This window comes from Haliotis cracherodii, unplaced genomic scaffold (genome assembly GCF_022045235.1).
Source record: "Haliotis cracherodii isolate W230 unplaced genomic scaffold, xgHalCrac1.p SCAF_9, whole genome shotgun sequence".
Classification (NCBI taxonomy): domain Eukaryota; kingdom Metazoa; phylum Mollusca; class Gastropoda; order Lepetellida; family Haliotidae; genus Haliotis; species Haliotis cracherodii.
In genome coordinates, this window is record NW_027266343.1 from 17,043,314 (window position 1) to 17,115,402 (window position 72,089).

At 40.0% G+C, this 72,089-nt stretch overlaps 2 protein-coding genes and 2 long non-coding RNA genes across 5 annotated transcripts; 2 read left to right on the forward strand and 2 right to left on the reverse strand.

Annotated features, from left to right (window-relative positions):
- Positions 1–3,849: 3,849 nt before the first annotated feature.
- LOC139451769 (antileukoproteinase-like) lies at positions 3,850–12,052 on the forward strand. Its single transcript, XM_071233079.1, has 7 exons — positions 3,850–3,910; positions 4,310–4,333; positions 4,516–4,617; positions 5,378–5,458; positions 6,117–6,218; positions 10,854–10,934; positions 11,805–12,052. The coding sequence occupies exons 1-7, from the start codon at positions 3,850–3,852 to the stop codon at positions 11,945–11,947; spliced, it is 594 nt and encodes a 197-aa protein (XP_071089180.1). The 3' UTR covers positions 11,948–12,052.
- Positions 12,053–19,966: 7,914 nt separating this feature from the next.
- Positions 19,967–37,401, reverse strand: LOC139452640 (NFX1-type zinc finger-containing protein 1-like). The gene is made up of 4 exons (XM_071234178.1): positions 37,369–37,401; positions 24,270–30,470; positions 24,035–24,109; positions 19,967–23,715 (listed from the first exon to the last, which is right to left on the reverse strand). The coding sequence occupies exons 2-4, from the start codon at positions 30,436–30,438 to the stop codon at positions 23,690–23,692; spliced, it is 6,270 nt and encodes a 2,089-aa protein (XP_071090279.1). The 5' UTR covers positions 30,439–30,470; positions 37,369–37,401; the 3' UTR covers positions 19,967–23,689.
- A 5,102-nt stretch (positions 37,402–42,503) lies between these two features.
- LOC139453174 (uncharacterized) lies at positions 42,504–45,057 on the reverse strand. 2 transcript variants are annotated; one of them, XR_011652404.1, is made up of 3 exons: positions 45,015–45,057; positions 43,796–43,867; positions 42,504–43,040 (listed from the first exon to the last, which is right to left on the reverse strand). It is a non-coding gene; the product is annotated as an uncharacterized lncRNA (long non-coding RNA). The 2 variants fall into 2 exon arrangements; XR_011652403.1 differs by having other exon boundaries at positions 43,789–43,867.
- A 995-nt stretch (positions 45,058–46,052) lies between these two features.
- Positions 46,053–55,020, forward strand: LOC139453191 (uncharacterized). Its single transcript, XR_011652405.1, has 3 exons — positions 46,053–46,140; positions 46,395–46,476; positions 54,552–55,020. It is a non-coding gene; the product is annotated as an uncharacterized lncRNA (long non-coding RNA).
- The last annotated feature ends 17,069 nt before the right edge of the window (positions 55,021–72,089 follow it).

Here is a 72,089-nt window from a genome sequence, read left to right on the forward strand (position 1 = left end):
CCGTCAACACACATCGTTCTGCTAATAAGTAAGGAGAACTTACAACAACGACCAAATGAAATCACGACTAACAGTGAGTGAGTGAGCATTGTTTTACGCCGCCTTCAGTACTATTCCACTATTCACACATTGTACCCATGTAGGAAATCGAACCCAGGTCTTCGGCTTAAAGAGCGAGCGCCTTATCCACGAGGCTACCCCTGCCGCCCCAAGACTAACATGATATATAGGCGTGGTCTATTCCTAACAGTTTTTTCATTATTTTAGACCTCTGGAAAACGTAAGAATTTGTCCATCTGTGTAAATTACAATATAACGATATTGTTACAAATTTACTGTTCGATTCATGTGTCCATCCTTTGCTAGTGTGTTGAATATCGAATATATACATGACCATTACTGTCGGGGCGGTAGGGTAGCCTAGTGGTTAAAGCGTTCGCTCGTCACGACGAAGACCCGGGTTCGATTCCCGACATGGGTACAATGTGTGAAGCCCATTTCTTGTGTCCCCCGCCGTGATATTGCTGGAATATTGCTAAAAGCGGCGTAAAATCAAACTCACTCACTCACTCACCATTACTGCCAAAATTTATAAAGAACGATTTGGTCACGGTGCATAACTTTTAAAATGTTTACAAAATAGTCTGTTCTTGTAGGTTGATATGTAAAGTCGTTTCAGATCGAAGTCAGCATAATGAAAACGAAATAACGTAAAACACTTGTTTTTAATATATGCGTGTTGAAATACCAGTACACATGCACTTTACCTTTATCTGTACAGTGTAACCCCGTTAATTCGTACTGGCACGCTCGCTACCGTTCTTGGTGAATTCGTCCAGATTAAAGGATTTCCGGATAAAGGAATTTTTTTTATAGATATGTGTACGGTCCTGACAGTAAGTAGAGTATTCGGATTAAATTAGTATTCTGTGACACATAATGTAACAGAAAACATGAATAATAGTTAACATAACGGTACATTTCGAGGTTACTGTTTCTTTCAACGGTGTGTAATCTTCAGAAATAACACCGACACACGCCTTAATATCTTCCGACGGTTGTTCTGAATTTCTACATCTGCAAGGAGTGACGTAAAGTCGTTTTCTTTAGGGCATCCCATCTATAAGTAAATGTGGAAGAAGGACATATATTTTGTACATAAACATTGAAAAGTGACCATTCATAAATTAATTATAATGCCCTTTTGTTTCGAGTTTGTCCCGTTTTGTGTATTAAATCTATGATCCTAGGAGCGCAAAATTGTCAGTTTTTTTAGTCAAGAAAACTACACATATATTATAATTGTTATTATTTTTGTTCTTATTATTAAAATTCAATCATAACATACCTATACATTTTGTTCCTTTCCCTAAGAAACTGTAATATTTTGAGTCACCTCTCCCTGATTCCCATCCCTTATAATAAATGACAGATTCTATAAATAAAATATGACCATACCTGGTACGTCTGCAATTGGTTATATTGTCCAGAATGTTTGGGACACTACGTTATCTTCGACCCGTGAAGATCCGGGGTAGAACAAGTCTTCAGCAACCCATGCTTGTCGTAAGAGGCGACTATGCTTGTCGTAAGAAGCGACTAACGGGATGATCGGGTGGTCAAGCTCTCTAACTTGGTAGATGCATGTCGTTGTAACCCAAATCGATGCTTATGATGTCAATCCCTGGATTGTCTGGTCCAGACTCGATTGTTCACAGACCGCTGTCGTATAGCTGGAATATTGCAGAGTGCGGTGTTAAACAAACAAACAAACAATTAACTACATCAACTTCAACGTTGGTTTGCTGCACTGTGTTAAAGCAGATATAATAGCGTAAGATAGATTTTACGAACGCTTCCAGCGTTGATGGGTTGCCTAGTTTGTTTTATTCAGCAATATTCATCTGTATGACTGTGGCTTGTACATAATGGATTCTGGACCAGACAAACCAGTGGTTGGCTACCCTACCGCCCCTAACACAAAAACTAGAAATACAACACCTCTTTGACATAATTAAAATTCTTCAACCCCTTGGCCCTAATTAAACGATTATCATCCCCGTCCAATTCACTACCCAACACCCCGCCTCAAATCAGTTTATTGTCCCGAAGCATACCTACAGACGAAGAAAATCGCTATGTGTACGTTCCCTTCTTTCATTACTTTAGATAGACCATATACGTAGCCCTACCATTTGTTTGCTTGTTTGTTGTTTGACGCCGTTACTCAGCAATATTCAAGCTATATGACGGCGGTCAGTGAATAATTGAGTCTGCACCAGACAATCCTGTGATTGACATAAGATAATCATTTCACGCAATTCACGCAGTCAGTCAGTCTGCAAGTCACCGAGCCTGAGCGCCCGCTCCATTCAGTCGCCAGTCGCCTACCAAGCATAATATTCTTACCCGGATTCCCCAATGGGTTGTTATGTCATGACATTAAAAATATGTATTAGTCATGACATTAAAAATATGTATTAGTCATGACAATAAACATATGTATTAGTCATGTCATTAAATATATGTAATAGTCATGAATTAAAAATATGTATTAGTCATGACATTAAACATATGTATTAGTCATGACATTAAAAATATGTATTAGTCATGACAATAAACATATGTATGAGTCATGCCATTAAATATATGTAATAGTCATGACATAAAAATGTGTATTAGTCATGACATTAAACATATGTATTAGTCATGACATTAAAAATATGTATTAGTCATATGAAAATAAACATAAAAAAGTCTAATAAGACAGTTATAAGACCATACATGCAATAATAGAATTGTTATAACGTTAGATCCAACTATGACGTCAGATCCAACTATAACACCACAGGGCTTAACCATCATGTATAAACAACAGACGATGCCTGGACATATTTTATTTCTTCAATTCTTTGTGGCCATAAACAATTACTTGTTTCATTTCTGTGAGAACCTTAAAGTGTATTCTGTTCATTCGTGAGTTCACAACACATATCTGTGGCCGCACCTCGTGTCTGATAAGGCTAGCTCGACACAAGTAACTAGTTCTCAGCCACTACCATGAAGTCGGTCGTGTTTTGGGGGCTTTTCGTCGTGGCTGTTTCAGGTATTTATTTCAAGGTGGTTACAAGTCGTGACAACATCACTCGGTTACTGCATGGAACGCTTATATGCTAAAATGACTTTATTCAGTTACTGCTAGGGACCCTTATATGATGACCTTACTCACTGATAGGAACCCTTATATGGTGACGTTACTCACTGCTAGGAACCCTTACACGATGACAAAATGACCTTACTCACTACTAGGAACCCTTACACGATGACAAAATGACCTTACTCACTGCTAATAACCCTTATATGATGGACCTTACTCGCTACTAGAAAGCCTTACACGATGACAGAATGACGCTATTCACTGCTAGGAACGCTTACATGATGACACAATGACGCTACTCACTGCTAGGAACACTTACATGATGACAAAATGACGCTACTCACTTCTAGGAACACAAGGACAAAATGACCTTTCTTTTGGGAACGCTTATATGATGACAAAATAACCTTACTCATTGCTGGGAACGCTTACATGAACACAAAATAGAATTACTCAGTAACCACACTTCTTTTAATCCGGACGTTTTAAATGAAACGCTACCGTCCCGATTAGTGGAGTTTCAATGTAAGTTATTCAACGGTTAAGAGGGATATGTCATCCTATATAGAGATATCACCAGTAGTCAGTTTAACGTGTTGTGGAGTAAAACAACGATCATGAGTTGGCTGGTGAACAAGATGTCCATACATTTTTCATCACCCAATTTATGTTGAGGCGTATTCTTAGTCTCTATGTGGGGATTTCGGAGCCCCCAGTTTCTCAAACTTCTCTTGACAGCCTCCGGGATTCCGGGTAAGAATAGGTCCTCAGCAACATATGCTTGTCCTAAAAGGTGGCCAAATGGATTGGGTGGTCAGGCTCGGTGACAGCGTGTCCTGTCATCGTAGCCCGAAGGCGTGTTTTGTTACTTACAGTATCGTTCACTGGATTGTCTGGTCCAGACTCGATTATTTACAGGCCACCGTCATATAGCTTGAATATTATATTACCGAGTTCGTGCTTAAACAACAAACAAAAACACGTAAGAGCTTACTGCAATGATGATCGGATGATCAGGCATTTTGACTTTGTTGATTATGTGCCATATTGCTCCGATGACGTTGAACGTTGCTCATACTTTCAGTCATTGGTTTGTCTGATCCAAATTCGATTGTGTACATACCTTATTAAATTATTTGTATTTCATTTCAGCCCCACCCGCTCTGGATAGTCTAAGTAAGTATCTTTTATTACTTTTATTCTGACTGCAGTTCTACAATTCTAATCTTATTTTGTTAAATCAAAAACTTTAAACTGCAAATTTTGGATCAGGTTTCAATTTTGTATATACTGTCAGATTGGCTTCATAATTTACTGTAATATTGCTTTGGTAATAATAAAGACCGTTTGTTGTATAGGAACAAGGGAATCGTCCAGTTGTCCACCATCTTCTGGATTGGCAGGTGCTTGTGTCTTCATCCAAGGCATCAACTGCATTTCAGACAGCGAATGTTCTGGTGGTTGGTATTGAGCTTCTCTACCCTAGTCACATACAGCATCACAGTTCGCTGTCCCTCAGGCGTGACAAAACCTATGATCGTGGGTTCGAATCCTGATTCGCTCTGATTATGTTTCTTGTTTGTCAGCACCATACCAGTAACAGTAGGTATCACTTAAGTTAAACACTAAGATGCATCTCTTTCACATTCAGCTGACACACTTTGATTTAATTGAAATACTGTAAAACCCAACTCACCCTCTATCATACTTTTATAACGAAACTAACGTATATTTTATTACCAATGTCATAATTTTAACGTCAACAAAACAAAATATTATATCATATATATGTTCTAATCAAACTATCAGCTTTACGAGGAAACTAAAGATATTTTTATTTAATGATCGCAAGTGTTTCATTGTTCATCATTATCAATGATCACTAGTGGTCATATATATTTCATTAATAATGATTATTTCATTGGTCGTTAATGTGTCAGTATGTTGCTTAACGAAATAAAATCTTTTACGTTTTTCATATTTTTTATGGCGGTAGCCTAGTGGTTAAATCATTCGCCCGGGTTCTATTCCCCACATTGGTAATGTGTTAAGCCCATTTCTGGTGTCCTCCGCCGTGATATTGCTGGAATATTGCTAAAAGCGGCGTAAATCCATACTCACTCACTCATATTCTTTTAATGAAATATCACTTATAAATTCAAGGTATAATTAAGCAGCCTTGAAGCACATCACCCTTGTAACTTCTATCTTTCTATACAGGTAAAGTATGCTGCAGCGAGGGGTGTGGCAGTGTCTGCAAGGTCCCCATCCCCAATGCTAAACGAGAGATAATTCAACCAGGTAACAGAGTGTCATGGCTTTCAATTCAAAACTCACAGATTATTCAAATTTTATAACAATTTAGCATTCAGTGAGCCAGTAATTCTTAACATACATAGCCTGATCAAGCTCTTAAACAGCTCAACGGATGTTCAGAGAAGGTTCAATTTCTTCAATGTTGATATTCTTGATGCTGGGCGTTGGGGTAGCTTTGTGGTTAAAGTGTTTGCTCTTAAAACCGAAGGCCAAAGTTCGATAACCATCATGAGTGCAATGTGAAGTCCTGTCGGGATACTACTGCAATGTAACTCACTAACTCACTCACTCACTCACTCACTCACTCAATCAATCACTCAATCACCCACTCACCCACTCACTCACTCACTCACTCACTCACTCACTCACTCACCTTGTTTTACCAGATCTTGTGATAACATAATCTTGTTAATATTTGTTTTCTCATTCTACGCCATACGCACACTCCACCTTTTAGCCAGAGTAATTACGTTTTATTATATAACTAAATGATTTGGTGACATGTTTCCAACAAAAACAAAATTTATTTGAGTATTAGTTGGCGTCCAAACAGATTTTTTTCCCGAATGAATTATTTGCATTCAACAAACAGTTTTTGTTATAAGATCAGCTCACCATGCATGGTTCCGCCTTTCTCCTCCAGCGAAGCGTGTATCCGGCTCCTGTCCCACCTCGTCTGGTATGGTTGGTATTTGTTTGTTTGTTCCCGGCGTCAACTGTATTGAAGACAGCGAGTGTGCTAACGGTATGTTAATCTGGAACGGTTGTCGTCATTTGTGCCATGCAGTTTGTACATACATGTAGATTATTATTTACTGGAGAGAACGGGTGATCATGTCGTCTGCTGCTCACATCAGACGATTATGATATTGCCTTGTCGGAACAGATATACAGGCAACAGATATAACACAGACATTGATACAGAGAATGATACATACATTGATAATGACACAGAGACATATACAGACATAGAAACAGTCATTGGTACAGAGAAAGGCACTGACATTGATAATGACACATAGACATATACAGACATAGAAACAGTCATTGATACAGAGAAAGGTACTGACATTGATAATGACACAGAGACATATACAGACATAGAAACAGTCATTGATTCAGAAAAAGGCACTTACATTGATAATGACACAGAGACATATACATAGATTGTCACAGACATTGATTCAGAGAAAGGCACTGACATTGATAGGGGCGGTCGGGTAGCCTAGTGGTTAAAGCGTTGGCTCGTCACGCCGAAGACCCGGGTTCGATTCTCGACATGGGTACAATGTGTGAAGCCCATTTCTGGTGTCCCCGCCGTGATATTGCTGGAATATTGCTAAAAGCGGCGTAAAGCCATACTCACTCACTCACTCACTGACATTGATAATGACACAGAGACATATACAGACATAGAAACAGTCATTGATTCAGAAAAAGGCACTTACATTGATAATGACACAGAGACATATACATAGATTGTCACAGACATTGATTCAGAGAAAGGCACTGACATTGATAATGACACATAGACATATACAGACATTGAAAAAGTCATTGATACAGAGAAAGACACATAGACATATACATAGATTGTCACAGACATTGATTCAGGGAAAGGCACTGACATTGATAATGACACATAGACATATACAGACATAGAAACAGTTTTGTGATACAGAGAAAGGCACTGACATTGATAATGACACAGAGACATATACAGACATAGAAACAGTTTTGTGATACAGAGAAAGGCACTGACATTGATAATGACACAGAGACATATACAGACATAGAAACAGTTTTGTGATACAGAGAAAGGCACTGACATTGATAATGACACATAGACATATACAGACATAGAAACAGTTTTGTGATACAGAGAAAGGCACTGACATTGATAATGACACATAGACATATACAGACATAGAAACAGTTTTGTGATACAGAGAAAGGCACTGACATTGATAATGACACAGAGACATATACAGACATAGAAACAGTTTTGTGATACAGAGAAAGGCACTGACATTGATAATGACACAGAGACATATACAGACATAGAAACAGTTTTGTGATACAGAGAAAGGCACTGACATTGATAATGACACATAGACATATACAGACATAGAAACAGTTTTGTGATACAGAGAAAGGCACTGACATTGATAATGACACACAATAACAGACCTTGATACAGAGCAAGGCACATACAAGGATAATGACACGAGACATACAGACATAAGCCCCATTCACATGGACACTTTTACTTACGTGAGTATATATACTTACATAAGTAAATTTACTTATGGTGGCATGTGAACGCATTTGCTTACGTGAGTAAATATACTCCAGGAGTAGAGAGGTATGAGTAAAAGTATATTTGCTACACCTGATGAGGTCTAGTAAAAGTATATTTTCTCATAAGTATATATGCTCCTGGAGTATTTCTGGTCATGTGAACACAATCTCTATTTGCTTTCATCAGCATATTAATTCCAAGATACTGATAATCAGGAAAAAAATACGGCTGTAGTTCCATGCAAAGAACATAACATGTTCATAAAATGTTTCGCGTGTCATGCGAAAGTTATCGATCCACAGTTTATCATCAAATGATCGTTTGACGACATTGTTCCACCAGTGTTGAGAACGTTCTCTCTTCCACAGTTCTCTTTCCTGGCATAATCCTAAGACTAATCCCATACTAAGCAAGTATGGAAAGTCTCTCTTTCGCCTCTGGTTGACTATCGTCGACAGCGACATGGCCTCAAATGATAAAAGTCCACAATTTATTTATGAAATGATGTTTACTTCTGCCTTGCATAAACTTCATGTGAACGCAATGTAAATATACTTTTGCTTACATGAGTAAATATACTCCATGAGTAAATTTGCTTACATGAGTAAATTTTGTCCACGTGAATGGGGCTATAGACACAGATAAAGACACCCATACTGATAATGACACATGGACACAAATACATACACATAGATAAAGACTGATCATACACTGATAATGACACATGGACACATACAGACATGGACACAGATAAAGACACATATACTGATGATAGCACATAGACACATACAGACATAGACACAGATAAAGACATACTATGATAATGGCACGTGGACACATACAGACATAGACACAGATAAAGACATACTATGATAATGACACATGGACACATACGGACATAGACACAGATAAAGACATACTCTGATAATGTCACATGGACACATACGGACATAGACACATATAACACACATACACTGATAATGACACATGGACACATACAGACATAGACACATATAACACACATACTCTGATAATGACACATGGACACATACAGACATAGACACATATAACACACATACTCTGATAATGATACGTGGACACAAACGTACATAGACACAGGTAAAGACATACTATGATAATGACACATGGACACATATAGACATAGACACATATAACACACATACTCTGATAATGACACATGGACACATACGGACATAGACACATATAACACACATACACTGATAATGACACATGGACACATACAGACATAGAGACATATAACACACAAACACTGATAATGGCACACGGACACATACATATACTCACACGCAAAAGAAACGCAAGTCGAGTATGCAGTATACATGTTATTTATTTTCAACAGTAAAGACAAGAAATACTAATAGGGCAAGATTGACAGTTTAATGGATTAAAAGGCAGATGACATAATGGGTTTTTTTAAATGTTAGGGGCTTACTCAGTTTCGGGTCAATACCCAGAATGTCAGTCAATACCTCGTGTGACCACCATTAGCATTGATCACTGCCACACATCTCCTGTACATTGAGTGGATCAGACGATTTGTGAAGGCCCTAGGGATCCTCCTGCACACATCCATTGCAGCTGTGCGTAGTTCATCGGCAGTTGTAGGGACTGGGCGCACATTGTGCAGACGCCTTTGAACCTCATCCCACAAGTGTTCTATGGGGTTCAGATCAGGGCTGAGGGCTGGCCACGGCAGAACACGGATGTTGTGTTGTTGCAGAAAGGCCATGGTAGCTCTGGCAACATGGGGACGAGAGTTGTCCTGCTGGAAAATGTGTTTTTGATGTTGTGCAAAAAATGGAATAACTTGGGGTCTGATCACTTGGTCGATATACCGCTGAGCAGTGACGCCGTGTCCCCGACCTTGACCAACATTCAGAAAGCACATTGGTCCAAGTCTCGCCTTAAGTCCAATCCCTGCCCATATCATAGGTCCACCCCATGAATCCCTTTCCACAACGTTTCTGTCAGCGAAACGATCACCTCGACGCCGCCAAATTCTGACTCTTCCGTCTGCATGGGAGACACAAAAGCGACTTTCATCAGAGAAGATGACACGCCTCCACTCACGAGGACGCCAATTTCGATGACCCTGTGCCCACTGAAGTCGTGCTTGTCGATGCCGTGGTTGGAGAACAGGACGACGTGCTGGTCGGTGACATCTGAGGTTGTTGGAACGGAGACGTCGGATCACAGTGTCCCGGCTAATGTGTCGATTATGTGTTTCTATGGTCTGTCGAGCACTTTCACTTGCAGTTAGGAACGGATGTCGCTGGTGTTGACGGGTAATCTGCCGATCTTGTCGAGGTGTGGTGACCCTAAGACGACCGCTCCGAGGAAGGTCATCTGTGGTCTGTGTAGCATTGTATCGATGCAGGAGACGGTAAATTGTGGTTATGTTAACGTTGAAATGACGGGCAACATCTTGGACAGACTCTCCAGCTTCCAAACGCGTCCGATAGCCTGGTTTCTCTGAATTTGATTTAGGCGTGGCATTGTTGACCAAGGAGTGGTAGGTCCAAGAATCGGCCACAGTTTTATACCCACTACAGTTCGTGACAGTTCGTGCATTTTCGATTTCGCGAGAAAAGGGTGCATGATACCCACATATTCATTCAAATGGTGCGTTTTGGCGATTCGTTTTTTATGTTGCGTTTTTACTCGGGGCTTCCAAAATGCAACCATTCATTACATGCTAAAATTCGTATCAATTTATGGTTCCGTGATTGTTACCTATTTGCTTAAAACCACTTGCGTTTCTTTTGCGTGTGAGTATACATAGACTCAGATAAAGACACATACACTGATATTGGCACGAAAAAATACAGACACTGGCACAGTCACGGAAGCTCGTGCACAGATGGCACATTCACACACAGCCTGTTTTGGGGACCAAATGCATATACTTGACATGTATCATTTTACAAAGAGTAGTAATTGTTATATCTGCCTTCTGAATAAAGCAATATTGCTAGTCGGTAAATGTATTTCCCATTGCTGTGGTTCATTACAATGCTGGTATTCCTCTATGTTTAGGCAAGCTGTGCTGCAGTGAAGGCTGCGGAAAGGTGTGCAAAGAGCCAGTGGCTCACGCCAAAAGGGAGGTAACCCGCGCAGGTAGGAAGTCACATCATTATTTTTGTTTTAAATATTGCAAAGGAAAAAGACCTGTACCAGATTTCAAGTGTTGCCTAGCGCGGTGTCCCTCAAAGAAGTTACTCATGAAATTAAAAAATTAAAAAATTAAATATCCTTGAAAACCCGTAGAAAATTTCTCTTCCCATGTGAATGACCGTTTTGAAAGAACAAGATCGGGTCAGTTGGTTGTCATGGGTATCTTATAAATTCATGCAAGTCATGGTTTTCTGCTTTGAAATTGTATGATGTATATCAATCTATCAGTTAGTAAAGCCTAACCACCGACCTTCCGCTCTCCGGGAAGACGCAATGTCCACGAGACCACAGACGTGGTCTGTTATGAACAAGAAACATTTAACATGTTCAGATGGTTTAACAGTTTCCTCTTGGTTGGGTTGGCCAGCCCAGCAGTTCGTTGTTCGCTCGTCACACCAACAGCCACGTTCAATTCCATCACGGTTTTCTGTTCTCTGCCCGCTCCGTGGTCTAGTGGTAGAGCGTCCGCCCAGAGAGCGCAAGGTCCGGGGTTCGATCCTCGGCCGCGTCATACCAAACGACGTTAAAAGATGGTACTTGTTGTTACCCTGGCGTTCGGCATTAAGGGGCTAAAACAAGGACTGGTCGCCTCGGAGTCAGTATACTGTATCTGAGTGGGGTATTCATGTTAAACTGTGGCATTGTATCTCAGTGAGCTGGAACTATATATCGGCATCAGTCTGGACTAGTACAAGCAGCCACATAAAACACACACGTACATGCACGTCGCTATATAAGTGCAATAATCTTGGACGCGACGTTAAACCCCATTTCACCTCACCTCACTTCTTTGTTCTCTTGTTTCTTCTGCAGGGTCGTGTCCGAAGGTAGACCAGAACATGTTCGGGTTCTGCGTGTTCCGTCCTGGCATCAACTGTCTGAGTGATGACGAGTGTACAACTAACAAGAGGTGTTGTCAAGAAGGTTGTGGAAGAATCTGCAAGACTGCGGTTTAGATCCACAAATTAGCTAAAAATCATCAGGCATTTATAGAAGCTCACCTTGTTACTTATATTTTTGGCCACATTGATGTAGTTACAGTAAATGATTTATCCATGCTAGTTAAAGACGTCCGTATTATTTTGAGTGTTTCTGATCTCCTTCAAATCCTAAAGTGCTGACCGTTCAACGAAAATAAGTTCATTTTTCCGCCCATTGTATTGAACCGCTTGTGGGGTTATTTTTCACAATCTTCAATCGAGCGGCTTACTGGTAATTGACTTCGACTCTGGGATATTCTACTCCTTAGCATTGAAATGAACAAAACTGAGTAGAGATCAGTTATTATATATTTACCGTTGAGGCCAATCAGCGAAAGAATTTAGATGAACGGCTGAGTGCTGTGTATGGGGTGTTTCCCCCATCATATGCCACAATAAAAACGCTGCTTGGAGGACATTCGGTATAGAAGAGAGAGTTTGGAATATGATTTTCTCTGGTCGATCCATAACCAGCACCACGAAAGAAAACCTGGGACTGAACAATAGGTGCATTGCACTCCATGAGTTAGAGGATACTGTACAGGGTTCTCGCATGGGTCAATAGAAACAATCCTTCGACAACATCTTCAGATGTCAATGGTTTGTGCCCGATGGGGTCCTAGAATGTTATCGAATGAAATGATGGCTACGTGGGCCACCACCTCCAATGCCCTGTTCACCGGATATAATCGCGACCCGGAACATTTACATTTTAGGCTAGTCACAGGTGATGAGACCTGGATTTATCACTATGACAGCGAGAGCAAATGAATCCTTTTTGTAGAAACACTTCGGGTCTCCCTTAACCAAGACGTTTAAAGCAACCAGACCCACTAAGGAAGTTTTGGCCACAATCGTTTGGACAGCACAGGCATAATACACATTTATTATTTCCCACGGGGAAGAACCGTGAATGGTATTATGCCAAATCATTGAAAAGTTTGCCCAAGTCTATCATTGAGAAGCGTTGCGGCAAACTTCGCCCTGGAGTTCACCTCCATCATGACAATTCCCACCAGTCTTGATACAATGGCCACTGTACGGGAATGTGGAGACGAGCTTCTACCCATCGACCGTATTCACCAATTTTGGCACCAAGTGACTACCATCTGTTCTCAAACCTGAAAAGAAACCTGGAGAAAAACACAAAATAATATGTAGGGCCTATTTAGCTTTTGAGATTGGGGTTTTTCATGTTTAGAGTGAATGATTTTTGTTTCACGACGTTTTGAACAGTATTTCATTTATATCACTGTTTGTTAGCTTAATGTCTGAGAAATGTCTGGAGTAATTTAACGTCGCACTCAGCAAAATATATGGTTGCAGCTTGTAAAACAATCGAGTCTGGGCCAGACAAAACAGTGACTGATATCATGAGCAACGTCCCGAGCTTTTACGTTGACCCGCAATCAACCAAGTCACCAAGCCTGACCACCTCATCCACTGAGTCGGCCAGCAAAGGTGCCCGAGGGTCTATTCTAACTTGGAATCCCCACGGGGCCTGACAAGAAAGGTGTTGCCGTACTGGTCTATGACATCAGTTTGTGGATAAGGAGATACGTATGTGTTTGACTTTTGTCTGAATGGGTTTGATCATTTGGTTTGAATGGCAGTTTGACGCTGGTTGGGATAAGTAATGTATGTTAGGCACATGGCGTGGGTCTATTTAGCGGTGATGTAAAGCCTCTACATTTTTCACTATTTCTTATGTTCGCGAACACCTGGTGTCATCACTGATATTCAGGGGTCTATTCATATTATCTTTACAGCCATGTAACCCTTTACGCCAAATGGAATTTGTTTCGGTGGATAATCTAGACTGGCTATTCTCTTGCATTCTCAATTATTACTTGAAATAGTTCAATAATTGACATTATTAAGATCAAAATCGTGCAACAAAATCTCAACGTACATTGCCTGTCAAGCAAATCGACAATTAGAATCACAATTTCCTGGGAGACAAAGCCTGAGAAACCTACGTCGTATGATAAGTACGTGGTATCCTAGGAAACCATCTTCCATATCTGGAAATGTTGACCATATGTCAACGGACAGGTGGCTCGCAGGAACACCAACAGAGGAAGGGTCTGACCTTGAATTCTCGAGAGATATGAATTCGCTTGCCTACCACTTAACCCAAACTTGTCCCATATTTGGTGTTAACTTCATGTAGCTTTAAAAAGGTGCAGTAAGGTAGTAGTAAGGTGAAATGGGGTTTAACGTCGCGTCCAAGATTATTGCACTTATATAGCGGCGTGCATGTACGTGTGTGTTTGTGTGGCTGCTTGTACTAGTCTGGACTGATGCCGATTTATAGTGCTAGCTCACTGAGATACCATGCCGCAGTTTAACATGAATACCCCACTCAGACACAGTATACTGACTCCGAGCCGAATAGTCCTTGTTTTAGCCCCTTAATGCCGAGCTCCAGACAGGGTAACAACAAGAACCATCTTTTAACGTCTTTTGGTATGACGCGGTCGGGGATCGAACCCCGCACCTTCCGCTCTCCGGGCGGACGCTGTACCACTAGACCACGGAGGCGGTCGCAGTAAGGTAGTAGTAAGGTGCTGTCGTCCTTTCTGTCCCCGAGTCCAAGGTGAAAGGCTACAGCATCTTTCCTGACGATTGCTGCTGGTCACAAAAGTGCTTCATCTTTGATAAATATATTTTTTGAATGCGGCGACACTGCAGTACGGTTATGTGTGTGGTTTGGATGTGTGGACATGTCTCTCAGACAGACCCCGAAACAAACATTTCCGAATCTCCAGAGCATGACTACAATGCTTGGGCAAACAAGGCAATTTGACAAAATGAATTTAAAATACTGGTAGTTTTATTTGAAACACTAAATTTTACACTTGGTTTTATGGTTATGTGTACGGTACAGAAGATTTAAAATATCCGCTTCCTTACTCCTTTATATGTTCCCCCTCCTCTCTCTCTCTCTCTCTCTCCCCCCCCCCCCCACCACTCCCCCCACCCCCTTTCTGTACTTCTAACTCTCGTGTTCTCTTTCTTTATCCTTTTCTTTTACTCACTCTTTCTTTCCACCACCCCAGCATATGTTGGCCAACGTGTAGAGTTGCGTCCCCTGGTGCACGCACCCCCTGCTAATGTCTCTTTCCCTGTCAAATATTAAGTTAGATAGAAACTAGTACAGCGACTATCTATGAATGACTCGTCATCTCGATGACACATATAATGTGGTGTACATGCACACACACACACACACACACACACACACACACACACACACACACACACACCCCTTAAGGGACCCACCCAAGGCATTATCTCTCACCCGATTGCAGATGTGTGGTAATGATAAAAATGTCAGATCTAAACATAGAAACGTAACAAGGGCAAAATGCTTGTGTGTAATGTGCGCAATCTATATGACAAACAACTAACTGGTAAGCCTTTGCATCTCTTACATGGTAAAAGACACAGTAAATAAGACATTTTTTGTGTAATTAACATGTGTATCGCATAGATGGGACATTCATCATGTTTCATTTACAGTCAAACACCGTTTTGTCGAAGATGAAGGGACCAATGTAAATACTTCAAGTTATGCGAAGTTCGACACAACCGAAAATTAAACTTGGCATTTACCGATTAATACGTTAATAACACAATATATGCGACAAAACAACGAGAAAATGAAATAAATGTCCAACATTACTAAATTTATTGGTCATTATTAGCAATAATGACACACACGTTAATTGAGCAATTAACATACAAACTATGTATACATTTACGTATAGTTAAAACTATAAAAGATATGTACATACAGTGAACAAAACAGCTCACCTATTCCACGTCCGCAGCTCATAGAACATTTAACATGACATTAACCGAAATTACGTCGGAGTCACTCGTGATGAGTAAGGTCAGAATAGGTCTTCAGCAACCCATGCTTGCCGTTAAAGGTGACTATGCTTGTCGTAACAGGCGACTAACAGGATCGGGTGATCAGACTCGCTGACTTGGTTGATGCATGTCATCGATCCCAATTGTGTGGATCGACGCTCATGATGTCAATCACTAGATTGTCTGGTCCAGACTAGATTATTAAGACCACCGTCATATAGCTGTAATATTGCTGAGTTCGGCGTTAAACAACAAACAAACATCTGAGTAAACTCCAGTTATCAGAGATTAATAATAATGAGTAAAGGCGAAATGTGCAAGGACCAATATTTTACCTCCAGACAACTGTAAGTTCGACACATCCAAGTCTTTAAAAATCTATAGACAAAGCATCTGCAGTGCGGTTTTTGTGTTGTATTAATGTATTACTTGCAAGACTTTAAAAAATCGAAACATAATTTTAAAAGCATAATGTTTTTGACGTTTGAAATTTGAAATTATAATTTCAAACATATTCCAGAGGTTGGGGACTATTTCACCAAAAAATATAATGTTTTCGTTCAAGATGGGATATGCATAAAAATATGCAATACACGTCATGGTCAGATTTATTTTCGCTTTCAGTAAATGATTTACAGTAAACTACGTTTATAACGAACACGTTTATAACGAACTGACGGATATAACTAACTGTTCTTTTGGTCCCGTCCATTTGCTGTATATATGTTGTAAATATGCTTATAACGAACTACGGCTATAACGAACTAAATTTAGTGGTCCCTCTGAGTTCGTTATAACCGTAGTTTACTGTATGTTGAATTGCACGAATATGAAATGAATATGAATGCCCATTTAGAACTACCGAAAGGTTAAAATTAATTCAGCGAAATGCCGATGCACTCAACATTTTTAACTATAAAAGAGCATTTATTATTCATATTGTTCAATATAAGTTAGTTACCTATTGGTAACATGTATAATCTCATGCAAATGTTTTTATTCTTAAGAATTGATTCTAAATTCCATGTGTCACAAAAGATGTTTTGTACGGTTATAAACATCGATAATATTACCATGCCATACGACAAAAAATACTTTTCAGTTCATAGAATTATATTCTCGTTCGCGATCATTTTACGTGGAGTTGCTCCCCTTTGACCAGTCAAATTTATATTGAAAGCAAACTCGAGCGATAAATAACGTACCTGCTAAAATCCAGCAAGCGAGACTGCATAGATCGATATGTCAGCTAGTAAGAGTTTTAAACAGTTGTTTATTCATATATGTCACATATACAGGATGGACAATCAACACGACAATCCGGCGTGCATTTTCTAAAAGTTATTTGCCTGAGATGAAAACAGCCTATTCGATTTAACTCTGACAGACCGACCCATTCGAAACCCACTCTAAACCCATGATACCCGTGAAGATTCGTGGTAGAATAGGTCTTCAGCAACCCATGCTTGACGTAAAAGGCATCTATGCTTGTCGTAAGAGGCGACTAACGGGATCGGGTGGTCAGGCTCGCTGACTTGGTTGATGCATATCATCGATCCCAATTGCGTGGATCGATGCTCATGATGTCAATCACTGGATTATCTAGTCCAGACTCGATGTTTTTGTTTACATAAAATGGGGTTTTACGTCTCCTTCAAGACCATTGCGCTTCTTTAGAGTTGTGCATATACGTGTGTGTGTGTGGCTGCTTTTACTAGTCCGGGTGCCGATTCTATAGTGCTATCCAACTGACATACCGTGCAGCAGAATGAATACACAACCCTGACACAGTAGTGAGTGAGTGAGTATGGTTTTACGCCTTTTTTAGCAATATTCCAGCAATATCATGGCGGGGGGCACCAGAAATGGGCTTCACGCATTGTACCCATGTCGGAAATCGAACCCGGGCCTTCGGCGTGACGAGCGAACGCTTTAACCACTAGGCTACCCGACCGCCCCTCAGATACCATAGAAAGTTCTTGTATTAGCCGCTTAATGCCAACCATCAGCCAGGGTAACAACAAGTACCATATTTTAATGTATTTTGGTATGACGGGCTGTGGATCGAACCCAGACCTTCCGCTCCCTGGGCAGACGCCTCATCAGTTAGATCGCGGAGGCGGGCAGGGGTAATTTGACATATATGTGAAATGGATATTGTATAAGGTTAATAATCCAGTTCTTTAAAGAAAATATCTGAAATATTGTAGTGCATACCACGTTACCTTTGACGTTTGTATATACATGTAGGTGAGATGAGGTGAAATGGGCTTTAACGTCGTGTTCATTGCACTTGCGTGCGTGCGTGCGTGCGTGCGTGCGTGCGTGCGTGCGTGCGTGCGTGCATTTACTAGTACGCCTTTATGCCGATTTTATAGCCCAATCCCATGCTGCAGGGTAACAAGAAGTAATTTGGTTAACGTATTTTGGTATGACGCGGTCAAAACATCGAATACCAAACCTTCCGCTCACCGATCTCAACGACCTCATGCGATCTCTGTATATAGAGTGCAACGTACAATAATCCACTTTTCCTTGAACAAGTAGCAGAACAATTCCCTTCTTACACTGCTGCGATCATTGGTTCGTGTGAGTAGGTGCTACCGAAATAGTCTACACCTTGCGACGCTTCGGGCTGTCTGTCCACATTAAACTTACACACCACTATACAAATGTAACAACGTTCAAACTGACTCACTCTTTCATGGTTTGATATCAATGTTGGTTGGTTGGTTGGTTGGTTGTTTAACGCCGCACTCAGCAATATTCAAGTTATATGCCGGCGGTCTGTATATAATCGAGACTGGACCAGACAATCCAGTGATTGATACCATGAGCATCGATCCACGCAATTGGGATCGATGGCATGCATCAAACAAGTCAGCGAGCCTGACCACCCGATCCCGTTAGCCGCCTTTTACGACAAGCATAGTCACCTTTTACGGCAAGCATAGTCACCTTTTACGACAAGCATAGTCACCTTTTAAGGCAAGCATGGGTTGCGTAGGACCTATTCTACCCCGGAATCTTCACGGGTCTTGATATCAATGTGTGTACACGTATATGCACACAGTCTTGCCGGACACCTTCACAGAACACTTACTTAACCAGAGATTACACAACCAACGACGACTTCCAAATGTTTAATTACGCTGGATACATGTAGTACCGTATTCGACGTAATAAGCGCCCCGCTCTAATAAGCGCCCGCGGCGATATTTGCTAATTATTTTGGGTAGTGAACAGTCTCAGTTAGCACCCCTTCCGATTGATCAATGTAAGACTTATTTATTCGTGTATAATACGCATTCGTGTGTTATATGCATCCTTAATTATGGGCAATTAAATCCTGGAAAAATATATCTGTTGTATATAAACATTTCTGGCTGTCAGCATAAACCACGATATTTACGATCTTTTTTCACCAAAATACTATTTTGATAAGAGCCCCCTATTTTTAATTTTGAGAGCGCCCTGGGCGTTTATTACGTCGAATACGGTATTTGAACTAAAACATCACATAATGTATTGAGGACTGAAACTAACAATAGATTCATGGACATCTGGATTCATCTGGATAACATTTGCAGCTCTGTGCAGTACCCCTGTGAGTGTGAGTGAGTTAAGATTTAACGTCACATCGGCAGTATTTCAGCCATATCGTGACGACAGTACCCCTGTGGAGGCACCGGGTTGCTTGTCTTGTCTTAATGGGCAGGGTGGTCAGGCTCGGTGACGTGGTTAATTGTGTGTCATCGTACCCCAACGATGTGGACCGTTGTTCATAACATCTTATGCATTCTACCATGGCTTGCCAGTAGATAGCATCACCAGTGAGTCAAGAGTTTTACGTTAGACCGGCATTATGAAAGCTATATTTGTTTTTAAAATAAAGACAGCAAAACAATGAGCAAAATATCAGACATTAAAAATAACATTTATAAACGTCATCAACTATTCATTTCACATATATGTACATTCTATCATGGGGATCATGATGACTTTAGTGAGTGAGTGAGTACGGTTTTACGCCGTTTTTAGCAATATTCCAGCAATATCACGGCGGGGGACACCAGAAATGGGCTTCACACATTGTACCCACGTCGGAAATCGGCGTGACGAGCGAACGCTTTAACCACTAGGCTACCCGACCGCCACCATGATGACTTTAAGTAAATCTGCTACGTTCATAATGTCCCAGCAGGATTTAAGTCATCACCCTGCCACTACTAGTTGTATGCAAAAGCGACAAAACCCTTTCCACTCTCACAAGACATGCTAATACAGCCCACTGTACTCTAAATACAAAAGACCACCACCTAGATAACAGTGACAAAACGCTTTGCATAGTCATAAGAAACATCTGCCCAAAACAGAATCGATGGTAGGATTCCAACTATCACATGAGCATGTGTTTACGAATCATTATCAAATAGTGATGTTCGCGAAACGATGAGCTTATCCTGCCCAAATGGTGTCACCCATCACAAACACATGCAAAGGCAAGTTAATTGGTCACCTGAAAAAACACGGGAATTTATGGTACAAGCGAAAATAGGGAATTGCATCGGACATCATGTTCAGATATGTAATGAATTAAAAAAACTTAAAATTGAAAGTGTTGCCGTGTACATTGTTAACATTTGGAATTTACAATGCTAATCTTGTCAGAAGCGTATTATCCTGCAACTGATCAAACGCTTAATCAAAAAAAAAGCTCTGCATGTACAACAATCATCACGTCAAAACTGAAATATACAGTATTTGCATACAAAAAAAGTTATAAAAAAACTACTTAATTTACGACACACATTTTTACAAAAAAAGGATAATTCTATTCAACTTCTGTCACTAATACATACTTGTGTATTTTATCCCTATTCCGGCTGCAATTGGATTATGCTACACCTGCATATAAAACAATTTATCATCTAAAAGATACTTAGATACTTTAATTATCACATCACACATCTCACGAGAATTGGATCATACAACACCTGCACAAAGCACGCTTTATCATCGCAAACATACTTTAAGTGTCTACAACACTAATCGTACGAGGATTGGATTTCAACACCTGCATATAACACACTATATGATAAAACAAAACAAAATTCTTCAGGGATACAACACTAACATTGTTGGAAATGGATTATTCAATACACGCATATTGAACACTATATTGTCAAAAATATACTTTACATATCAAGATCAATTATATTTGGATTATGCAACACCTGTATATAACACACTATTTGAAAAACAACGCACCATCTTTATCAATTTACAACACTTATTTCTTGGAACAGGATTATACAATAACTGCATACAACACAATTTATCGCAAGGCACAGACTTTATGTATTTGAAAAATAAAACACATCATCTTTAAGTATATACAACACTAGTTTTGCTGGAACAGGATTATACAATAACTGCATACAGCACAATTTATCTCAAGGCACAGACTTTATGTATTTACATCACTAATCTTACTAGAACTGGATTATAGAACACCTGCATATAACACACTATTTGAAAAACAACACATCATCTTTATCTATATACAACACTAGATTTGCTGGAACAGGATTATACAATAACTGCATACAGCACAATTTATCGCAAGGAACAGACTGTATGTATTACATCACTAATCTTACTAGAACTGGATAATACGACACCTGCATATAACACACTATTTGAAAAACAACACATCATCTTTATCTATATACAACACTAGTTTTGTTGGAACAGGATTATACAATAACTGCATACAACACAATTTATCACAAGGCACAGACTTTATGTATTTACATCACTAATCTTACTAGAATGTGGATTATACAACACCTGCATATAACACACTATTTGAAAAATAACAACTTTTTCATGTATACAGCACTATCCTTGCAAGATTAGTAAATGCCTGCATACAACACAATTTATCACAAGGCACAGACTTTATGTAGTTACATCACTAATCTTACTAGGTTGGTTGGTGATTTCAAGTTCACGAGCGAAAGACATTCTGTACTAGGTTAAGGGGGCACGGGTGGCCCAGTCGTCTAAGGTGCCGCGATTCGCTGTGCAGAGTTGCGTCCCTTGGGCACGCCAGAAACCTATGATTGTGGGTTCGAATCACGGTTCGCCCCAATTATGTTTCTAGGTTTGTCAGCACCATACCCGTGCTCGTGGGTTTCACCGAAGTGGTAAACGTCTCAGACCTGCATCGCTTCGGGCTTTCCTCCCACCTTAAGCTGGCACGCCGTGATATAACTGGAATACTGTTAAAAGCGGCGTTAAACCCAACTCACTCACTCACTCTCTGTACTAGGTTAGTCATAGGAGATTGGAATGAAAGTAAGGTGGCGAACGGGTGAAGGGTGTCTTTCATAATAGACGGAATAATGGACACTTATTATACTTGATATTCATTATTCCCTGTATATATAATGTGTCTGTTCATAATCAATCAAGTTTTCATATATCACACAAACATCAATTCATCACATATACAAACAATTGTCAAAAAGGAAGGTAATTAAGTGAGAAAGTGACCAAACATATTTTTTTCTGTCAAATAGTTAACAAAACCCATTGCATCATGATTTCTTTGCAGTGGAATAATATACAGACACGGATTCCGTATTTTCTTTCATGTTTGTCAAAAGTCAAGTAAAAGATAACGATAATATTTGGCTTCGTTTGCTTTGTTAACCGGCTTTCTATAAGACTAAATACCCATCTATACATGTCCAGTCAACGGTCAAACAATTCGATTAACTCATTTCAGTATTGTTGCAGTAATATGAACACCATGTCGCAAAGGGACACATTAAAGTCATTTCAGTACAACAATCTATTTTCAAGTATAGAATTGGACACAAATAAGTATTAGAATTAATATTTACTTACTAACGCGTCAAAAGGGCCGACACGATAAACGTGACGGGAGAGATTTCGGAAGCTGTTAATGAACCAGTGGCGGTTACATGTTTTAGTCATCATTGATCAACTGGCCGATCATAGAAAGGTGATTAAAGATGTGTCAAATAGACACTAAGGTAAATTCGTAGATTACTGTAGACTGTCACCCAAGACACTGATCCAGGGGCATTTCCTTCATACTTACGGCTAACTACGCTAGACATTAATGTTTCTTATTGAAATGATGTAAGTATATTGTATAAAGTAGAACTTGAACAAATTCTAAGGAAACATGTGTGTTTTACAAACGATCGTCATTGCAGTCTCAAACTGTAAACATCACTCTACATCACCGTGAATACGAAATCAGATGTATTAATCGCAACAAACGTACACATTATATCTAGTATATACATGTTTATCAAGGTAACGTGCACGACTTTCCTGTTTACAAGCGAGGTATGTGATCGAGTGTCTCGTGACACTCAGGTCCAATTTCCCACGTAGGTACAAGAAAAACCTTCCTGGAGTCCCGGTATTGCTAGAGCATTCCGAAAACTCACATTTAACACAATCAGTAAAAAAAAGTATTAATGCATTTCAGGTTTACATTAAAAGTAGCATGTAGCTCTTTAACTGAACTAATGTTATATAAGGTTCCTATGTTTGTATTGATATGCAACATAACTCAAGCTGACAGGTGAGAATGTCATATTCTGTAAAATGCATCTGTCACTTTTAACCTTTAATCTTTGAATAATTGAATAATCATGAACTGCTGTTGTTGCTGATTGATATATGACCACGACAAGTCCGCATCCCCAAATACCTCTTGAGACTACAGGAAACTCCACGTGCATCGCCAATTCAGGTTTTGGCCTTGTCATTGGTCCCCATGACGTATTCACCTTATGTTTGTGCAGCCTTGGGTTCTTCTGCAATGATGAAAAGGTTCATTCACATATAAAACTATGTTGCCAAACCAATTCCCCGAACAACTGGTCAGCTTAAACACTTGAAGTTGTTGATTAAGTTGTTGTCAGATCAGTGCTGCTGTTACTCCAAGCTCAGTGACCCCAGTGATTTACAGAACATAGATGTTTACAGCTTTAATGAAATATATGGGATAGTACTGTGATCCCAACCAGCGCATTACATCAACTGAGACACACAGATGTGCATAACAATTGTGCTGTCTTTGAGCATTGGGTCAGGCATACATCCTCATATTAAAGAACAAAATATTGAAGTTACCTTTCATACATTCGGGACACTTTACTTCATCCAGGTTAGGTTTCTCGTATGTGCTGCCCTCAAAAAATATGTGACCTGTTTAAGAAGATATATTTGTGTCACTGTTGCCAAAGCAATATATGCACAAGAAAACTATTTTGTAATCACTGGTATCAGTATACAAATCATCAGGTCATTATTACTTGATGTAGTTGTGAACAACCGAGTGAAGAAGACCACATATTGTACGACTTACGATTTCTGCATTTGAACCAGCATCCAAACACGAGGGGCTTGGGAAGAGCAATATTTTGGACGTGTAACCTTAGTGGTTGGTCATCAGATTCAGGTACACACAATGTTTCTAAAAGATCTTCTATCCCAGATGATACACGTGGAATCAGTGGTCCTGTTTGCTGCAAGAGTCTTATGCCACTCTCTAAAGTCACGCGCTGGGCACCAGTTAGTTGAGAATCAGCTGCAGCCCCTGTATCAGTGGCAGGAACATCGAAGTTCTCTTCCTTGCTTTTGATGGTGTTATCATCATCCAGAACTTTCAGAAGGGTCAAGAGTAACGTCTGACGTTTCAATTCCTTTTTTGCATCAGATGTCTCTTGTTCACTAAAGTAGTCCCTCTCTTCAGAAATCCATTTCCGTAAGTATTTTATGTCTTCTGAACATTGATTGACCACATGTATATTTGAAGAAGATTCATCCCATTGTTCTATGCTTTCCTCAATATTCCATACATCATCTAACAGTGGCAATCTGATTTGTGCAGAGATCCAGCTGTAGGATTCGGGTCTCCTGAATCTAGATCTTTTTCTTTCAAAAACAGATGGGAAACCTGTGTGACGTGATCCTGTTTTGGGCACAGCTTCAATAGCTTGGCGAAAGATCTGTTCTTGCTTTTGTTGAGCATTGGATAGTTCAACAATATCAGCCTGTATGCATTTCAGAATTTTACCATACCTAGGGTTGTTCCTTATAGGAGTTGAACAGAAAGGACAACTTCTATAACCGATTTCAGTTACGCCATATTTGTTGAAAAAAGGTTGCATCCACTCATCCAGAAAGGTCACATCCAACATGTGGCTACAGTCAGAAAGTTGTACATATCTTGACTTATGACTGAAAGGTCTAAGTATGAATGTAATGTCGCCCTGGTTACATATTTTGCACTTGCTTGGGCACTTCTCGCCACATAATCCAGGACACAGATGCCTGCATTCTAGTCGTCTTTTACAAGGTCTGGAGCAACGTCGGCTATTATCACTACACCGTTTGTCACATCGAAAATGTGGACAAAGCCAAGTACATTGCTTGTTACATTCAATACATTTTTCTCCACATTTGTTTCTACATTGAACGTGATCACAAAGTGTTGGACACCTGTGACTACAAGGTTGCGTGTATGTCCCTTTAATGTCGCTCATGTGTCCGCAAACAAGCATACATTTGTGTTCCTCTTTGCACTGGCGATGTAAACGACCTCCCCAACATTCAATGCATGACCCACCACAGGGATGGCCACATTTGAGGATCGTATTACACTTAACTTTGCACTGGATATTGGGGACATTTTTATCTTCACATAGAATCGACTTTTGGTGGCCACATTTCAAAAGTTTGAGGATGTATGTTTTACATCTACATCTTTGGCCACACAGATTCTCACACATATGCCCACACTGTAAGATATTCTCACAAGTTGTCATGCACTGTGCGTACCTAGGATCGTCAGAGCACTTAATAAAGTTTTCATGTCCACACCTGGGAAGTATTTTAGGAACCTCAACTGAACATTTTCCACAAAGTTCATGACATTTCTTATTGCATGGATGTCCCTCTGGACATACTTTTTCACAGTCGTGCTCACATTTGACAAATCTGGGATCAAGATGACACTCACTATCTTGCACATGACCACACTTTGGCAAAGTTTTAGATACTGTAACCCTGCATGGTCCACACCTTTCAAAGCATTTCTTTTGGCAGTGATGACCACTCTCACAAGTTCTTTCACATTGTGTTTGACAGTTTTCGTCTTCAGGGGGTACATAACAGTATCCTCCTTGAGTATGTCCACACCTGGGAAGTATTTTAGGAACCTCAACTGAACATTTTCCACAAAGTTCATGACATTTCTTATTGCATGGATGTCCCTCTGGACATACCTTTTCACAGTCGTGCTCACATTTGACAAATCTGGGATCAAGATGACACTCACTATCTTGCACATGACCACACTTTGGCAAAACCTTTGGAACAACAACAATACATTTCCCACACTCCTCAAAACATGGCTTTGGACAATTATGCCCAACTGTACATGTCTTAAGACAAGCTTTCTGGCAATGATATTTACTATGCTCTCTGTCTAATGGATGACATGAGTATCGGCAAACATGTCCACAGTTAAGTCGGTAGTCACACTTTTTCATGCAGCCTCCATCAGGAGCAGCATTGAAGTCCTCTGGTTTAGTTGCAACAATTCCATCATTGTTTGAATGGTTTTGACAATACAGAGGTAACCCTGGTCCAAGTTCACCCATTTGATGCACATCAGAGATAATTCGTCTCCAGAGGTCACTCTTTTTGGACAGCAAATCAAAATTGCCTATGACATACATTCCCATCTTTGCTCGCGACAAAGCCACACAAACTCGGTTCTCGATCCTCAGAAATCCAACTTTTTCTTCAACATTGCTCCTTACTAGGGACAGGAGGATGATGTCATTCTCTTCACCTTGATAATTGTCCACAGGCGTGACAGTAACATCACAAAACTCTGGGTTTGGCAGTTCTTTTCTTATGCGAGCAACTTGACCCAAATAAGCACTTAGAATTGTTATCTGTGACTTCTGATAGCCTTGCAGAAGAAGATACTTGCAAAGTCTAACTATATAGTTCCCCTCAAAGCCATTGAAATGACTCATTGAATCTTCTTTTTCACCCTCATGTTCAGAGTGATTGATGAAAAACAAGTTTTTGGCAATACCTTTCATGTTTTCATACTTAGATACTTTAGGATGGTCATCAAGACGAAGGTAAATGTGCCTCATCAGTCTCGAAATACAGGGCCTCATTCGATGCTGAAGTGTCAAACAGTTGAACTTGAGTCCATTTTTAACCATTCGCTCAAATAATGAAAGGTCAAGGTTGAATCTTTTGGCCAAAGTATACACATTCGGATTGGGACGGAGCTGCTGGTGATCCCCAATGAGAATAAGATGTTCACATCCAGGATGTATTGATGTAACTGAATGACTTTCTAGAACTTCTGCCGCCTCTTCAATGATAATAATACGTGGTTTAACCAACTTTAACAGTTCATAATTCTTTGCCGCCCCTGTTGTAGTCATTCCAATTACCTTTGCCTTTTTCAAAATATTCTCATCAATCTTTCTTTTGACATTTTCATACTCTGTCACTGTTTCTTTGAACTTGCAAATCTTGTCTTTCAGCTCATCCAATCTCTTTCTTTCAAGAAAATCTTGCAATAATTGTACCCAGTACCAATAGAGACGCCATCGGTCAGTCCTTTGCAGGTTCCAGATATGTGTGACCTTTTGTACTTCCTTGGCTGTCATACATCTTCTAAGACGTAATAATCCCTGCATATTTTTAAGAATGACTTCCTTTTGTTTTTTTGAAAGTTTCTTCAAATCTTCTATATTTTCTTTGTCTGCACCATTGTCACTCTCTGAATTAGATTCAGCATTGGCTTTGCTGACATCTGTCATTATTAGAGCAAACATTTGGTTTTTAGTTTCAAGTAAATGGTAGTTCTGGGTATAGTATTCTTGTGCAGATTGAACCACTGTGTCTTTCATCCGTAACCGTTTGTTGCGCTTTGTAAGCATACCAAACCCCAACCAATTAAGTATAGCAGAATTGCAATGTCTTGCATCAAACTGTTTTGTGAGATGATAAAAATGTTCTTTTATGAAGGGCCTCAAAACATCTTCATGAATGACCCCCTCTCTTAAAACATTTATTTGCCATCCACATCTCCGAATGTCGCTCTTACACTTTTGCAGTTGAATTGTTATGTCAGACAAATGTCTGTTGCATCTCAAGTCAAATCTTCTATTCCTGATGTTAAATTTGTCTATTTTGTCATTTTTGCTCTGGCCTCCAATACGGACAATGCTATTGCAGTCATCAGGTTTGATAAATCTGGATATTCCCTCCATGAACTGATCCAAGGCATGATTGGTGTAACACACTAGGAGCATTGGACTGGTTGTGTCAGGTTCAGACACATCTTTGTCATCTGTGTCTGTGTGCCACAAGTGTAAGTTTGATAGCAAAGTTTCCACAAGTTTCAGACCTACATATGTTTTTCCAGTCCCGGGAGGACCTTGGATAATGGAAAATTCTTCTGTAAGGGCAGCTTTAAATGCTTTGTATTGTGAATCATTTAGTCCCAGGTCTTCTGCAATTGGCCATGTATCATGGTTTGTACCTGTCCCATTCTCCTCTGAAACAACTTCAGCTTTTCCATTTTTGTCAGAGTTCACGTCTGACTTCAGTGTAGCTTTAGTTTTTCTAGTTGATGTTTGCAAATCTAATTTTGCATGTCGTTGGACAACCATAGAAAAGTCTATTGGCACACTGCAATATTTCATATAGAGAGGTGGCCTTGTACATGGTTCACATTCAAGAATGTATTTCGTGAATGGCATGTCATCAGTGACACATTTGAGAGCCTCTAAAACAGGCCTGTATGCTTCAAAGTAAGCAGGTGTTTCTATCATTACATATGGTCCTCCTTTGAATAGGCTACAAGATGCACTGTAATCTATCTCAAAATACACAGTGACATTGCCTTGTTGAAGTTCATTTTCATTTCTTTGTTTCACTGTTGCATTGTAAAATGTCAGGAAGTTGTCTGAAGATAGACATACAAGTGCATCATTTGTTAGACGTTTAGTATTTTCCCACTTAATTCCCTTCAGTTCTTCAGTCTTAAAGGAAAGTTTGTGAAGTATTTTCTCATTTAATGACCACACCACATCTTGAATGATAACGTCTTTATAAACATTAATGCTTTTTCTAATGTTTGGATCTTTTTGGGAATCCCAATATTCTTGTATTCCTTCTCTAAGTGGCTGAATAAAATCCTCTCTCAAGAGCCTGAATTGGGTGTCCAAATATTCATCAATATCACCGTATGTTCCACTCCTCTTATTTCTTCTGAGGAATGGTATATGTCTCATGTTAAGATCTTCCCTTTTTGGATATATAGACAAAGTCCGGAAATCATCAGGTGGTTTGATTTTCTTTCGCTGTTTTTGAGCTCTTTCTTTTTCTTTGTTTAGCCTGCTCAGTGTTTGTTCCTTTATGCATGAAAATGCTTTCATTTCTTGCAAAAGGTCTTCATTCCCACTTTTGGTTTCTAGCTTCATTGTTAGAACAATGTTCTTTAAACGTGTGTCAAGACCCAGTATAAGCATGACACTACTTGGAAAATGACTACTGATATGTTGTAAAACAATGTATAAATCTTTTAATAAATTTGTCTTCTCCTCCATAGTACATTCTATGTCGGACATTTCAGTCAGCATCTCTGGCACAATCTTTTTCAAAAAGTTTGATTCCTTCAAAGCAGCCAGCATCTTTGAGACATTTTCAGCAGATGTACGACTCTTGCACCCTTTAGCTAGAATAGAAGTCATCAATAAGGTGTTGTCTAATGTCCAGTTCTCTGTATCTAAGGCTGTCTGAAACCAGCTTCCGGCATCTGTAGTGCACCTCGCAATATTGTCTGAGGACTGACACCTTAAATGTTGAAGATCTTGTAAAGACACGTTTCCATTTCTGAAATATCCAGAATAATCAGCAGCAGCTTCACTGTCAGTCTTTGCTCTCTGCACACGTGAAACCGGGTCAGCTGCTAAATTCGTATCCATTTTAGATGCCTTTGTTCCATGATCACTGCTCCACATCTGACTGATTTCATGTTTCTCGTTGTTTGTTTCATTGGGAAACCGTCTTTTGTGGTCTGTGGGGAGTTGGTATTCGACCACCTCCAGTGCAATACTGTGTGATAAATCTGATCTTTTCTTTCTATCACCATTCCTGATCGCATCAGATCTTTTTGATCCAATGGTAAGTTGTGTTGAATGGCCATCTTGACATTCGGATGTTACTCTGGAAGGAACTTCATTAGTTTTATGTTCGAGTGAAGGGTTATTATCAATTCCGCATCTCTTTTTCATCTCCTCCTCATATTCCACAATTTCAGGATACTTTGATGTGCCTGACTTAGTTTGGAGACATGGGTGAAGGGATTGTCTTCTTTCTCCATGATAAATTGGCTTGGGATACCGCTGTGGCACTCTGTCCCTCGCTCCGTTGCCATCATGGTGATATTCATCATTGTGTCTGGATCCCTTTGGGGGCTCTTGTCTATCCATGGTACAGCATGCATCCACTGAACAGCAAACACCTACAGAAAAAATGTTACATTGATTTATTGTTTCCTTTCGATTCGGTTTGGTTTGGTTTGTTGTTTAACGCCGCACTCAGCAATATTCAAGCTATATGACGGCGGTCTGTAAAATAATCGAGTCTGGACCAGAAAATCCAGTGATTGATATCATGAGCATCGATCCACGCAATTGGGATCAATAGCATGCATCAACCAAGTCTGCGAGCCTGACCACCCGATCCCGTTAGTCGCCTTTTACGACAAACATAGTCACCTTTAACGGCAAGCATGAGTTGCTGAAGACCTATTCTACCCCGGAATCTTCGCGGGTCGTTTCCTTTCGAGGTGATGGGGGAGGGGATATTTTACGTTGCTTTTGCATTGTTATATCTTATGACTTTCCAACACTCAATTTTCCCCTTATGTCGCTTAATATTCCTGCAACTCCAACCTTTGGTGTTTACATCTCACAACTTTTGAGATACAATCGATCATTGTCTTTCTTCGAAGATTTCACACGGCGTCATACGACTCTTGCTCAGAAGCTGTTTGATCAACATTCAAGGTCTCAGTAAAGCTTTCAAAAAGGTGTATGGTAGAGATGTGGAGGACATTCCAAATTTGACGCATCAGTGACAAACATTATGGCCGATGCATGTGCATGATGTGAGATACGTTCCCGTGTTTTTCTTTCCGGTGAAAGATTAATAAACACGTGTTCATGATATACTCGGAATCGTACAGTCGCCTCTGTATTAGGCTGTGACTTCTATTGGATATGGAAAGAGATTTGTCGCTTTATTTAATTTCTTTTTGAATATGGAAAGGGTTTTGTCGCTTTCATTTTGCCGTCTCACATCTCACACCCTTCACATTAAACCATGCTTAAGTTACAAATGCAATGTGGCGATAAAGTATGGGTTGACAACTACGCAACATACACAGGACACTGCAGTGTTCTGTAGGTGGTAGCGGTCAGTGCAGAGCATTCCATTTAAGAATCAGAATGACATAAAAAAGCCGTATTACACTTCAAAGCTATTGTTCATGGACAACGCATAGTTATGAAATTGCTAAAAGATTAATGTAATAATCAACTGCTTCGGGAATTTAGGTTTAGGTAATATGGAAATATGTGAGAGACTGATTTTATAGTAACTTTTTAGTTACTGATGTTTTCATATATGATACACTGTCACACACGAACAGTCACTATATATTTTAAAAATATATGTTTGAACGGACTGAGAACTATTTACGGTGCAGGTCTCTGTAAGAGTCATGACGAAAAGTATAATGAAACAAATTTTATTACAAGTATTTCGCCTGAATATCTAAATGAACTTTTTCCATGTCTTGTCTCAGCAAAACAGTAATTTAAACCTGAGAAATCGATCTGATGTCCAGACAATCAACTGTAAGACCCAGAGATATGTTAAACCGTTTCTACCCAATACGATAAGCTTCTAGAACGCTATGCATGGGAAGTGTAGTGACGATTGGTCACGAAGAAAATTTACAATCATTTCCCCTAGCTTAAACAACACACTTGAACTTCGGTACTAGTCTTGTTACCTTATTCATTGTTGCCACAGGCTCTGTTGTAGCGAGTGAAACGCTGATTAATCTAACTGACATGTATGGGAGAGATAAGTCTGCTTATGTTATTTTCTATTCAAATGCAAATACTAAGCAAATTTCAGAAATAATATGCATTTTTACACCCATGGTTATAATCTGAAAATAATTTTCAAAAGTGACTCAACTCGTATTGAAATATTTAAATCAGTGCAGTACTTTGAATAATGAGAACTAACTTTTTCATTAAATGTTGATGTTTTGCAACTGCAACATTCTTAAACAGATTCCATTTAGTAAACTTACGGTATTCGATCTAACCATATGCATTTAGTTATATTTAGAGTTAACATGTTTAATTTACCAGCTCTAAGCCAAATGATGCATATATTTTAAATGTTTGTCACATAGGACATGGAGTAATCACAGAGACGAAGTTAACGTGGGTGGAACGTCGGGAGAAAATTAATAGCCGTGACCAAGCCCTGTGAATATTTCAAAATATGTTTGTCCTTTATTAGACTTTATCGCAGTATAAAAGGGACCCAAAGCCTTGCTTATATTTAAATATCAGAAAAACGCTTGCTGAAAACATTGTATAGTTTCACATATACACTTGATCAAAATATTGAGGAGTAATGAAGTAACAAAACTATTTCGTAGCAAACGTATGTTGTATTAAACAGATAGTTGTCAACGGTATGTTTGCAAATTCATCTTCGCATATATCCCAGGAATTGGCGTTGTTTCAATTTTGACGTATAATCTCGCTCTGAAGGCATCGGCGTGCAGAATGAATGGAATCTCTGTGAGGTTGTGAGTATTATCTTCTGTTAGGGTGTATGCTTAGCATTTCGAATCACCAACCTTTCAGAATGGAAACTTCATGTATGTTTTGATACTTATCTTTTGAGGGGAAAGGGGTTGTGGCTGACAATTATTTAACAAGGACATTTCTTAGGAATATGGAAAGTGTTTTATCGCTTTTATTTGAAGTTGAAACACACAGATGTAACAAAATAAAAGATGCTGAAAGGATTTGTAATTTATGTAAGCAACATGACTTTGATGATGAGTATCAGTATTTAAAACAAAGTGATTTCTTGGAAGGGAAAAGAATGTCGTTACCATGGAAACATTTAAAATAGCCAGGAATTGAACAAGAGTTTTAAAAGTAGATTGTGTTAAGAATTAAGACCAGAAAACCACACATCTATTGTTTACAGGATGCACACTTTACAGGTGATATGGAGACACAAAGATATTAATGACACTAAAATGAGTGCAGAATTAGTTTATATTCAAAGTATAATTTGACTTTAATCTTGTCAGAGAAAAATGTACGTTGGTAAGGAAAATTATCACGCACGCCAGACTTAAATTTCTTACAAAACACCTACGCTAACACACCACCTAACATATATAGTACGGTCCAAACCACGAATCAGCCCATTTCTATTTTCTATTCGAGGACGTCAGGAAATTGTCTTGTCGAAAGTCCAACCCAAGCTACATCGAATTACACCACAATTGACTGATACTGAATACACCAAACTGCTAAAAAAGTAAGGAAGCTGAATTGCAATATACCAAATACATGGGCAGTGGTAGCGTAACGTATTTAATGGAATGGAAGACTGGAAAACTGTCTTGGGAAACACATTACCCGATGTTAAAAGTAAAAGTATGAAATCGTAATATCACAAAATGAAAAGGAAAGAAATCAACAAGTTATAGCACAAATTTTGCTAAATGAACCTGAACTACATGCTAATTGCTAATTTAGACGCAAATAATACCAAACATAGATATAACAAAAACAAGTCACTAATACAAATATCGAAGATTTAATCATTAGATCAAAAGGCACTCGACTGAAAATTGGAGAAACCAACTAAACATATTTTTGCCATTGAGAGAAAGACGTTTTTAAACAAAGCACTTTTGAAACTTGAAACCAAAAAAGGGACAACTGTATCAAAAAAATAAAATTCATCAACCAAGTACAAAAATTAATGCATTAAGATATTACCAATATCACGAGGATTTGGTACACCTAAGCCTAAAACAGATTAACATAATAGCATAGAGAGAGAATTAACCCATAATGAAGTACCAAACGCCCTCAAACATAAAGGGAATGAAAATGTCCCGGACCATCGGGTTATACTGTCGAATTTTAGATATTCTCTTGGAAAGACGTTAAAATTTACTTTAGCATAACAAAAACAGGGATATATTACATCTGTGCCTTAAAGCGTTGAACCAAAACACTTTCTCAAAAATTGGTTATCATTCACAATTCAGGGTTGTAGTCAACAAACAAACTCTCACTATTTCATGCAAATTGAGTGAGTGTTGGGTGCTACCGGGAGGACAGTACATGCTCATCCATTTTCGCTGGCTCTTAGTGCCATTCATATATTTTTCACATTTAATTCACCGCTTTATTACTTTTTACGCCAAATATTTTGTTTGTTTGTTGTTTAACGCCGCACTTAGCAATATCCCAGCTATATGACGGTCTGTAAATAATCAAGTCTGGACCAGACAATCCAGTGATTGATATCAAGCGCATCGATCCAAGCAATTGGGATACGATGACATGCATGAACCAAGTCAGCGAGCCTGACCACCTGAACCCGTTGGTCGCATCTTACGACAAGCATAGTAACCTTTTACGACAAACATGGCTTGTGAAGACCTATTCTAACCCTTTACGACAATTGAATCTGTTTCGGCGGATAAGCGAGACTGGTTATTCTCCGGCGTTGACCTTTGTATAACCATGAATAATTAACTTCGATCTTCGACATCCTGTTGGAAGTCGCACTTTTCAGATCATAACAACGCCAATACAAGCCGGGCACAAGAAATGGTTCTCATGGACGGCACATATGATAAATTAATGTTAGTTCAGGTTCGGGCGGGAAATCTCGCTATTAAGATAATTACAACGCTAAGACAAACTGCGGAGGTCCAAGAAACGGTTCTCACGACCTGCATGTATGATCATGTTAATTCTGGTTCAAGTATATTATGACTGGATAAATGTTTCATGTTATAATGCGACAAATAGTCAGTAGGACTACCATTAAGATTTGTATACATTTTGCATTTACCGTTTTTTCTTGAGTATAGTGCGCACTATTTTTCCAAATAACACAGCTGTGTAGAAGGGGGTGCGCATTATACACGAATTAATGAGTTTTGATGTTTTTCCCCCAAAGGAAAGTCATTACCGTCAGCACGTAACACCGGAAATACCATGTCAACAAATCCATACTGAAGTACGCAAATTAGTCATGTAATTACACTGTCTGGCTTTAAAAAGTGTTCTTTGTATATCTAGACTTATGTTTGTAACTTATTTTATTAATTTTATTCAAAATTCCTTTTAATATTGTTTTAATTAATTTCGGCTAAATCGTGTGTGAAGCGATCGGAAGATCGCACAACTCACCGTTATTAACAGAAACCACGGTCAGATTACCGCTATTGACGCCTTGAGACAAACTTTAGTTGACAGAGAATTGATACATATATCATAAATGCCATACTGTGACTCGTTAAAAGTCATATTTGTTTTTGTTGGACGATTCTATGCCAACACGTAATTCTCGTGATCACGCGATCACGGGCACGGGGCCTTGACGGTGACGTGTCAGACTGGTTCCACGTAAAAAATAATACCCGGCAATAGCGATCAGCTGCTTCGCTTAGGGTTATTATTAGGGTACAAGTGGGCAGAGACGAAAAGGCTGGGTGTGGTTTGGAAATGACAATTCATTTAACAAGAGAAACCACGTCTTTATATTAGTCATGGGCATGCGACAGCCCTAAAAGAAAATCAAATTCGTTTGTATCTAAAGCTTTGACACCAGGTAATGTAACCGGATCCTTCAGTGAATGTGCCTTTGAGATCATATGACTTTAAAGTGCTATTTGGTACATTACAAAGAATTTTGAATTCTTTCAAAAGCCACTGTCGTCAACTACACGGATACATGCGTCTAGAGTTATAGTGATATTATATTTTTGTGAATGAGCCTTTGTATGTTGAATGAGGTTTTTGTTTTTGCTACGCGTCCTTACAGTCTCTGTCTCCTCTTATATTAAATCTCAGTAGGTATCTGTTTCCCCGATATTTCATGGACACGGGAACGTTGTCACTTGTTCCAACACATGATATGTGTGTAATGGATCATGGGAAGAATGGTCTTATACTTTGATAAGTTAAGCAAGAACTTTAGACATGGCAATTAACACATAATCTATGTGTCATAATCTCTAGGCTCCAACTAAAACAAAACACATAGCTCATAGGAGCTGAATACATTCTGTTCCCATTCAACTACTGCAGTGTCTGTCTTGATACAGAGCTCATGATCAGTGTCTTAGTGAATCATGATAAACCTACAATGGGAATTTTGCTTTGTGAAAACCACCCTGACTAGATCTAGATCTGTGCATTGTAGCGTACGTGCCATTCTACTGGGGAATTACGGGAGTGATATCATGGTTAGAAATTAAACATGGCAATGGGTAGTAATTACAGATAATAAGCAACACGACCATTTTTATAGGAATTGCATTTTTTTCATTAGCTCTCTGTATAAAAAGAAGATATTGTATTCCGCTTTAGTTCCGCATTACCACTTTTATGCGCTGCTATATTTAGCTACAAGTGCATTCGTCACCACTCGCCCCTTTCCGTAACCTGCAAGAAGATTGTCCCGGAATAACACGAGTTGGTCACGAATGCTACACATGACGGATATCGAGTCAGTAGCACCGCCATTGGCGCACTTTGCAGAACGGAGTAAAGATATAAAACACAAGAAGTGCAGATGATTTTACTCTTATTAAATGTTTGTCAATTAAACACATAGTTGAGTGTGACAGATATAATTCTCTTTAGTGTTTATCCCAGTTCTGGTCGTATCCCACTTCAGGTCGCTACACACATGACGCTGCCTAAACATTATACGTTCAAATAAGGTGCCGTTTTCGCCAGGCAACAGTAGCCGTTTTCGCTTGTGTCGAGGTGCCGTTTTCGCCCGGTGACGTTTTGCTGAGGTGCCGTTTACGCTATAACCCGTTCCTCTCGGCCGGTGCCGCTATATTATGCGTTTGAAACATTGCGCTAAACTGCTCGGTTTTTTCATATAAAAGTAAGAGGTATCAAATCTACAGTGGGACTAGATCAAATTTCAAAATATAGTAGGTTATCTCCTAGGTGACTGGCATTCATTGTCAGCTGTAAGGTCTAATATATGCAATCGGGACAAATACGATGGCCCCTACTTCGAGTTAAACCAGAGTGGAATATACATACTTGATGTGAGTGGTCTCCAGAACAGGCATCCTCTGTAACAGACACAATTGTTATGACAGTCCGACAATGAATGTCGGCGTATCTATGAGTCACCTTTCCGCGAAATCGACCGATAGTCACCTGACTATAAATACCACCTCCGCGAATTTGTATTACTGCCAAGTGCAGTGTAACCTTACATGAATATGACCTCTATGACATAACGCTCAGTTATATAGAACGATACGATAGCATGCAAGGCTTACAACAGCCTGTGTATTATTTGCCAAGCTGTGTAATATTGATTCGTCAATATATTTATAAATACGTATCTTATGCTGGCTTTCTGTGCGGGAGTGAATGAGTTGGGTTGAACAGTTTTTTGATTATATCCCAGCGTTTCAGCTGGATATGTGAGGAAGGCCCGAAACTTAGACGCTTACCCCTTTGGGGAAAGCCCACGAACAAGGGGACATGTACAGTGCTTACGAACCTAGAAACATAATCAGAGCGAACATGGATTCGAACCCACAATGTCATGTTTCTGTGTCCAAAGGAACACAATACAATTAGGGCGCTTGACACGACTGTTATCAGGTTAAAAATGCATCTCAGAAACTAATGATAATAAAAAGAACCATTATAGCTGCAATGAGGAGTTGCATTAGATGTAGTTCGTGACAGAACTTGTAGTTGGAAAGGAATCAATAGAGAAAAGACATTTCACATTTATCACAAGTGTATTCTGGACATTTCACATTTATCATTGGATTGGTCTCTGGCTATCGTCCATGAGTTAATGAAACAAATGGGGAATTAAAAGGTATAATCCATTTGGAGCTTCGGAGCGAGTCACAAAATCAATAGAGAGATGAGCAATCTGGCACGTAGGCTTCTGGTATTTTTCCGATGGCGACACACATGAGTTCAAGGTCAGATCTAAACTTGTAACGAATCAAATGGAGGTATTGAGACATGTGACAAGGACAGGTCAGGCTCGAACGCTATAAAATGATACCCTCAACATTAGGAGAGGGGAGCGCGGTTTGCAGTCGATCGAGTCGAATCCCGATCGTTCTAAGTTTCCCCCAGCTAGTGACGAGCATGGCCAGTCTGATCCTGTCCTGTATTGATAGGTGGGCTGAGAGTAAGTAAAACTATGTGAGTATAAACTGGTGTTGCGTTTCTTTATTATGCGGGTGTGAATGCTGATAGAGACAACTTGGAGTAAGGGTCATTAGGCCAATCCTCTCCTTGACGGAGCCGAGCCGTGGTGGACAAGGCGAGGGCAATGTCCTGGCTTAATTGACCACAAGGACCAGGAACGGCAATACATTTAGTAACTGTAGCAGGGTCGCACTGGACGCCCGAAAGCAGTTACGACACGACTGGGCAATCCGTACTCACAGTTCCATTGAAATTGCCACAGGTGTTAATAGTGTCTTGAGTACTTATTTATAAATGCGACAAAACCATTTTAATAATCATAAGACTTTGTTCGTGTGTATGTTGTTTAACGCCGCACTCAGCAACATTCCAGCTATATGATGGCGGTCTGTTTATAATCGAGTCTGGACCAGTCTGGACAATCCAGTGATTGATATTATGAGCATCCTTAAATGCAATAGGGATACGATGACCAAGCCAGCGAGCGTGACCACCCGATGTCATTAGTCACCTCTTACGACAAGCATAGTCACCTTTACCACAATATTCCAGCAATATCACGGAGGGGTACACCAGAAATTAGCTTCACACATGGTACCCATGTGAGGAATCGAACCTGGACCTTCGGCGTGACGAGCGAACGCATTAACCACCCGGACACAGGTACAGAATCTTTGGAGTCTCTGTGATTCTGTGATAGTGAAACCTCGTTATACCAGACGCCGTCTAATCCGAACGCGCATCGGATATTTACAGTTTGCAACGTCTTTATATAACACTACGAACATTACTACTTGTTATTGATGCGTTGGTCCGAACAATTTCACCGGGAACACCTAAGTCCGATTTATCAGGATTTCATTGTATACGTCTCACTGTTATAATCAAATATACTAACTCGTTGTTGCTCATCTCCGTGCCATCAGTCCCCACTAAAACACCTTGAACGGGACATTATATCGGACTCTCAATACCTGTAGAGCAGAACAACTCATCAGGTTTGGATAAATGTGAAGGTTAACGTAACAATGGAATTCATTGAACGACGCGCACGACAGGCGTGAATTCCATTGTTATTTTTTACCGGGATATTCCCATTACGGGCGTCCGTAAAATTAATGCCATTGTTATGTCTCAGAAGGTAAAATCAGTTATTGTATTCTGGAGGCTACTTTGACAGGGAACTGATTTGTCTGAACAAATACCAGCCCCCACACACTCTAACAAAGGTTGGCGGAACAATTATTGGTATGTCTTTAATCAGATGCATATACATGTCTCATGTATCACCCGATCCCGTTAGTCGCCTCTTACGCCAAGCATAGTGGCCTTTTACGGCAAGCATGGGTTGCTGAAGACCTATTCTACCCCGGATCTTCACGGGATAAAGTAGTGTAAAATTATCCATATAAACTGAAGTATATATCATCGACTAGTGTAATAATTCCTTCTTCCTATCGGTTAACAGTCCATGTGAAATAGCGTCTGGTGCTCAAGGTTACTTGCCTTTTACGAGACCTTCTTTCAGTATTTTCTGTTAAGTTCATAAGGTTTGGCCCGGGGAGTGATCCGGATCATTAGTTGTGAAAGCACACGTTGTGACGGTTGCGGCGGTACTGAATTGAGAGAGATTTGAATTTATGTAGGGAATAGGCCCCCACTATTTTGTAAGTATGCTATAAATATCTTAAAATACATTTATGAATAATTTTTAGACATGTGAAGAAAATATGAACTTGTGTAATGAGGGCTTTCATTGAAAATTTGTTGTCATAATTTCAAAATACCCGTGAAGATCCGGTTGGTTGGTTGGTTTGTTGTTTAACGCCGTACTCAGCAATATTCCAGCTATATGACGGCGGTCTGTAAATAATCGAGTCTGGACCAGACAATCCAGTGTTTGATATCATGAGCATCGATCCACGCATTTGGGATCGATGACATGCATCAACCAAGTCAGCGAGCCTGACCACCCGATCCCGTTAGTCGCCTTTTACGACAAGCATAGTGGCGTTTTACGGCAAGCATGGGTTGCTGAAGACCTATTCTACCCCGGAATCTTCACGGGTCGATATATATATATACTTGAAATACTGGTCATAATGTCTATGATCTCAATGTAACTGTCTGCTTGGCAGCATCCATACTGACGATGACTAACCCCAATAGAAATACATAGGAAATTATCCACTTCCAGTGCAATCCATGCGGTCTTGTGAACACCAACCAAGGTGCATCTTGACAATTTCCTGTTTAAGAAGGCAAAAAAGTGAAACAATCAATTCTTTGCCATCGAGTAAACATACAACTGGGAACATATTGATAACATAACAAAGAAATTGCATCGATTCACAACCCTTCGTGTAGTCGTATGGGGCAATAGACTTAAGTTTAATAAGTGATTATATTGATACAAAACTGCATGCAATGGAATTCAATCATTTCATTTTGAGATGATGGCATAGAGTTACACAGAAACGCCTTTTTCCCCCCGCCGGGCCAGAATGGCCAAAGGGGGATTATGTCCACAGCAAAAAAAGTGTAGGTTTCCGTCTTCCGGAAACCTTCCGGAAACCTTCCCATTTTGGATCCGGCCCGGATACCTTCCGGAAACCTTCCAAAAAAAATGTCAAAATTTGGGGGGTGCATTTTGTTCACTTAAGTGTGAAACACATAAAAAAATTAACTTGAAAATACCAAGCAATTTGAAGGTTGTTGAAGGCATCTGGAAGGTTTCCGGAAGGTTTCCGGAAGGTTTCCGGAAGGTTTCCGGAAGGTATCCGGATGCAAATTTTCTTCATGACTTGCTCCTGGTAAATAATGTTAGCCTGTGCATTACAGATACCTGTTGTAATATTCTGTGTTATTTTAATGGTAAATATCCTCCTAAAACATTTTTGGAGAAGAAAATTGTTCAATTTCATATTTTGTCCTTTTTGGATATTAATGGTATTTAATGAACAAACATCAGTTCTTGTATGATGATATCCTTAAATTTCATGTCCAGACTTCCAGTTTGTACTGAGAAAAAGAAAAAGTCATTGACAATGTGCTCACTTGGGCCTTTGGTCCTAGTGAGATGATAATAAGACTATTTGTAACGGTACATGCACTTGTTATATCCAAAATACTAACTTCATTGACATTTGTCTCACCCTAGTTTTATGGTACTACAGTAAGCTCTTCCTCAGTTACTGTGAATTATTTTATTAAAAGGGATTGACAGTTAATTTGACACTGGAGTTGTAACCACTGCACATATATGTGTATTCAAATAATATAACAACGATGTGCTTAATACTTCACAAATATCTCCAGAAATAGGCATTTTAGTTATAATTGCAGAAATACTTTATGAATGACCCCTTCACTGTTGCCTTGATCTTACACTTCAACCCCTCATGAGTTATCACTATTGAGTGTGAATTTGACCTTCAATATCAGTGATAAATATTTCAAAAACATTTCAAAGAGCTATCCAGCACATAAACCAAATATGCAGTCCTTTGGTAGAATTCAACATATCATTGACCAAAATATGGAAGTAATGTAACCAGTATATGTATAAGAGTTACTAAGACTTCTGTAGAAAAGGCAATTTAAGGGAAAATGTAGTATATATAGATCACACACGACCTTTTTCCAACTTCGACCCCTGCCCAAAGGAAGAGTTAGACCACAAACAAACTTTTTGTCTGGTTGTGACTTTAACCTTTGACATAACAGATCAATGTGTCATCAGACGTTTTCAGAGCAAAGGAAACGTGTTATTTATCTTGAGATGCCCAAGCAATGCATGGTGTCATAAGATAAGAGTGGCTATTAAACTGAGGCAAAATCATGAAACATCCCCAATTACACAGCTGGTAAATGAAACATAAGCAACAATCAAATTATCAATTTCTTTTATTCATATGCCTATAGTATATCGCACATTGAACAGTGTTCACATGATGGTTCCTAATGCAGTATGCAATTTCATCCTATTCTTCAATACTCATAACAGAGTGTGATAACTGTTCGCTTGACAGTACCTACGGATTATGTTCACCAGTTCAGATAACTTCCTTTCCCTCAATCCTCCTTTTCTTTCTATATTGCCATGGATGAACAGGAACCAGGATGAGGGGATACCAGTTGGACTCTATCTCTGCTGCATTGTGTTAGTAGAATTGTGAACTTTCCATTTGGTGTTTGGGTCCACATTTAAAGACAATAAGTCCCATTTATCATTCCTTTCAAGTGTTTACAAGAATTTCCTGAATGTCCTGGAAGAATTACACTCCAGCTTGGCATTGGTTGGTCTTCTCACATTAGCCAGACCAGCCTTTGTGTGTCCCAGTACCATTTGGCATACAATTTCTCGGTCGGCCTCCATTGAAATAACAGGACCCTCATCATCGCTGTCTGCAAATCACCTCTGATATCTGAAGGGGTGCAGCCTCTGTTTAGGACTCCCTTGTCTGGTCCTTCCAGACTGTCAACCTGGAGTACTCATCCAGGGATCTCAAGCAGGACTTCAGTTTCTGCAGCATTATGTAAAAAGATTTTAGCAATCAAAAAGAATTGTTGCCACATGTACTTACAGATAGAAGGCAGCAAAATCACTTAAGTTGTCATATGTGAGTCTTGTTATATGCTAAACATTTAAGATAATCACATCTCAAATCTCAACCAGTCAAACCAGTGACTAATGTTATGAACTCGGTCCAGACAAACCGATGATAACTATTATGGACAATATCCCACATCACTGTGGTATGATTACATGTGATCAATGAGCCTACTCAATCACAACCTTATCTATTAATTAGGCTTGGAATGCTGGGAATCTTTTTAAGAGATGTCATTTAGTGATTGTTTCAACTCATCAACATGGAAAAATATATATTCACAATCCTTGTCATATAGCCAAACTATTGCTGGATGCAGTGTTAAATAAATGATTTGGCTTTAACACTGCTTTGAACAGTATTCCAGATATATCACCGCATGTTAGTTTGATGTGGGAAGAAAGTCCTAAGTGATGCAGGTCTTTGATGAATCCCACGAGTATGTGTATAATGCTGACAAACCTAGCAACATAATCGGGGAGAACCAGGATTTGAACCCATGACTATAGGTTTCTGCTAAGCCCAAGAGATGCAACTCTGCACAGAAAATTGTAGTGCCTTAGATAATAGGACATCCGTGCCTACAGCGATAAGGAACAAACTGAAGACATATTTGCAAAATAACCATATGAACCAAACAGAATAATTTCAAAATATTTACCACTCACTGTTGCTCTTCTATGGTCTTTCTTTGCATTGATGCTGCACGGATGACTGTCTCTTTTATTCATCCGGACATTCTACAAACATAAGTAGCATTCACATCACAGAAATGTCCAAACTGTACATGTTGTACATTTGATTCAAATGAAAAAACCCTGGTTGTGATTCCGACTTAGAACTACACTAATCATAATAATTCATGTCAAACATTCAGAGATGACATTTATCCCCATATTTAACAAATGTTAAAACAATATTTTGACAACAAAGTCAGGGTCATTCAACACATACATTACATAGGAAATAACTTGTTCGACAAAGAAGAGAGATCCTCACCGAGGTGAATATCATTCCATGAATTATTGCCACATTTTCTTGAAATGCAGATTAATGCAATGCAGTATTTACTTTTATTTCTAGGCTATTTGTTTGGCTTTTCCATGGCACTGTTTTGACAGAGATCTAACCGTGATATGACACTTTGTTCAGAAATGATATAAATAAGAGAATACTTTATTATTCCAGAGAAAATTTGGGTTACATAGTAAAAGCACAGAGAAACAAGTATAAGATTCATGATTTAAGTTAAATACACTCGACCCGTGAAGATTCCGGGGTAGACTAGGTCTTCAGCAACCCATGCTTGCCGTAAAAGGCCATTATGCTTGTCGTAAAAGGCGACTAACGGGATCGGGTGGTCAGACTCTCTGACTTGGTTGATGCATGTCATTGATCTAAATTCCGTGGCTCGATGCTCATGATATGAATCACTGGGTTGTCTGGTCCAGACTTGATTATTTACAGACCGCCGTCATATAGCTGAGTGCGGCGTTAAACAACAAACCAACCTAAATACACTCATACATACACACACAAACACAACATCCAAACACCAGGGTTAGAAATTGGCACTAGTCATTTTGACATTTTAAAGGTTTTGCTATATGCTATCATTTTAGGACTAGTGGACTGAAAGTGTTAGTTTCTACCGCTGCAAACACTAATCAACTAATGAATTGAGTGGTCAGACTAGGTTGTCATCATACTCTGAGGGCATGGATCTTTGCTGAAAATAACAATCACTAGATTGCCTGGTCCATGTTCAATTATTTACAGGCTGCCATCACAGAGCTGGACTATTGTGAGTGTGATGTTTCACATTACATTGAAATATACCATGATGAATACATGTAGTTTGTATTTATCACAAACAAAAATACTCACTCAATACTTGGTATCCTCCCTGAGGATGTCTGTGAACCTTCCCACAAACCCTGAACATGCTGAAACAGAAAACAACTAACTTGTCTTTATCCTTTCAATGTTTCAGTGTGAATTTGTTAAAGATTGATAAGCTGTCATCATTCATTGTAATCCATATCTCACTTTCAGGTGGTTCAGGTGGCAACACATGATTGGAATTGAATGCCACGTTTTGTTTGACATGCACTTTGCCAGATTTATACCCTTGGTAACTAACCCTCATCATCAAATCCCAGCGTTATGTTGAGAATAAGGACACGACCCTTAAAAGTCCTGCACCTGTAGCTCTTATGCAATCCCAAATAGAAATATCATGTCACAACAAACACTTGATCATAATAATAACAAAGGGTTTCCGAAAACAACCAAACTAAAAGGGCCCTTGACGTTTACAGTAGTAACATGGAGATCAGGAAAATATCTAAATCAATCCATTCCATAAGATCTCTGTATAGAAATCATGGAACATTATGTCTCGAAGCCCTGCTACGTACCTGGCATCTGCAAGCTGCTCTTCCTTCCTTCGGCTGTCAATCGAGTTTTCGAAATACTTGACGTCCTCGTTGTGGATGGCTCAGGTGGATTTCGACCGGGATTTCCGAGTTAGAGGTGATTGAGAACAATGTATCGATACACGAGGTAAGCATATCGCAATCAAGCATCACGGTGTACATCGATTACACGAGGTTTGAGTGTTTGTTTACATTTGTGTTCCAAAATGGCGCCCTCGGCCATACAGGGAATTATGGGTAGACTTGCTTGTCCCGGAATAACAGGAGTTGGTCACGAATGACGAGCGGTCATTTCTGCAGCAGTTACGGAAAGAGACGAGGTTGGCCGATTACAGTTCATACAGGCCATATTGGGAGCTGCGGGGATTTCGACAGTGTGTATTAGGAAGTATACCTATGTGGTGTATGGAATATGCGTTTGCCTACCATGCCAGGCAGTGTGACATGGGATATCCCAGCGGATGTAATATTCCTACAGCAGAAATGTTTCACAACCTCGATTGCAGGGAGCTGAAGATGTGACATATTCAGACAGAGACCATAATACATAGACTGTTATATGGTCTCTGATTCAGGTAAGGAATATGTTAATAATATTGATCACGTATTAAAGTTATTTATCTTCTGTAAGCCACTTATTCTGTTTTATATATGTTAGTAAATGTGTGATTTAATTTTTGTAGGATAAGCAATCTACCTAACTTATGTTAATCCTTGCTAATGTATATGATGTAGAAATATGTTTGCTTATTTATATTCCTTTATCTAGATACTCTATAGTGACTCATTTTTTTAGTTCATACCGTACCGACTAAACTTACTTTTGCAGGTGTGAATAATCAAGAACAAATTAAATGACAGGAGTTTTGCAACAGTGAACATTGTGAAGTGGAAGATAAGACATTTGAAAGGTATGGATATTTTCACTTGAACTTGTTGAAGAATACCGTGATGACAACTTTATCATGTTGGGAATTTTGGCGGTGGGGTAGCCTAGTGGTTGAAGTGCTGAAGACCAAGGTTCGATTCTTGTCATGGGTACAATGTGTGAAGTCTATGTCAGGTGTCCCTTGCTGTGGTATTGCTAAAAACAGCGTAAAACCATACCCACTCATTTGGGGATTCCGGGTTGGACTTGGTCCCCATCAACCTATGCTAGTTGTAAGAGAGGGTTATACTATAAAGGGAAATAGCACCTCGCCTACTATTGCCTGGTGAAAACAGCACCTTGTTATTTTTTTTACCTTGGGTCTGAATATGCCCGAATACATGAAATTAAACTTGCATGGTCACTTGTAAACACAAATAACTGAGAAATGTTCAAAAAGGTTTACATTAAAAACTAACATCTACTTGCCGACTCTGATTTGGAGATGCAACTAAACTTATTGTGAAAATATAATATGCTTTGATTTCTTTGAAGTAAAATAAATGCAATTAAACTTGCAAACACAAATAATTGTTAAATGTTAGTCACCTAAAAATAGTTTACATTAGAAATTAGCCTCTGCTCAAATTTACTCATGATTCTGATTGGGAGGTGCAACTAAACTTATCATTGAAAGATCACATGCTTTGAAGTTTTAAGTAGCTTTACTCAGATTAGCTCAATGTCAAGCTGAACCTGAGTCTGGCTAAAATGTCAAGAAACTGGACAACAGGTATACTATATATGTCATATTTATTTTAGTAAGCAGGAAATAAATAGTAATTTTATAGAAATTTCATTTATATATATTTCGGCCAGGAATCAACATGTCTCTCCAGATATCAGACAACAATTAGTAGCCTTTTTTGCCAAATCAAGGTGCTGTTTTCGTTGGAGAAATCAGTGACATTTTGCTGAGGTGCCATTTTAGCCTCACCCATAAGAGATAACCTAATAGATCAGGTGATCAGGCTCAGTGACCTGGTTCATGGCATCTGACAATGACCATCTAACAGTGTGGATTGATGTTCACAATATCAATCACTGGATTGTGTAGAATTTTGGGCCTACCTTTAGAATCTATCGTCTCCACACACTATGTTGTTGCATGAGTTTAAATTATTTGTTTACTAAATATTGTTTTAAACATTTATATGTGAACTGGATGGGTAAACAAGCAAAAACTTATTTGAATACCGCTCCAGAATTAGAATACAATATGATATGACAAAAGTACAGTCAAGGAATACAATTATATACATGTTCTTATTATAGAAACTACGTTGTCCGCGCTGTCAGGTCGCATTTTTAGTAGTAATAGTGTACTGCAATATACGGCAAGGAATAGTATTATAAATTTAAGATGCTATGTACAATCACAAAACCTATTGGATAGCTGAATGTAGTCTTCTACTGATTTAAGAATTTCTAAGTTTATTTTTGACGTCCTTTCAGGATTACCTAATAGAATTGAATTTAGATCATATCCCTTAACATAATAGTACATATTCTGTCTTAAATCATTGTAATTTGGACATATGAGAAAGAAGTGAAGTGCATCTTCAGTGTGATGGCCACAGCTACATGCAGAATTATCTTATAAATATTGCCTGCGGATGCACATTTTATAACAAGTGCTTGTTTATTTTCTATATACTTTTATTTCATTTTTTACTTATTACAGTGGTTAAAATGATTATAAATATAAATTGAAACTAATAATGTGCAATAAGCGGGTTATAGCTGAAACGACACCTTAGCAAAACAGCACTGACTGGCGAAATACTCGCCGAAAGCGAAAACGGCGATTATTACTTGACGAAAATGACACCATATTTTTTTTTTACCTTGGTAAAATAAATGAAATTAAACTAGGATTGATAACTTGCAAAGACCAATAATTGTGAAATGTTAAAACAAGTTTACAATAGAAATTAGCCTCTACTCCAACTTATCCTATACCCGACTCAATTTATTGTGATAACATGCTTTGAAGTAAAATATATGGAATTAAACACACATCGTCTCATACAAACACAAATGCATGTAGTTGTTAAACGTTGAAACAAGTTTACCTTCGAAATTAGTCCCCTACTCCAATTTACTCACCGACTCTGATTGGCAGAAACAGCTCACTTGTTGTGAATGTATTTTTCACTTTAAAGTTTAAAGTACTCAATGTCAAGCTGAAACTGTATTTAAGAATCCTAACATGGTGCAATTTTTCACAATGGCCTTTCGATGTGTCATTTGAACATGTTGAAAGGTTTTACAAGGGATATTTGTAACCCAATACTCGATTATTTACATATAGCCGGAATATTGCTTGAGTGCGGCATAAAACAGCAAACCAAATCATAAGTGTGGGATGAATGATTTGAAATTAGCAAGTTTAATGTGACCTTCAATCACTACAACCTGATCTGAGTCTTGTCAAAGATATGACTTTGATTAAGTGAAAATTTGCATCATGATAGTTTCAACTGTAGATACAGTTAATCTGTTTTTTGTACAGTTTCTGTTTATTCAATATATATTTTGTTCAAATAAGCTTTGCCTCTTCGCCAACCCTATTCCTCTTTTGGAATAAATAGTATCTAATAATTCAAACACCATCACCATCATCCTAGTGAACACAACAAAGAAATGCACATCAAAAACGTCATTATTATTATTTCTGATCTCTGATAAATTAGAAAAAAACTGTTATCCAGCAAGATACATTTCCTTGGTCTGACTGACTGATATAGAAGATTTAACGTGCGCTTTCTGACTACAGCGTATTTCGCACACGGGCCTGGCCGGACCATTTAGTGTATTCCGAGAAGGGTGAAAGTGGTGTGTGCAACCCAAGGGGGGGGGGGGGGGGCTTTTAGGGGTTGCTTATATTGATTTTTTGAAATTTTTAAATTTGGAATAAATGCCGAGGTGGGTGGAGGAGGGAACTAAGGGAGCCGGGTGAGGTGGGTGTTTGTATGTTTATTGGATTTTGGATTGGTAGATTAATTAATTTTTAGATGCGCTTAATTAGATCTGTTTTGATTAGGAATACGCCTAGGGCCTTGAAGTTTTCTAGTTCATTTTGAGGGTTTAGTATTTCATCTAGAGTAGGAACCTTATTTAGATTGAGGGTGGTTTGTAGTGTGGTTCTGTGTGTTTGATAGTGGGTGCAGTGAATGAGTGCGTGTTCTGTGGTTTCGGGTTGTTTGCAGTGGGGGCAGTTGCCTGTGGTGTGTCTTTTAAGTTGTTTTAGGTGGTTATTTAGGTTAGTGTGTCCTGTTTGGAGTTTTGTAATTAATCTGTCGATTTTTTTAGAGGGGTGTAGGATTTTAGGTTTGGCTAGTGGTTTTCTGAGCACTTTTTTGATTTGGCTATTTGAGTTTTGATATTGATTATGCCATTTTTTGGTTATTTTTTGTTTGTTTACACTTTTAATTTCTGATTTTGAGATGGGTAGGTTTAGGCTTATTTCTGGTATTTTGAGAGATAATTTAGCTGCTTTATCGGCGCTTTCGTTGCCGTAAATTCCTACGTGGGCGGGGATCCACAAGAAGGTTATTTGTTTGCCTGCTTTTGTTAGGTCGTTGGAGCTTTTAAGTATTTGGTTTATTAATTTAGGTCGTTTTTTGGTATTTTTGTTTTGGAGGGCTTGTAGTCCACTAAGGGAGTCAGTGAGAATTAGGATTTTTTTGTTGTTTTTAGATTGTTGGTTATGCAGGGCTGAGGCCATGCCCATAAGTTCGGCCGTGAATATAGATTGGTTGTTAGGGAGTCGGTAAGATTGTGTGGATATAACTGGTTGTGTGGTATGGACTCCGAAGCCTGTGTGGTTGGAGATCGGGTCTGAAGATCCGTCAGTGTATATGTGACACCAATTTGGCCAATTTTCGTGTATGTATGCAAGTGTGGTGGTTTTAGCTATGTTTGGGTCGGTTTGTTTATTTATTTGGTTAGCTAGCGTTGTGTCTATTTGGGGTATTTTGAGTTTAGGGGTGAAGATATTTGATTTTTTGCAGTTTTGTTTAAGATTTTGAGTTTGGTGTTCATTGAGGTAGTTAGTTATTCTTTGGGATATTGGGGTGAGTAAGGGGTGTTTGCGAGCTAGAGCTTGGTTTCTTGGGCTAATGTTTTGGTTAATTAGGTTTTGGATGAGAGGGTTTGTTTGGGACGCGGCCCAGAAATTAAGGCTTAGATGTTCCCTGCGTAGATTTAGTGGCATTTCTCCTGTAAGGGCCTGAAGTGAGGTGTAGGAGGTGCCATGTTGGGTGCGTGTAATTAGTTTGAGAGCCTGATATTGTATTGAGTCAAGTTTTTTAGAAAGAGAGTTGTTTAGGGTATTGTATATGGCACAGCCGTAGTCTAGTTTTGATCTAATTAGTGTTGTATATAGTGAGAGGAGGGTATCTTTGGAGGCTCCCCAGTTAGAGCCGGTGAGACATCTTAATGTGTTAAGGTCTTTGCTGCATCTAGTTTTTAGGTTTTGGACGTGAGCCTCCCAGGTGAGGTGTTGATCGAAAATAAGTCCTAAGAATTTTTTTTGTTTTTGGAATTTGATTGTTTGGTTGTTTAGCTGGAGGATTGGGTAGGCAGGTTTCATGTTTTTATGTTTGAATACTACTCCTGTTGTTTTATCTGAGTTAAGGGAGAAGCCCCATTTGTCTGCCCATTGTTGTATTTTATTTAGAGATTTTTGGATTAAGTTTTCTGCCATTTTAATGCTTTTAGTGCGGATCCATAGGGCTCCATCATCCGCAAATTTTGAAGTGTTTAGTTTAGGGGATAAGCCCTCGAATAGATCATTTATCATTATATTGAAGAGGGTTGGGCTGAGGATGCTGCCCTGGGGAGTGCCATTTTCTAGGGGACACTGGTCCGATAGTGTATGGTCTATACCCACGGTAATTTTGCGATTGTTTAGGAAATCTTGGATGAAGTTTATTATTTGACCTTTTAGTCCTATTTTTTTTAGTTTTTGTATTAGCCCGTGGTGCCATACCATATCGAAAGCTTTAGAGAAGTCGAGGAATATGCCTATGGTGTATTGCTTGTTTAGCTGTCCTGTTTTTATATCCTGTTCTAGTCGGGCAAGGTTATCGAGAGTTGATCGGCCAGGAGTGAAGCCGCTTTGGTCAGGATTTATGATGTTGTTTTGGTCTAGGTAGTGCTGTAGCCTATTTTTAGTCATAAGTTCCATTATTTTGCAGAGATTTGAGGTTAGGGAGATGGGCCTATAGGAGTTTGCCTGATCTGCTGGTTTATTTGGTTTAGGTATTGGGATTACTAGAGCTTCCTTCCATAAGGATGGGACCTGTCCGTTTAGGTAGACTAGGTTGTATAGTTTAAGTAAAGTTTGGAGTAGTTTGGTAGGTAAGTGTTTGATTATTTGGTAAGAGGTGAGGTTTAGGCCAGGGGCTGTTCCTTTTTTTCTATTGTTTAGTACGTGATTTAGTTCTTCTATGGTGTAAGGTTGATTTATTTCTAGGTTGTCTTGTCTGTTTTCTTTGGAGAATTTGGTTTCTTTATTTAGTTTATCTTGGAATTTCTTACTGAAGTTACTGTTGCTGCTAACTTTAGAGAAGTGTTTGGCTAGGTTGTTGGCCTTTTGGGTGGGGTTGGTTGAGTTGTTTATATTGGGGCTTTTTTTGTGCCGTTTGATGCCTCGGATGGCGTGAATTTTGCGCCACACCTTCCTAGCGTCGGTGTGGTGGTTTAGCTCCTCACAGAATTTTTTCCAGTTTTTGGTTTTAGCAGTTTTAACTAGGTATTGCACTTGGTGGTTAAGTTCATGAGCTGTTTTGAGATGAGAGGGGTCTCGTTTAGCTCTGTTGAAAGCTGATTTGCGTTTTAGTCTAGTTAGCTCTATTTCCTCATTCCACCAAGGGACAGTGGGTTTTCCTGGGTTGGATGATTTGAAGGGGATTGCGGATTTGGCTGCGTTGATTATGAAGTTAGTTAGGTTTTGACAGAATGTTTCGGGGTCTGTTGTTTCTAAATCGTTTAGATTAGCTTCGTTGCATAATTCTTGGAATTGGTCCCAGTTGGCGTTTTTATACTGAAATTTAGGTTCCTGTTTAGGGGTTTGATTTGGTATTTTTATATTTCCTAGGGTTATATTTATGGGAAAGTGGTCGCTGCCTAGAGGTACTGGGTGGACGTCCCACATCAGACTTTGTGCTAAGTCTGGCGTACATATTGTTAAGTCGATAGCCGACATGGTGTGGTGGGTTTTGTCGTATCTAGTTGGTTGGTTATTGTTTAATAGTATTAGGTCATTTTTTTCTATCCACTCTGATATTAGTTGTCCATGGTTGTCTAGTTTATCTGCAATGCCCCAGGTAGGATGATGGGCATTGAAGTCTCCTAGGAAGATGGTTGATTTATTTCCTAATTGGTAAAGGATATCTAGGTCTGTATCTTTAATTGGCTTTAGTGTCCCTTTTCCTTGGTCCCAAGAAGCATGTTACATAGTAAACTGACTCGATAATTGAATAGCAGTTGTAAAGGCACAACTGACTAAGCCGTCACTACTCAATTAAGTAATTAACAGACAATTGCAAGTACTAATACCCACCCGACACTAATTGCCCTGTTAATCCCTAGTCCACAATGAGTTGACATTGAGTTCATTTTGCTAATTAGCTGTTTTTAGAGTAGCAAGGTAATAATAACAAAGGTGGGGCAGGCTTTGATCATGTGTTCTGTAGAAGAGATGATGTCACTTGTTTTATGTTTATTTAGGATTAGCTACATCCCTTGATGCTACCAAGGCAGCCCTTGAGATTATCAGACAGTTTGGCTAGACAGAAACTGATGTCTCCCTTGTAGTACACTATGTGTCAGACACAGACTTTGACCACTCTGTGCAGATGCATATCAATGCATAAAGAACATTGGGTAGATAATTCAACAATGCCACACAAGTCAAAGTTGGGTTTCACTGTATTTAGAAACAGACGATGGATCCAAAACTTTATAACAGTAATTATGATTAATTTAAACTTTGCCAGGCCAATATTTTGGCAGATTTGCATGTTATTGTTAATCTTCATTTAGTTAATGTTCAAAAAAGATAGGATGAATGATAAAATATGATAATGAGTCATGAATATTTGAATTCAGATCAGAACAAACAGGGAGGGTCACCCCAAAATGTGAGAGTCTCTAGGGGAGACTTTTGACAAAACGGACAATAAAATATAAAGTGCTTTGCATTTTCTTTCAGTGAGGGTTGTGTCAAAAATGAATGAGAACATACCGGTAATACATGACCGGCCCCTTTAATGTAATATACATAGTTTTTAGTTGATGGTTCAGGTTGTACTTTTCAGTTGAATTTCTTATCACTGTCTATGATGGACTACCAATTAACGGTAGATATTTAATATCCATAATAACTTAGATAAATGCTTCTACAGTCTCATCCTAATTTGTCAAAATTTGAATTTCAATATAGCTTCCATTAATGAATTAATGAATTTGGTGAGAATATCTATTGTCTGAATTCCTAATATACTTTCTTTTGTATTTGGTGTGCAAGGGTAGCCTAGTGGGTGAAACAGTCTCTGAAACCCGGGTTCAATTCACCACATGGGTACAATGTGTGAAGCCCATAGCTGGAATATTGCTAACAAGCTGCATGAAACTATACCAACTCACTCGCTCATTATGTTGTATTTTGAGATCACTTACATGACATGTGTTTTGATAATTATGAATAGTTGCATTTATGTATTTATGTATAAGAACCTATGTAACTTAGTTTTGCATAGTCTTGTTTACCCTTCCTTACATTTTGATGTAATGCAAACACTCAAGCAAAATTCAGGTGAACCTTGTGGTATTGTTTTCGAAGACCGCATACATTTTTGTATTTTCTGAACACTTTTCTCTTTGCAATGGCTTATTTACATGTTCAAAGATTGGTTAAATATCAGTTGCAAGATAAATTGTCAATACCTCACTGTTTGAGAAAACAACTTTAAACATTTGTAAATTTATATGTGTGTGTTTCATAACTTTTGACAAACAAGTTTCTAAAGATGTTATGAAATGTTTCAGGTACCTGGATTTCACAATCTGACACCAGCTACATTTAAGAAGATCTTGCTCACACAATTCAGACAAGGGACTCGCCGGAAGATGAACAGTACTCCTGATAACAACCAACAGATTCACCTCAGAAAGTGATGATTCTGAATGAATATTGCCACTAATGTGACTGTAGGTGGTTTTATTATGACACTAATGAAGTCTGAATGAATTTATGCCAAAGCACTGTGACTATGTCCAGGTTGTGTACACCGATGCTGACCATACAAATCTGAATGACTTTTGTGGTTTACTGCAGAAACATAATTGACTTTAGATATTCTTCTTCAATAAAATTCTTCTGAGATTTGACTAATTTGTTTATTTAGAAAATGGCATTGAAGCGTCTGTTCTGTAAGGCCTTGCAAACACCACTGGTTACTTTATGCTAGTTCCTCTTCTTGCTTGATCAAATTTCAATTTGTGATATGTACCAATGAAATGCCATATAATCAATAAATAAGATTTTTTTCCAAAAACATGATTTGTTTTGCTTCATTAGCATAAAGATATATAATACTGATCAGCCATAACATAGGTGCTGAACAAATATGAAATGTACTAATGCCCTGAATGTTTTCCTACTATAAATACTTAACAAAAGTTGTAGTTCCACCATAGTAGACAAATGACATTGATATTTTTTCTGTACTTTATTTAGGTGTTTTCTATGGATGCCATTAGTCTTATGCACCAATTTGGGACAATTGTATTCTGTTTTATATTCCCATGAAACTACACTGTCCCGATATAACAAGTACTGATACCGTTCCAAACTAATCTGTTAATCTCACCAGGGCCAAATGCCAAATCACATAGCCAATGACTTTCCATTTTTTTCTGAGTGAGAATGCTGTTTTGCCACTTTTAGCAATATTGCAACAATATCATGGTGGCGGACACCAGCAATAAGCTTCACACATTGGACCCATGTCGCAAAACAACTTGTGAACAATGCATGCCCACATATCTCAGTTTGAGGAGGATATTTACCATTAAAATAACACAGAATATTACAACAGGTACCTGTAACTTTTTCTTTTTCTCAGTACAAACTGGAAGTCTGGACATGAAATTTAAGGATATCATTATACAAGAACTGATGTTTGTTCATTAAATACCATTAACATCCGAAAAGGACAAAATATGAAATTGAACAATTTTCTTCTCCAAAAATGTTTTAGGAGGATATTTACCATTAAAATAACACAGAATATTACAACAGGTACCTGTAATGCACAGGCTAACATTATTTACCAGAAGCAAGTCATGAAGAAAATTTGCTTCCGGAAACCTTCCGGAAACCTTCCAGATGCCTTCAACAACCTTCAAATTGCTTGGTATTTTCAAGTTCATTTTTTTATGTGTTTCACACTTAAGTGAACAAAATGCACCCCCAAATTTTGACATTTTTTTTGGAAGGTTTCCGGAAGGTTTCCGAAAGGTATCCGGGGCGGATCCAAAATGGGAAGGTATCCGGAAGGTTTCCGGAAGGTTTCCGGAAGACGGAAACCTACACTTTTTTTGCTGTGGTCGTGGCGCAGTCCGTCCGTCCGTCCGCCGTCTGTCCGTCCCACAGAGGGTACTAAGCTTGTGAAATCAACTCCTCCTAGTTTCCCACAAAATATCCTTGAAATTCTACGCACAAGATGTCGACATGTTGATGATAGGCATATCGCAGTCCTGTTTCCTATCGACTAATTTGGACAGAGTTACTGCCCCTGTTTTACGGAGCTTCATTTGCCTTATTGTGAGAGAGGGTACTTAGCTTGTGAAATCAACTCCTCCTACAGTTTCCAGACAATATCCCTGACACTCTACACACAAGATGTCGACATGTTGATGATACGCATATCGCAGTCCCGTTACGTTTCGACTAATTTGGACAGAGTTACTGCCCCTGTTTTACGGAGCTTCATTTGCCTTATTGTGAGAGAGGGTACTTAGCTTGTGAAATCAACTCCTCCTAGTTTCCCACAAAATATCCTTGAAATTCTACGCACAAGATGTCGACATGTTGATGATACGCATATCGCAGTCCTGTTTCCTATCGACTAATTTGGACAGAGTTACTGCCCCTGTTTTACGGAGCTTCATTTGCCTTATTGTGAGAGAGGGTACTTAGCTTGTGAAATCAACTCCTCCTACAGTTTCCAGACAATATCCCTGACACTCTACACACAAGATGTCGACATGTTGATGATACGCATATCGCAGTCCCGTTACGTTTCGACTAATTTGGACAGAGTTACTGCCCCTGTTTTTACGGAGCTTCATTTGCCTTATTGTGAGAGAGGGTACTTAGCTTGTGAAATCAACTCCTCCTACAGTTTCCAGACAATATCCCTGACACTCTACACACAGGATGTCCACATGTTGATGATACGCATATCGCAGTCCCGTTACGTTTCGACTAATTTGGACAGAGTTACTGCCCCTGTTTTACGGAGCTTCATTTGCCTTATTGTGAGAGATGGTACTTAGCTTGTGAAATCAACTCCTCCTACAGTTTCCAGACAATATCCCTGACACTCTACACACAAGATGTCGACATGTTGATGATACGCATATCGCAGTCCCGTTACGTTTCGACTAATTTGGACAGAGTTACTGCCCCTGTTTTTATAGAGCTCCATTTGCCTTATTGTGAGAGAGGGTACTTAGCTTGTGAAATCAACTCCCCTACAGTTTCCAGACAATATCCTTGACACTCTGCACACAAGATGTCGACATGTTGATGATTTGCATATCGCAGTCCCGTTACGTTTCGACTAAGTTTGACAGAGTTACTGCCCCTGTTTTACGGAGCTTCATTTACCTTATTGTGAGAGATGGTACTTAGCTTGTGAAATCAACTCCTCCTACAGTTTCCAGACAATATCCCTGACACTCTGCACACAAGATGTCGACATGTTGATGATACGCATATCGCAGTCCCGTTACGTTTCGACTAATTTGGACAGAGTTACTGCCCCTGTTTTACGGAGCTTCATTTGCCTTATTGTGAGAGAGGGTACTTAGCTTGGGAAATCAACTCCTCCTACAGTTTCCAGACAATATCCCTGACACTCTACACACAGGATGTCGACATGTTGATGATACGCATATCGCAGTCCCGTTACGTTTCGACTAATTTGGACAGAGTTACTGCCCCTGTTTTACGGAGCTTCATTTGCCTTATTGTGAGAGAGGGTACTTAGCTTGTGAAATCAACTCCTCCTACAGTTTCCAGACAATATCCCTGAAACTCGACACACAATATGTCGACATGTTGATGATACGCATATCGCTGTCCCGTTACGTTTCGCCTAATTTTGACAGAGTTACTGCCCCTGTTTTTATAGAGCTTCATTTGCCTTATTGTGAGAGATGGTACTTAGCTTGTGAAATCAACTCCTCCTACAGTTTCCAGACAATATCCCTGACACTCTACACACAGGATGTCCACATGTTGATGATACGCATATCGCAGTCCCGTTACGTTTCGACTAATTTTGACAGAGTTACTGCCCCTGTTTTACGGAGCTTCATTTGCCTTATTGTGAGAGAGGGTACTTAGCTTGTGAAATCAACTCCTCCTACAGTTTCCAGACAATATCCCTGACACTCTGCACACAAGATGTCGACATGTTGATGATACGCATATCGCAGTCCCGTTACGTTTCGACTAATTTGGACAGAGTTACTGCCCCTGTTTTACGGAGCTTCATTTGCCTTATTGTGAGAGAGGGTACTTAGCTTGTGAAATCAACTCCTCCTACAGTTTCCAGACAATATCCCTGACACTCTACACACAGGATGTCCACATGTTGATGATACGCATATCGCAGTCCCGTTACGTTTCGACTAATTTGGACAGAGTTACTGCCCCTGTTTTTATAGAGCTCCATTTGCCTTATTGTGAGAGATGGTACTTAGCTTGTGAAATCAACTCCTCCTACAGTTTCCAGACAATATCCCTGACACTCTGCACACAAGATGTCGACATGTTGATGATACGCATATCGCAGTCCCGTTACGTTTCGACTAATTTGGACAGAGTTACTGCCCCTGTTTTACGGAGCTTCATTTGCCTTATTGTGAGAGAGGGTACTTAGCTTGGGAAATCAACTCCTCCTACAGTTTCCAGACAATATCCCTGACACTCGACACACAAGATGTCGATATGTTGATGATACGCATATCGCTGTCCCGTTACGTTTCGACTAATTTTGACAGAGTTACTGCCCCTGTTTTTACGGAGCTTCATTTGCCTTATTGTGAGAGAGGGTACTTAGCTTGTGAAATCAACTCCTCCTACAGTTTCCAGACAATATCCCTGACACTCTGCACACAAGATGTCGACATGTTGATGATACGCATATCGCAGTCCCGTTACGTTTCGACTAATTTGGACAGAGTTACTGCCCCTGTTTTACGGAGCTTCATTTGCCTTATTGTGAGAGAGGGTACTTAGCTTGTGAAATCAACTCCTCCTACAGTTTCCAGACAATATCCCTGACACTCTACACACAGGATGTCCACATGTTGATGATACGCATATCGTAGTCCCGTTACGTTTCGACTAATTTTGACAGAGTTACTGCCCCTGTTTTTATAGAGCTCCATTTGCCTTAATGTGAGAGATGGTACTTAGCTTGTGAAATCAACTCCTCCTACAGTTTCCAGACAATATCCCTGACACTCTGCACACAAGATGTCGACATGTTGATGATACGCATATCGCAGTCCCGTTACGTTTCGACTAAGTTTGACAGAGTTACTGCCCCTGTTTTACGGAGCTTCATTTGCCTTATTGTGAGAGAGGGTACTTAGCTTGTGAAATCAACTCCTCCTACAGTTTCCAGACAATATCCCTGACACTCTACACACAGGATGTCCACATGTTGATGATACGCATATCGCAGTCCCGTTACGTTTCGACTAAGTTTGACAGAGTTACTGCCCCTGTTTTTACGGAGCTTCATTTGCCTTATTGGAGAGAGGGTACTTAGCTTGTGAAATCAACTCCTCCTACAGTTTCCAGACAATATCCCTGACACTCTGCACACAAGATGTCGACATGTTGATGATACGCATATCGCAGTCCCGTTACGTTTCGACTAATTTGGACAGAGTTACTGCCCCTGTTTTACGGAGCTTCATTTGCCTTATTGTGAGAGAGGGTACTTAGCTTGTGAAATCAACTCCTACAGTTTCCAGACAATATCCCTGATACTCTGCACACAAGATGTCGACATGTTGATGATTTGCATAACGCAGTCCCGTTACGTTTCGACTAATTTGGACAGAGTTACTGCCCCTGTTTTACGGAGCTTCATTTGCCTTATTGTGAGAGAGGGTACTTAGCTTGTGAAATCAACTCCTCCTACAGTTTCCAGACAATATCCCTGACACTCTACACACAGGATGTCCACATGTTGATGATACGCATATCGCAGTCCCGTTACGTTTCGACTAATTTGGACAGAGTTACTGCCCCTGTTTTTACGGAGCTTCATTTGCCTTATTGTGAGAGATGGTACTTAGCTTGTGAAATCAACTCCTACAGTTTCCAGACAATATCCCTGACACTCTGCACACAAGATGTCGACATGTTGATGATACGCATATCGCAGTCCCGTTACGTTTCGACTAATTTGGACAGAGTTACTGCCCCTGTTTTACGGAGCTTCATTTGCCTTATTGTGAGAGAGGGTACTTACAATGTAGCTTGTGAAATCAACTCCTCCTACAGTTTCCAGACAATATCCCTGACACTCTACACACAGGATGTCGACATGTTGATGATACACATATCGCAGTCCCGTTACGTTTCGACTAAGTTTGACAGAGTTACTGCCCCTGTTTTACGGAGCTTCATTTGCCTTATTGTGAGAGAGGGTACTTAGCTTGTGAAATCAACTCCTCCTACAGTTTCCAGAGTATATCCTTGAAACTTTACACACAAGATGTCGACATGTTGATAATACGCATATCGCAGTCCCGTTACGTTTCGACTAATTTGGACAGAGTTACTGCCCCTGTTTTACGGAGCTTCATTTGCCTTATTGTGAGAGAGGGTACTTAGCTTGTGAAATCAACTCCTCCTACAGTTTCCAGACAATATCCCTGACACTCTACACACAGGATGTCCACATGTTGATGATACGCATATCGCAGTCCCGTTACGTTTCGACTAATTTGGACAGAGTTACTGCCCCTGTTTTTATAGAGCTCCATTTGCCTTAATGTGAGAGATGGTACTTAGCTTGTGAAATCAACTCCTCCTACAGTTTCCAGACAATATCCCTGACACTCTGCACACAAGATGTCGACATGTTGATGATACGCATATCGCAGTCCCGTTACGTTTCGACTAATTTGGACAGAGTTACTGCCCCTGTTTTACGGAGCTTCATTTGCCTTATTGTGAGAGAGGGTACTTAGCTTGTGAAATCAACTCCTCCTACAGTTTCCAGACAATATCCCTGAAACTCGACACACAAGATGTCCACATGTTGATGATACGCATATCGCTGTCCCGTTACGTTTCGACTAATTTTGACAGAGTTACTGCCCCTGTTTTTACGGAGCTTCATTTGCCTTATTGTGAGAGAGGGTACTTAGCTTGTGAAATCAACTCCTCCTACAGTTTCCAGACAATATCCCTGAAACTCGACACACAAGATGTCGACATGTTGATGATACGCATATCGCAGTCCCGTTACGTTTCGACTAAGTTTGACAGAGTTACTGCCCCTGTTTTACGGAGCTTCATTTGCCTTATTGTGAGAGAGGGTACTTAGCTTGTGAAATCAACTCCTCCTACAGTTTCCAGACAATATCCCTGACACTCTACACACAGGATGTCCACATGTTGATGATACGCATATCGCAGTCCCGTTACGTTTCGACTAAGTTTGACAGAGTTACTGCCCCTGTTTTTACGGAGCTTCATTTGCCTTATTGTGAGAGATGGTACTTAGCTTGTGAAATCAACTCCTCCTACAGTTTCCAGACAATATCCCTGACACTCTGCACACAAGATGTCGACATGTTGATGATACGCATATCGCAGTCCCGTTACGTTTCGACTAATTTGGACAGAGTTACTGCCCCTGTTTTACGGAGCTTCATTTGCCTTATTGTGAGAGAGGGTACTTACAATGTCGCTTGTGAAATCAACTCCTCCTACAGTTTCCAGACAATATCCCTGACACTCTGCACACAAGATGTCGACATGTTGATGATACGCATATCGCAGTCCCGTTACGTTTCGACTAATTTGGACAGAGTTACTGCCCCTGTTTTACGGAGCTTCATTTGCCTTATTGTGAGAGAGGGTACTTACAATGTAGCTTGTGAAATCAACTCCTCCTACAGTTTCCAGACAATATCCACTCTACACACAGGATGTCCACATGTTGATGATACGCATATCGCTGTCCCGTTACGTTTCGACTAATTTGGACAGAGTTACTGCCCCTGTTTTACGGAGCTTCATTTGCCTTATTGTGAGAGAGGGTACTTAGCTTGTGAAATCAACTCCTCCTACAGTTTCCAGACAATATCCCTGACACTCTGCACACAAGATGTCGACATGTTGATGATACGCATATCGCAGTCCCGTTACGTTTCGACTAATTTGGACAGAGTTACTGCCCCTGTTTTACGGAGCTTCATTTGCCTTATTGTGAGAGAGGGTACTTAGCTTGTGAAATCAACTCCTCCTACAGTTTCCAGACAATATCCCTGACACTCTACACACAGGATGTCCACATGTTGATGATACGCATATCGCAGTCCCGTTACGTTTCGACTAATTTGGACAGAGTTACTGCCCCTGTTTTTATAGAGCTCCATTTGCCTTATTGTGAGAGATGGTACTTAGCTTGTGAAATCAACTCCTCCTACAGTTTCCAGACAATATCCCTGACACTCTGCACACAAGATGTCGACATGTTGATGATACGCATATCGCAGTCCCGTTACGTTTCGACTAATTTGGACAGAGTTACTGCCCCTGTTTTACGGAGCTTCATTTGCCTTATTGTGAGAGAGGGTACTTAGCTTGGGAAATCAACTCCTCCTACAGTTTCCAGACAATATCCCTGAAACTCGACACACAAGATGTCGATATGTTGATGATACGCATATCGCTGTCCCGTTACGTTTCGACTAATTTTGACAGAGTTACTGCCCCTGTTTTTACGGAGCTTCATTTGCCTTATTGTGAGAGAGGGTACTTAGCTTGTGAAATCAACTCCTCCTACAGTTTCCAGACAATATCCCTGACACTCTGCACACAAGATGTCGACATGTTGATGATACGCATATCGCAGTCCCGTTACGTTTCGACTAATTTGGACAGAGTTACTGCCCCTGTTTTACGGAGCTTCATTTGCCTTATTGTGAGAGAGGGTACTTAGCTTGTGAAATCAACTCCTCCTACAGTTTCCAGACAATATCCCTGACACTCTACACACAGGATGTCCACATGTTGATGATACGCATATCGCAGTCCCGTTACGTTTCGACTAATTTTGACAGAGTTACTGCCCCTGTTTTTATAGAGCTCCATTTGCCTTAATGTGAGAGATGGTACTTAGCTTGTGAAATCAACTCCTCCTACAGTTTCCAGACAATATCCCTGACACTCTGCACACAAGATGTCGACATGTTGATGATACGCATATCGCAGTCCCGTTACGTTTCGACTAAGTTTGACAGAGTTACTGCCCCTGTTTTACGGAGCTTCATTTGCCTTATTGTGAGAGAGGGTACTTAGCTTGTGAAATCAACTCCTCCTACAGTTTCCAGACAATATCCCTGACACTCTACACACAGGATGTCCACATGTTGATGATACGCATATCGCAGTCCCGTTACGTTTCGACTAAGTTTGACAGAGTTACTGCCCCTGTTTTTACGGAGCTTCATTTGCCTTATTGTGAGAGAGGGTACTTAGCTTGTGAAATCAACTCCTACAGTTTCCAGACAATATCCCTGATACTCTGCACACAAGATGTCGACATGTTGATGATTTGCATAACGCAGTCCCGTTACGTTTCGACTAATTTTGACAGAGTTACTGCCCCTGTTTTACGGAGCTTCATTTGCCTTATTGTGAGAGAGGGTACTTAGCTTGTGAAATCAACTCCTCCTACAGTTTCCAGACAATATCCCTGACACTCTGCACACAAGATGTCGACATGTTGATGATTTGCATAACGCAGTCCCGTTACGTTTCGACTAATTTTGACAGAGTTACTGCCCCTGTTTTACGGAGCTTCATTTGCCTTATTGTGAGAGAGGGTACTTAGCTTGTGAAATCAACTCCTACAGTTTCCAGACAATATCCCTGATACTCTGCACACAAGATGTCGACATGTTGATGATTTGCATAACGCAGTCCCGTTACGTTTCGACTAATTTTGACAGAGTTACTGCCCCTGTTTTACGGAGCTTCATTTGCCTTATTGTGAGAGAGGGTACTTAGCTTGTGAAATCAACTCCTCCTACAGTTTCCAGACAATATCCCTGACACTCTACACACAGGATGTCCACATGTTGATGATACGCATATCGCAGTCCCGTTACGTTTCGACTAATTTGGACAGAGTTACTGCCCCTGTTTTTACGGAGCTTCATTTGCCTTATTGTGAGAGATGGTACTTAGCTTGTGAAATCAACTCCTCCTACAGTTTCCAGACAATATCCCTGACACTCTGCACACAAGATGTCGACATGTTGATGATACGCATATCGCAGTCCCGTTACGTTTCGACTAATTTGGACAGAGTTACTGCCCCTGTTTTACGGAGCTTCATTTGCCTTATTGTGAGAGAGGGTACTTACAATGTAGCTTGTGAAATCAACTCCTCCTACAGTTTCCAGACAATATCCCTGACACTCTACACACAGGATGTCGACATGTTGATGATACACATATCGCAGTCCCGTTACGTTTCGACTAAGTTTGACAGAGTTACTGCCCCTGTTTTACGGAGCTTCATTTGCCTTATTGTGAGAGAGGGTACTTAGCTTGTGAAATCAACTCCTCCTACAGTTTCCAGAGTATATCCTTGAAACTTTACACACAAGATGTCGACATGTTGATAATACGCATATCGCAGTCCCGTTACGTTTCGACTAATTTTGACAGAGTTACTGCCCCTGTTTTACGGAGCTTCATTTGCCTTATTGTGAGAGAGGGTACTTAGCTTGTGAAATCAACTCCTCCTACAGTTTCCAGACAATATCCCTGACACTCTACACACAGGATGTCCACATGTTGATGATACGCATATCGCAGTCCCGTTACGTTTCGACTAATTTGGACAGAGTTACTGCCCCTGTTTTTATAGAGCTCCATTTGCCTTAATGTGAGAGATGGTACTTAGCTTGTGAAATCAACTCCTCCTACAGTTTCCAGACAATATCCCTGACACTCTGCACACAAGATGTCGACATGTTGATGATACGCATATCGCAGTCCCGTTACGTTTCGACTAATTTGGACAGAGTTACTGCCCCTGTTTTACGGAGCTTCATTTGCCTTATTGTGAGAGAGGGTACTTAGCTTGTGAAATCAACTCCTCCTACAGTTTCCAGACAATATCCCTGAAACTCGACACACAAGATGTCGACATGTTGATGATACGCATATCGCTGTCCCGTTACGTTTCGACTAATTTTGACAGAGTTACTGCCCCTGTTTTTACGGAGCTTCATTTGCCTTATTGTGAGAGAGGGTACTTAGCTTGTGAAATCAACTCCTCCTACAGTTTCCAGACAATATCCCTGAAACTCGACACACAAGATGTCGACATGTTGATGATACGCATATCGCAGTCCCGTTACGTTTCGACTAAGTTTGACAGAGTTACTGCCCCTGTTTTACGGAGCTTCATTTGCCTTATTGTGAGAGAGGGTACTTAGCTTGTGAAATCAACTCCTCCTACAGTTTCCAGACAATATCCCTGACACTCTACACACAGGATGTCCACATGTTGATGATACGCATATCGCAGTCCCGTTACGTTTCGACTAAGTTTGACAGAGTTACTGCCCCTGTTTTTACGGAGCTTCATTTGCCTTATTGTGAGAGATGGTACTTAGCTTGTGAAATCAACTCCTCCTACAGTTTCCAGACAATATCCCTGACACTCTGCACACAAGATGTCGACATGTTGATGATACGCATATCGCAGTCCCGTTACGTTTCGACTAATTTGGACAGAGTTACTGCCCCTGTTTTACGGAGCTTCATTTGCCTTATTGTGAGAGAGGGTACTTACAATGTCGCTTGTGAAATCAACTCCTCCTACAGTTTCCAGACAATATCCCTGACACTCTGCACACAAGATGTCGACATGTTGATGATACGCATATCGCAGTCCCGTTACGTTTCGACTAATTTGGACAGAGTTACTGCCCCTGTTTTACGGAGCTTCATTTGCCTTATTGTGAGAGAGGGTACTTACAATGTAGCTTGTGAAATCAACTCCTCCTACAGTTTCCAGACAATATCCACTCTACACACAGGATGTCCACATGTTGATGATACGCATATCGCTGTCCCGTTACGTTTCGACTAATTTGGACAGAGTTACTGCCCCTGTTTTACGGAGCTTCATTTGCCTTATTGTGAGAGAGGGTACTTAGCTTGTGAAATCAACTCCTCCTACAGTTTCCAGACAATATCCCTTACACTCTACACACAAGATGTCGACATGTTGATGATACGCATATCGCAGTCCCGTTACGTTTCGACTAATTTGGACAGAGTTACTGCCCCTGTTTTACGGAGCTTCATTTGCCTTATTGTGAGAGAGGGTACTTAGCTTGTGAAATCAACTCCTACAGTTTCCAGATAATATCCCTGATACTCTGCACACAAGATGTCGACATGTTGATGATTTGCATAACGCAGTCCCGTTACGTTTCGACTAATTTTGACAGAGTTACTGCCCCTGTTTTACGGAGCTTCATTTGCCTTATTGTGAGAGAGGGTACTTAGCTTGTGAAATCAACTCCTCCTACAGTTTCCAGACAATATCCCTGACACTCTACACACAGGATGTCCACATGTTGATGATACGCATATCGCAGTCCCGTTACGTTTCGACTAATTTGGACAGAGTTACTGCCCCTGTTTTTACGGAGCTTCATTTGCCTTATTGTGAGAGATGGTACTTAGCTTGTGAAATCAACTCCTCCTACAGTTTCCAGACAATATCCCTGACACTCTGCACACAAGATGTCGACATGTTGATGATACGCATATCGCAGTCCCGTTACGTTTCGACTAATTTGGACAGAGTTACTGCCCCTGTTTTACGGAGCTTCATTTGCCTTATTGTGAGAGAGGGTACTTACAATGTAGCTTGTGAAATCAACTCCTCCTACAGTTTCCAGACAATATCCACTCTACACACAGGATGTCCACATGTTGATGATACGCATATCGCTGTCCCGTTACGTTTCGACTAATTTGGACAGAGTTACTGCCCCTGTTTTACGGAGCTTCATTTGCCTTATTGTGAGAGAGGGTACTTAGCTTGTGAAATCAACTCCTCCTACAGTTTCCAGACAATATCCCTTACACTCTACACACAAGATGTCGACATGTTGATGATACGCATATCGCAGTCCCGTTACGTTTCGACTAATTTGGACAGAGTTACTGCCCCTGTTTTACGGAGCTTCATTTGCCTTATTGTGAGAGAGGGTACTTAGCTTGTGAAATCAACTCCTACAGTTTCCAGATAATATCCCTGATACTCTGCACACAAGATGTCGACATGTTGATGATTTGCATAACGCAGTCCCGTTACGTTTCGACTAATTTTGACAGAGTTACTGCCCCTGTTTTACGGAGCTTCATTTGCCTTATTGTGAGAGAGGGTACTTAGCTTGTGAAATCAACTCCTCCTACAGTTTCCAGACAATATCCCTGACACTCTACACACAGGATGTCCACATGTTGATGATACGCATATCGCAGTCCCGTTACGTTTCGACTAATTTGGACAGAGTTACTGCCCCTGTTTTTACGGAGCTTCATTTGCCTTATTGTGAGAGAGGGTACTTAGCTTGTGAAATCAACTCCTCCTACAGTTTCCAGACAATATCCCTGACACTCTGCACACAAGATGTCGACATGTTGATGATACGCATATCGCAGTCCCGTTACGTTTCGACTAATTTGGACAGAGTTACTGCCCCTGTTTTACGGAGCTTCATTTGCCTTATTGTGAGAGAGGGTACTTACAATGTAGCTTGTGAAATCAACTCCTCCTACAGTTTCCAGACAATATCCCTGACACTCTACACACAGGATGTCGACATGTTGATGATACGCATATCGCAGTCCCGTTACGTTTCGACTAAGTTTGACAGAGTTACTGCCCGTTTTACGGAGCTTCATTTGCCTTATTGTGAGAGAGGGTACTTAGCTTGTGAAATCAACTCCTCCTACAGTTTCCAGAGTATATCCTTGAAACTCTACACACAAGATGTCGACATGTTGATAATACGCATATCGCAGTCCCGTTACGTTTCGACTAATTTTGACAGAGTTACTGCCCCTGTTTTACGGAGCTTCATTTGCCTTATTGTGAGAGAGGGTACTTAGCTTGTGAAATCAACTCCTCCTACAGTTTCCAGACAATATCCCTGACACTCTACACACAGGATGTCCACATGTTGATGATACGCATATCGCAGTCCCGTTACGTTTCGACTAATTTGGACAGAGTTACTGCCCCTGTTTTTATAGAGCTCCATTTGCCTTAATGTGAGAGATGGTACTTAGCTTGTGAAATCAACTCCTCCTACAGTTTCCAGACAATATCCCTGACACTCTGCACACAAGATGTCGACATGTTGATGATACGCATATCGCAGTCCCGTTACGTTTCGACTAAGTTTGACAGAGTTACTGCCCCTGTTTTACGGAGCTTCATTTGCCTTATTGTGAGAGAGGGTACTTAGCTTGTGAAATCAACTCCTCCTACAGTTTCCAGACAATATCCCTGACACTCTACACACAGGATGTCCACATGTTGATGATACGCATATCGCAGTCCCGTTACGTTACGACTAATTTTGACAGAGTTACTGCCCCTGTTTTTACGGAGCTTCATTTGCCTTATTGTGAGAGAGGGTACTTAGCTTGTGAAATCAACTCCTCCTACAGTTTCCAGACAATATCCCTGACACTCTGCACACAAGATGTCGACATGTTGATGATACGCATATCGCAGTCCCGTTACGTTTCGACTAATTTGGACAGAGTTACTGCCCCTGTTTTACGGAGCTTCATTTGCCTTATTGTGAGAGAGGGTACTTACAATGTAGCTTGTGAAATCAACTCCTCCTACAGTTTCCAGACAATATCCCTGACACTCTACACACAGGATGTCCACATGTTGATGATACGCATATCGCAGTCCCGTTACGTTTCGACTAATTTTGACAGAGTTACTGCCCCTGTTTTATGGAGCTTCATTTGCCTTATCGTGAGAGAGGGTACTTAGCTTGTGAAATCAACTCCTACAGTTTCCAGACAATATCCCTGACACTCTGCACACAAGATGTCCACATGTTGATGATTTGCATAACGCAGTCCCGTTACGTTTCGACTAATTTGGACAGAGTTACTGCCCCTGTTTTACGGAGCTTCATTTGCCTTATTGTGAGAGAGGGTACTTAGCTTGTGAAATCAACTCCTCCTACAGTTTCCAGACAATATCCCTGAAACTCGACACACAAGATTTCGACATGTTGATGATACGCATATCGCTGTTCCGTTACGTTTCGACTAATTTTGACAGAGTTACTGCCCCTGTTTTTACGGAGCTTCATTTGCCTTATTGTGAGAGATGGTACTTAGCTTGTGAAATCAACTCCTCCTACAGTTTCCAGACAATATCCCTGACACTCTGCACACAAGATGTCGACATGTTGATGATACGCATATCGCAGTCCCGTTACGTTTCGACTAATTTTGACAGAGTTACTGCCCCTGTTTTACGGAGCTTCATTTGCCTTATTGTGAGAGAGGGTACTTAGCTTGTGAAATCAACTCCTCCTACAGTTTCCAGACAATATCCCTGAAACTCGACACACAAGATTTCGACATGTTGATGATACGCATATCGCTGTTCCGTTACGTTTCGACTAATTTTGACAGAGTTACTGCCCCTGTTTTTACGGAGCTTCATTTGCCTTATTGTGAGAGATGGTACTTAGCTTGTGAAATCAACTCCTCCTACAGTTTCCAGACAATATCCCTGACACTCTGCACACAAGATGTCGACATGTTGATGATACGCATATCGCAGTCCCGTTACGTTTCGACTAATTTTGACAGAGTTACTGCCCCTGTTTTATGGAGCTTCATTTGCCTTATTGTGAGAGAGGGTACTTAGCTTGTGAAATCAACTCCTCCTACAGTTTCCAGACAATATCCCTGACACTCTGCACACAAGATGTCCACATGTTGATGATACGCATATCGCAGTCCCGTTACGTTTCGACTAATTTTGACAGAGTTACTGCCCCTGTTTTATGGAGCTTCATTTGCCTTATTGTGAGAGAGGGTACTTAGCTTGTGAAATCAACTCCTCCTACAGTTTCCAGACAATATCCCTGACACTCTGCACACAAGATGTCGACATAATGATGATACGCATATCGCAGTCTTATGTTTCGACTAATTTGGACAGAGTTACTGCCCCTGTTTTACGGAGCTTCATTTGCCTTATTGTGAGAGATGGTACTTAGCTTGTGAAATCAACTCCTCCTACAGTTTCCAGACAATATCCCTGAAACTCGACACACAAGATGTCGACATGTTGATGATACGCAAATCGCTGTCCCGTTACGTTTCGACTAATTTTGACAGAGTTACTGCCCCTGTTTTTATAGAGCTTCATTTGCCTTATTGTGAGAGATGGTACTTAGCTTGTGAAATCAACTCCTCCTACAGTTTCCAGACAATATCCCTGACACTCTGCACACAAGATGTCCACATGTTGATGATACGCATATTGCAGTCCCGTTACGTTTCGACTAATTTGGACAGAGTTACTGCCCCTGTTTTACGGAGCTTCATTTGCCTTATTGTGAGAGAGGGTACTTAGCTTGTGAAATCAACTCCTCCTACAGTTTCCAGACAATATCCCTGACACTCTACACACAGGATGTCCACATGTTGATGATACGCATATCGCAGTCCCGTTACGTTTCGACTAATTTTGACAGAGTTACTGCCCCTGTTTTTATAGAGCTCCATTTGCCTTAATGTGAGAGATGGTACTTAGCTTGTGAAATCAACTCCTCCTACAGTTTCCAGACAATATCCCTGACACTCTGCACACAAGATGTTGACATGTTGATGATACGCATATCGCAGTCCCGTTACGTTTCGACTAAGTTTGACAGAGTTACTGCCCCTGTTTTACGGAGCTTCATTTGCCTTATTGTGAGAGAGGGTACTTAGCTTGTGAAATCAACTCCTCCTACAGTTTCCAGACAATATCCCTGACACTCTACACACAGGATGTCCACATGTTGATGATACGCATATCGCAGTCCCGTTACGTTTCGACTAATTTGGACAGAGTTACTGCCCCTGTTTTTACGGAGCTTCATTTGCCTTATTGTGAGAGATGGTACTTAGCTTGTGAAATCAACTCCTCCTACAGTTTCCAGACAATATCCCTGACACTCTGCACACAAGATGTCGACATGTTGATGATACGCATATCGCAGTCCCGTTACGTTTCGACTAATTTGGACAGAGTTACTGCCCCTGTTTTACGGAGCTTCATTTGCCTTATTGTGAGAGAGGGTACTTACAATGTAGCTTGTGAAATCAACTCCTCCTACAGTTTCCAGACAATATCCCTGACACTCTACACACAGGATGTCCACATGTTGATGATACGCATATCGCAGTCCCGTTATGTTTCGACTGATTTGGACATAGTTACTGCCCCTGTTTTACGGAGCTTCATTTGCCTTATTGTGAGAGAGGGTACTTAGCTTGTGAAATCAACTCCTCCTACAGTTTCCAGACAATATCCCTGACACTCTACACACAGGATGTCCACATGTTGATGATACGCATATCGCAGTCCCGTTACGTTTCGACTAATTTGGACAGAGTTACTGCCCCTGTTTTACGGAGCTTCATTTGCCTTATTGTGAGAGAGGGTACTTAGCTTGTGAAATCAACTCCTCCTACAGTTTCCAGAGAATATCCCTGACACTCTACACACAGGATGTCCACATGTTGATGATACGCATATCGCAGTCCCGTTACGTTTCGACTAATTTGGACAGAGTTACTGCCCCTGTTTTACGGAGCTTCATTTGCCTTATTGTGAGAGAGGGTACTTACAATGTAGCTTGTGAAATCAACTCCTCCTACAGTTTCCAGACAATATCCCTGACACTCTACACACAGGATGTCCACATGTTGATGATACGCATATCGCAGTCCCGTTATGTTTC

What these genes read in the sequence shown, in the direction of transcription:
- LOC139451769 (XM_071233079.1), top strand. Translation starts at nt 3,850, where the DNA reads ATGTGGGGATTTCGGAGCCCCCAGTTTCTCAAACTTCTCTTGACAGCC. An exon ending in ACCCGCTCTGGATAGTCTAA is followed by an intron (nt 4,334 to 4,515) that starts GTAAGTATCTTT and finishes TTTGTTGTATAG; the next exon opens with GAACAAGGGAATCGTCCAGT. An exon ending in AGACAGCGAATGTTCTGGTG is followed by an intron (nt 4,618 to 5,377) that starts GTTGGTATTGAG and finishes CTTTCTATACAG; the next exon opens with GTAAAGTATGCTGCAGCGAG.
- LOC139452640 (XM_071234178.1), bottom strand. Translation starts at nt 30,438, where the DNA reads ATGGATAGACAAGAGCCCCCAAAGGGATCCAGACACAATGATGAATAT. An exon ending in CTGGTTCAAATGCAGAAATC is followed by an intron (nt 24,110 to 24,269) that starts GTAAGTCGTACA and finishes CTTCTTAAACAG; the next exon opens with GTCACATATTTTTTGAGGGC. An exon ending in GTGTCCCGAATGTATGAAAG is followed by an intron (nt 23,716 to 24,034) that starts GTAACTTCAATA and finishes TCATCATTGCAG; the next exon opens with AAGAACCCAAGGCTGCACAA.